This window comes from Medicago sativa, chromosome 1 (assembly GCF_051527215.1).
Source record: "Medicago sativa cultivar Bolivia chromosome 1, Bolivia_mono, whole genome shotgun sequence".
In the NCBI taxonomy this organism is placed as follows: domain Eukaryota; kingdom Viridiplantae; phylum Streptophyta; class Magnoliopsida; order Fabales; family Fabaceae; genus Medicago; species Medicago sativa.
Window position 1 is genome coordinate 79,704,680 of NC_140749.1, and position 72,089 is coordinate 79,776,768.

At 30.5% G+C, this 72,089-nt stretch overlaps 7 protein-coding genes and 1 long non-coding RNA gene across 10 annotated transcripts in view; 2 read left to right on the plus strand and 6 right to left on the minus strand.

The window, feature by feature from the left end:
* Window positions 1–14,541: 14,541 nt before the first annotated feature.
* ATX1 (homolog of anti-oxidant 1) lies at window positions 14,542–16,828 on the minus strand. Its single transcript, XM_085739572.1, has 3 exons — window positions 16,762–16,828; window positions 16,379–16,454; window positions 14,542–14,914 (listed from the first exon to the last, which is right to left on the minus strand). The coding sequence occupies exons 1-3, from the start codon at window positions 16,771–16,773 to the stop codon at window positions 14,763–14,765; spliced, it is 240 nt and encodes a 79-aa protein (XP_085595698.1). The 5' UTR covers window positions 16,774–16,828; the 3' UTR covers window positions 14,542–14,762.
* A 7,302-nt stretch (window positions 16,829–24,130) lies between these two features.
* On the minus strand, window positions 24,131–27,119 carry LOC146957900 (GDSL esterase/lipase At5g03610-like). Of its 2 annotated transcripts, none has more exons than XM_085739579.1 (5): window positions 27,023–27,119; window positions 26,724–26,918; window positions 26,331–26,596; window positions 25,497–25,806; window positions 24,131–24,605 (listed from the first exon to the last, which is right to left on the minus strand). In XM_085739579.1, the coding sequence occupies exons 1-5, from the start codon at window positions 27,093–27,095 to the stop codon at window positions 24,391–24,393; spliced, it is 1,059 nt and encodes a 352-aa protein (XP_085595705.1). In that variant the 5' UTR covers window positions 27,096–27,119; the 3' UTR covers window positions 24,131–24,390. The 2 variants fall into 2 exon arrangements, with proteins under 2 accessions (XP_085595705.1, XP_085595704.1); XM_085739578.1 differs by having other exon boundaries at window positions 24,131–24,617.
* A 6,381-nt stretch (window positions 27,120–33,500) lies between these two features.
* On the minus strand, window positions 33,501–36,932 carry LOC146957901 (GDSL esterase/lipase At5g03610-like). The gene is made up of 5 exons (XM_085739580.1): window positions 36,815–36,932; window positions 36,130–36,315; window positions 34,354–34,622; window positions 33,866–34,181; window positions 33,501–33,788 (listed from the first exon to the last, which is right to left on the minus strand). Exons 1-5 carry the CDS (start codon window positions 36,930–36,932, stop codon window positions 33,613–33,615), a joined length of 1,065 nt encoding a protein of 354 aa, XP_085595706.1. The 3' UTR covers window positions 33,501–33,612.
* On the plus strand, window positions 35,663–36,960 carry LOC146957902 (uncharacterized). Its single transcript, XR_015024486.1, has 3 exons — window positions 35,663–35,851; window positions 36,087–36,226; window positions 36,821–36,960. It is a non-coding gene; the product is annotated as an uncharacterized LOC146957902 (long non-coding RNA).
* A 7,347-nt stretch (window positions 36,961–44,307) lies between these two features.
* Window positions 44,308–48,535, minus strand: LOC146957903 (GDSL esterase/lipase At5g03610-like). The gene is made up of 5 exons (XM_085739582.1): window positions 48,289–48,535; window positions 46,824–47,003; window positions 45,349–45,617; window positions 44,942–45,251; window positions 44,308–44,804 (listed from the first exon to the last, which is right to left on the minus strand). Exons 1-5 carry the CDS (start codon window positions 48,437–48,439, stop codon window positions 44,581–44,583), a joined length of 1,134 nt encoding a protein of 377 aa, XP_085595708.1. The 5' UTR covers window positions 48,440–48,535; the 3' UTR covers window positions 44,308–44,580.
* Window positions 48,536–52,523: 3,988 nt separating this feature from the next.
* On the plus strand, window positions 52,524–54,767 carry LOC146957904 (flotillin-like protein 3). The gene is made up of 2 exons (XM_085739583.1): window positions 52,524–53,488; window positions 54,095–54,767. Exons 1-2 carry the CDS (start codon window positions 52,562–52,564, stop codon window positions 54,602–54,604), a joined length of 1,437 nt encoding a protein of 478 aa, XP_085595709.1. The 5' UTR covers window positions 52,524–52,561; the 3' UTR covers window positions 54,605–54,767.
* Window positions 54,768–55,488: 721 nt separating this feature from the next.
* Window positions 55,489–58,315, minus strand: LOC146957905 (GDSL esterase/lipase At5g03610-like). 2 transcript variants are annotated; one of them, XM_085728735.1, is made up of 5 exons: window positions 58,242–58,315; window positions 57,907–58,104; window positions 56,424–56,596; window positions 55,992–56,301; window positions 55,489–55,791 (listed from the first exon to the last, which is right to left on the minus strand). In XM_085728735.1, the coding sequence occupies exons 1-5, from the start codon at window positions 58,300–58,302 to the stop codon at window positions 55,571–55,573; spliced, it is 963 nt and encodes a 320-aa protein (XP_085584861.1). In that variant the 5' UTR covers window positions 58,303–58,315; the 3' UTR covers window positions 55,489–55,570. The 2 variants fall into 2 exon arrangements, with proteins under 2 accessions (XP_085584861.1, XP_085584830.1); XM_085728704.1 differs by having other exon boundaries at window positions 56,424–56,689.
* A 9,811-nt stretch (window positions 58,316–68,126) lies between these two features.
* Window positions 68,127–72,089, minus strand: part of LOC146957906 (GDSL esterase/lipase At5g03610-like) — a 7,491-nt gene continuing 3,528 nt past the window's right edge. The window contains exons 3-5 of the mRNA XM_085739584.1: window positions 69,748–70,013; window positions 69,093–69,402; window positions 68,127–68,589 (exon numbers count right to left, since the gene is read on the minus strand). Of these exons, the coding sequence (XP_085595710.1) occupies window positions 68,372–68,589; window positions 69,093–69,402; window positions 69,748–70,013 (794 nt within the window). The 3' untranslated portion in view covers window positions 68,127–68,371. The remainder of the gene's footprint in view (window positions 68,590–69,092; window positions 69,403–69,747; window positions 70,014–72,089) is intronic.

The window sequence follows — 72,089 nt, forward strand, 5'->3', positions numbered from 1 at the left end:
TTACGTGCTTCATGCCCCATCCATCTCATGCATAAACTCTCCACCTCCAACTTAACTCATCCAAAATAATTTTGATTCCATCAATCCGTTTTTAACAACTCACATTATCAGATATTCATCTTTATTTCTTGTAATTACCTCGTGGGTTCTAGATTGAGTTTCGGCTAGAAAGTAAAGGCGCCCAAGATAAGGGTTTTTTTCCCATACGTTCTTACTAAGTGCTAGGACCTTGTTACGAAATAGTAGTAGAAATTCTTGTCGTTTGAAAGAAGATAAAAATAATAATAATAATTAAAAGATAAATATATTTATTAAAGTTTGGATTTATTTATGAAATTTATATATGAGAAGGTGGTATCGATTTTATTATTTTTATATGCTTTTGTGATGTTTGAGAATAAAAAAGATGTAATTTGTTTATGATTTAGTTGTGTGGTTGCCTTAGTGGCTGAGTTCTATTTTGCTTTTGCCTAAGTGGCTAGATTATATATTTTTTGAAAATTAATCATCAAGGCATGACATATGCATAGTCTTTGTGGCTTGTTTCATTATCATGACATTTGCATAGCCTTTGTGGTTTGTTTAGCCTTTGTGGCTCGTTAGCCTTTGTGGCTCCTTTTAGCCTTTGTGGCTCGTTAGCCTTTGTGGCTTGTTTATATTCAGATCATATAGTAATTAAGAGCATGCATTTTATGCATAGTTGCATCTGAGTTCTTTTCTTACAATGTATGACTTGGGTTTAATTTTATTTCCTTTTAATCGAGAAGTTTAGATGTTATCCACTTTGTGGCATTGTTCTTGTGCTTTGAGTATGAACCAATTTGGATAAGGAAATTGACCCTTACATTAATATAATGTTGTAGGTACCAAAGATTATGATGCTTGATGTGTGATGAAACGCTTACGTGGGCAAATTGGGTTTTTCAATAAAAAAAGAAGACTAGTTTTCATTAATTTGTAATTGTAACTTTTAAAATATTTTTGAACTCTATTATTTCTTCCATTAGGAAATAATGAATATTATAAAAAAATTTCTATCAATTTATTTTAATAGTTTATGTTTCTATTAGTTTTTTCAAATAGTTGAAAAAACAAAATATAGTCTCATATTTTCTAAAGAAATGAATAATTTTAACTAATGTCTTGGATGAAAATCCAGGGCGTTACAGTTGGACTCAGACTTCTACATCATTATCTCTTTTTTGTGTTTTCTCCTACCAACACAACATAGGAAACAAAACAATTGATATAAAAACTTCAATTTATAAAACAACACAAAGAAAAGTAACAGTTACCAACACTGATCCAACTAATTTTATTACGAGTATTTACTATATGCAAAATGAACGAGGAAAAGATACCAACTATGACATCAAGTATGTTGTTCAAGAAGACCTTGTGGCAAGTTTCATTTGCTTATTAATATAATATATAATTTACATATTTATAAATATTATTCCATTTTTCGTTAACTTTTCTTCTACATGTGGTTGAAAAAGTTTATATGATAAGTTTCATTTAAGCTTTTATCTAACTTTATTCTTGCCTCTTATTATTATGTTTTAAAGTTGGGTGTCACTCTAACCTTAAAACTTTTGCAAGTTTAATTATGATAAAAATGCAGGGACATTATGTCTAAATAAAAACACTTTCAAAATCAATATTACCACGGTTCAAATTGAAAAGAAAAAAAATTAACCTAGAATCTAAACCCCAAATATCACTATAATCGGAGTCGATTCTACATAAACTAAAATAATTATCCGACAAGCATGTCAATAAATTGCACTCTTATAAAAATAAGTTGAGATGTCATGATAGGTTTGGTAAATGTTGAAGCTCGAGTAATTTTCCATGATGTTAGAGGCATATGGCGAACATTCATAGAGGTTATGTGAAATGTGAATATCCATATCCAATTTCGAGTTGATGTATTATTAAGTAGTTCTTTATCTATCTCAATCCAGTGCCCTTCCCCCTCATAAAAACACATTATTTGTGTTGTGCAAGGATTTTGTATATCGCATTTTCGTACATGATAATTTGTAACTCTTTCCAAGTTTGCTCAGTCTTTTGAGTTGACCCTCTAAGTCTAACGTTGGTACCATTAACCATGTTCGCGTACAACTTTTGTAATTTATTAGGGAGCTTTGTTAAGCTGTATTGGGTCTTTTTACTCTTGCTAAAGACCACTATTTTATTTTCAAATCATCACTAATCAATAATACCAGTTGTAATTTTGTAACAGCTTAAAATGCCACAAAGAAAAAAAATAGAGTCCCACCAGCTTAAAATGTCACAACATACATCAGCACCATACACAGTTAGAAGAAAAATAGAGTCAACATTATTTATACAAATAAGCAGTTTTAGTTACAATATTGAAATAGTACTCAAACAGTAAAAATTAGGCAAACAAGAAAGTCTAGGAACCTAGATGCTGTGATACGCCAAACTTTATCTGCAGATGTTAACAAGAAAAAAAATGACTAGAACAAAGACCATTTATTGTAATAACTAGCGGTCTCACCTATTGTAGGTACTTCATCATCTGCAACGTTTGACTAAAGGATCCTGCTAAAACGTTATAACAATGAAAGCTTAAAATTACCAAAATAATAACACAGATACATACATACAAAAATAGCTTCTATTAACCAATGCTTACTCTTTTCTATTAACAAAACAACCCTATTATCTACGGCCCGTTATATTTTTTTACCAATTGCCTAATACTTACTTTGTTAAAAACCAAACTCTTTGTTTTTTTTTTTTTGAAAATGCCAAAATTAAATTGAAATAAAACAAGAGGCAAATGCCATAAACAATACAAAGAAAACATTAATAACACATAAGAAGCTTCTCACCAAGCAACTAGCCCATTATATCTCGCAGGAGATAAATTAAGCCATTAAATATATTAACATGTCTGACATTGAATTTTTGCATGACCGAACTGACATGCCCAGTAATCCAACTCATAAAGCGAGCAGCAACACTATCAAATTTCTAATAAATGAGAAATGATCCACAATCATAAAGATGAAATGGACATAACAATATATAAAGTAAATATATAAAGGTTTTACCTCAAACTTACTTCTTCTTCCACACCAGGAGCAACAATTCCAAACCCAAGATCATTAATAGCAGCAGGCTGTTTGATCAGTGCATTTTTAATGTACTTTCTTCTATCTTATCCTATGCCAATTCTATGATTTCTCCCTTTATTTTTAGTGTTTTTAATGTGTTTTCTAAGTTTAGTTTAGTTTTGCATTTATTTTATTTTCGCTACTTATTTTCTGAATAAACAGTAATTTCACACCTTTCATTGCACTAGGAATAACTGGAGCTACGTTTATCGGTTTGAAGCCCGCAACCATGCGTTGGAAAGATAAGAGAAAATTCTACAACTTTCATGTTGAGGCCAGAACCAGTTCGGAGCGCACATGAGTCAAATAATCGTGTTTTGTTCCAGAATTTATTTTAAATAATTAATTTCGAGACAATTTATGTTTTTCGGCCCAATACTTTTAAGGCCCATTTTTCCCATGTAATATAAAAACTAAAAAACGCAGCTAGGGCTGCTCATTGACTGTTCACAAAATAGAAACCCTAAGGTAGCCGCTTGCTATGGATAACTAATCTCTCTTTCGATCCATTGGTGAAGGAACTTTGTTGCTGACTCTTGAGGTTCGATTTTAATAGCAATTTGTTATGTTTATGCTGATCATATATCAATTTTCGTGTCTCTTTTATGTGTATGAATTTGTTACAATTGATGCTTAATTATTTTGTTTCATATTCATACCGTTGAGATTGTTCAAATTAATTCATCGCTTGTTTAAATTAATTTGAATAGAAAACTATCTATGCTTTCTTTTTCGCTTGCAAAAAGGGTTGATCGAATCTTGTTATGATATTAACTTTGTTCTTGGTGACGCTTGATCATCACCATAGTTAGTTGAACACGTATGATGCTTAATCAAACGAATTCTTTATAAAACTGATTTTCGCTTTTTTAATGAGTTTTATAATCAACCAAAGCATAAACTCTTAAACAAATATTTTCTGAGAACCTGTGATAGATGATAAACAAAGTTTTCTAAAACCAGTTGATTGTTTTTTCTATTAATTGAATTCGTCATCCTAATTTACAAGTTGTTCTGTGAAGCAAACAAAAACCCCCCAATTTATATTTTAGAATTCATAGTTGTTGTTCTTGTCATTGGCAATTGTTAAATCAGAAAGCTTCGAGAGACGATCAAGGTTAACTACCTTGTACTACTTGTTTTAAAACACTTATTTTTGATCGTGCACGACAACGATCATTGTTCAACAATGCTCCACATTGTGAGCAAGAATTATCAAACTAGGATTATTAATTTTTATATGTAAAACCAACAAAAAAACTGCACAATACCACACAATACCTGTTGGTTCTGATCGACCTCTCCATTTGTAACAACAAGCTGGCCATCTTCTAAGATTTCCAAGGAACAATTTCAAACCCAGGACCATTAACAACAGCAAGTTGTTCAACAATGCTCCACATTGTAAGCAAGAATTATCAAACTAAAATTATTAATTCTCATATGTAAAACCAACAAAAAAACTGCACAATATCACACAAAATCAATAAGTATGTTAGATTATGATCAATAAATATGTTAGATTATGATCCTTTTGGATGTCACTGTATATGGTGGACATCTTAATTCAGAAAATTATTGTAAGTATTTATGAAATTATGTCACTTGGTTGTATATACTAAAAGGTATTGAAATGCCACTCATGTTATAAAGTGACATAAGTTAATTAGTGGTACGGTGCTTCAACAACAAATTTTATAAAGTTCGTTGCCTTTCATGTCAAAAATAATAATTATTCCCTTATAGATTATTGTTGTTGAAGGGTAGCACATGTAGATATGAACTTTATGCCAGCTGACTCACAAATCAAAGACTTGGCACATAATGCATTTCATATAGTTGTTGTTACTAAGGATGTGTTGAATTAGTGAGAGTTTCTTATCCTTTTTATTCTATATTTTGTTTTGTATTGATACATACTTTATGTTATGGTTATCTGCATAAATAAATATCACGAGGTTATTATTGTTATAACCAATTATGCATCATTTTGTACAAAAATTGAATTTGCAAACTTCAGTTTGATCTCACTAAAGATTTTAGTTGGACCAGTTGGAAATACACATGATTTAGAGATCACATTGTATAAAAATTTCATGACACTCAACCGTATTGTTCTATGTCATCAAACACATTGATATGGTGATTGTTAGAGTTTAATCATGTTATGCGTCAGTGGCGACAACCCTGATGATCTTGTTATTATTATATGAGATAATCCATATTGCAAAGGAGAAATCTAAATATAAATTACATTCAGATGAGCACATAAAGGATTCTAATATAGTTATTAAGATATGTAGCCTAAATGGAGATTGTTGAACTATTTTATTATTTAACTAGTAATAGACCCGCGCTTCCGCACAGGTCACGTAACATTACGGTAATCATATAAAAATAATAACATTGTTAATATCGTCAAATGTTTAAAAATACTAAATGAAAATTATCAACATTAATATAGTGTTTTCATTGAATATTTTTTTCTTATATATGGAAAAATATGTTAAATATTTGAATCGAGTATGTTGTGGATTTTATTTTCTTATGTACGCAAAAACAAATCTTTATATACATATTTTAGAAAGTCAATAAACTAAATTTTTTAAAAGTCATGACTATTTTCCAAATATTCAAATTAATGTAACGTTTCTATTAAATAACTTTTTATTTTATATGCAAAACATGATTTAATGTTTGCATCACACCCGTTGCAGATTATATGCGTTTTATTTGCATAAATAAAATTTTATGTAAATATATGAGAAAGTTTTTTTTTTTTGAGGGAATATGAGAAAGTTGATATGATAAAATTGTGGAAACTCATTAATATTGTCAAAATATAAACATTAATATAATGTTTCTATTGAATAAATTTTTATTTTATATGCAAAACACCGTTCGATATTTGCACCGCACCCGTTGAAAATTTTATGTGCTTATATATGTATAAATAAAATTTTATGTACATATATGAGAAAATCGATATGATAAAATTTTGTAAATTCGTGATTATTTTCAAAATATCAAAATCAATGTAGTGTTTCAATTAAATAACCTTTTATTTTATATAAAAAACACCGTTCAATGTTTGCACTGCACACATCGTAGATTTTATGTGTTTTATTTGGTGAAACATATTTTTATGTAAATATATGAGAAATTTGATATGATAACATCGTGAAAACTCATTAATATTATCAAAATATAAACATTAATATCGTGTTTCTATTGAATAACTTTTTATTTTATATGCAAAACACCATTCAATGTTTGCACCGTACCCGTTGCAAATTTTATGTGCTTATATATGCATAAATAATTTTTATGTAAATTCAATGTTTGCACCGTACCCGTTGCAAATTTTATGTGCTTATATATGCATAAATAATTTTTTATGTAAATATATGAGAAATTCGACGTGATCAAATTTTAGAAACTCATGACTATTTTCAAAATATCAACATCAATGTAGTGTTTTTATTAAATAACTTTTTATTTTATATGGAAAACACCGTTTAATTTTTGCACTGCACCCGTTGCAGATTTTATGCGTTTTATTTGAAAAAACAGATTTTTTATGTGTATATATATATATATATATATATATATATATATATATATATATATATATATATATATAAGAAATTTGATATGATAACATTGTGGAAACTCATTAATATTGTCAAATTATAAACATTAATATAGTGTTTCTTTTGAATTACTTCTTATTTTATATATGCAAAACTTAGTTTAAAGTTTGCACCACACCATTGCATATTTTATGTGTTTATATATGCATAAATAAATTTTTATGTTCATATATGAGAAAATCGATACGGTAAAATTTTGAAAACGCGACTATTTTCATAATATCAACATCAATGTAATGTTTATATTAAATAACTTTTTATTTGGAAAAACATATTTTTATGTAAATATTTGAGATTTTTTTTTTTATAACAACCAATTCTCATTCATTCATTCATTCATGTTGAATCTCATTCATTCATTCATTCATGTTGAACATAATACAAATAAAAGTGGAAACAATTTCTTATAAACTATGGTAATATTAAAGTGGAAACATCTTTCCTATAAACTATGGTAATATTGGTTTAAACTATGGTAAGATTAGGTTTCCATGCATAGTTACATAAAATCAACATCAAAATGGACATGGTTTCCAATCAATCATAATCATCATCAAAATCAGAATCGTCGTCATCAGGGTAATCTATACTTCCAAAGTTGTCACCGGACCCGTAACCCTCATCGTCGTAACCGACGTTGTCGAAATCGATGTTGTCGTAAGCATTGGGTGGTGGTAGAAAAAAGGAGGAGGAGGAGGAGGAGGAGGAGGAGGAGGAGGAGGTGGTGGTGGTGATGGTGGACGAGGAGGTGGTGCTCATGGAACGAATCGAAGAGGTCGGCGAACCGGAGGAACTAGCGGAGCAAGGGGATCAAAGTCCCAGAAATTGTCCCAAATATTGGGGGGACGTACTGACGACGAAAACTAAGTGCGGCGGCCGGAGCCGAAGGAGGTGGTGGTGGTGGAGGGAGTTGACCTGCGACGGCTGGCGGAGCTGGATCTTTGACGACTGATGGAGGTGGTGGGAGTTGAGCTGCGACACGGCGGCGTTGGCGAGTAGCACCGCTGCTTTCACTTTTCTGAAAATTGAAGTTGCGCTTCATTTTGAATTTGAATTTCGAAGAGGTGGGAAGCCTGAAATATATGAGAAATTTGATATGATACATTGTGGAAACTCATTAATATTGTCAAAATATAAACATTAATATAGTGTTTCTATTGAATAACTTTTTATTTTATATGCAACTCAACATTCAATGTTTGCACCGTACTCGTTCAGATTTTATGTGTTTAATGCTTATATATGCATAAACAAATTTTTATGTAAATATATGAGAAAATCGACGTGATGAAATTCTAGAAACTCATGACTATTTTCAAAATATCAACATCAATGTAGTGTTTCTATTAAATAACCTTTTATTTTATATGAAAAACACCGTTCAAGTTTGCACCGCACCCGTTGCAGATTTTATGTGTTTTATTTGAAAATACAGATTTTTATGTAAATATACGAGAAAATACGAGAAATTTACAGATTTTTATGTAAATATACGAGAAATTTGATATGATAATATTGTGGAAACTCATTAATATTGTCAAAATATAAAGATTAACACAGTGTTTCTGTTGAATTACTTCTTATTTTATATATGCAAAACTTAGTTCAAAGTTTGCACCACACCAGTTGTATATTTTATGTGTTTATATATGCATAAATAAATTTTTATGTTCATATATGAGAAAATCGATACGATAAAATTTTGGAAACACGACTATTTTCAGAATATCAACATCAATGTAGTGTTTCTATTAAATAACTTTTTAATTTATATTTAAAACACCATTAAATATTTGCACCGCACTCGTTGAGGATTTTATATGCTATATGCAGATTTTTTTTTACGTAACGATATGTAATAGTCAATATGATAAAATTTGAAAAACTCGTGACTATTTTTAAAATATCAACATCACTGTATATTTTTTTTTTATCAAATCAACATTAATGTATTGTTTACCGTTATATATTTACACTGCACTCTGTAACACCCTATTTCTAATAAGCGGTAAAACGTGCGAATACATCAGACATATTCTAGAAATAGATGCTACGTCTCCGAATCAAACCACAATTATACATGCATAAAGATCATGTTACACAACATAGCAGCGGAACAGTCATATAATTCATAAAACATCTCCAAATATCAACATGATACAATTGTATCCTCCAAATCTCGAATAACAAAATATCTCAACAACTCCGAAATACATAGTCAAAATAAAACAACATGCAAGAACTATCCTAGATCAGAGCCCTAATCTAGACACTTGCATGAAAAAGAGGAACTTCACTCCTCGACATCATCAAGCAAACAACTAAGCATCCTGCACTCCATCTACCCGTCCATATAGAAAGGTAGGTGGTAAACCACTGAGGGTTAGCATTACATCATCATAATCCACAAAAAACATTTATCATGAACATTGGAAATGAAAGAATATATTCAAGAATAACAATCCATACATATATTCACAAGTATCCACAACACATGCATATTATTCTTTACCATCATTCCAAGTTCATCTCAACAAGTGTATCATACACATATCACAAATTCACCTTGTCAATCAACAATTAACCCTCAATAATTCAATCCACAAATTACAGTTAGCAATCAATCATAAAACACATTGCAATGCAATTCAATCCACCAATAGTTTATGCAATGATTCTAGACTCATCTAGATGCATGTGGTACCAATCACCTCCAGGTCGTCACCTTCGATGCAACAAAAACATCGTACTCACCTCAATTGGATATAAAATCCGCCACCATCAGTCTTGGATATAAAATCCACCACCATCAGTCTTGGATATAAAATCCACCACCATCAGTCATGAATGCATGAACATATGACTCAACTACAAATGCATATGTTCACACAAACAATAATCACCTCACCATCACCAATACTTGTATATATGCAATCATCAACAAGTCACCACCAATGTAACATATATACAATCACCAACAACATCAAAAATCACACAACATGAAGTTGTCACATAATTACACCACCAATCATCTTCACATAACATATAACAATTCTCCGTAAAGGATTCACAATCAATTGGTTCTCAAAAGTCCTCTTGAGTCAAGTTCGTCTCTCAAAATCACAACATTAAATTAATTGAACATTTAAGTCAAAACCAAGTAAACAAGCTCAATTGCCTATGCCTTGTATTCTCAGAACCCACACGTGTGTGCAGTAGAGGTTACGTAAGCATTTCATCGGCCAAATGCGAATTCATAAAAATCACAAAGTTCGTCTCAATTATCATTTTTCAAAGAATTTCCCAATTCCTAAGTAAAAACAAGTAGGTTCACTACATCACAGTTTAGCCACCTTAGTTGCACTCTTAAAAATCAAGTTTCAAAGATTAAAAACATTCCACAAGGATTGGGTCGACTTAGAACTAGTTATGCGGGATTTTCGACAAAACGTTTCAAGAGTATTCTCCCCATAACTTGCAAACCAAAAATCGTATTCAAGTCAAACCAACGCCCTTAGAAAGATAAAAATATTATTTACAATTTTCATGTTTGTACGAAAAACCAGTTCACGACTGAAACGAGCGAAAAAGATGCGAGAGTGCAAAACAGGAACCCTGTCCTGTGACAACTCGCCACTGCGAGTAGGGCTACTCGCCACTGTGAGTTAGCAGTTACTCACTGTTGCGAGTAAGCTTGCTCGCAGCTGCGAGTTATGACAGTTTAGTCTCGGGAAAAAGAGCCATTTTCACCCCAAAACCCCAATTTGGACTCCCCAATGCCCAAATTTAATCCCAAGGTTCATCCAAACATTTCTAAACATGAAAAGACACACAAATGCATATCAAATTTGTCCCAAAACATTCTCTAAACAAAAATCATCATTTGACCCATTTTCCATCAAACTTCAAAAACAACACAAGTTCATAGCAAACTTCATCAATTATGATTACCCAATGTTTAATCATCAACAACAACACCTCTCAATAACAACAACAACTAAACATCATGAATTCATCAACAATTCATCACAACAACACTTCATATCATCATTTTTGGACAAAAATGCAAAGCACACATATAACCACAACTTAAGCATGTAATTTTATCATCAACAACTCAATTAACATTTAATTCACATACCCAAACATTGCATCAAAACATGTACACGAATTTACAAGCAATTAGGCTCAATTCAACAATTTCACAAAATGGGTAAAAAGAAAAAGATGTGAATTATGGTTGAAATCTAACCCTCTTACCTCTAACACCAAGATTTTCTAACCCAAGCTTCAATTTAGCTCCTAGATGATGAATCCCCTCTTTGCCTTCTAACCCTTGTTGTTGTTCTTCTCTCTAGCCTCTATCTCTTCTCTTCTCAAATGAAATGAAATGAATAATGTTGTAAAACCTAATTTCACCAACAACTAGAGTTTATATATATGCTCTACTCAATTGGGCTTATCTCTCAAACCTTAATGGGCCTAACCCATTTCTATTCTAACACCCAAAATGTCACTACTCACTTAATGGTAAATTATAACACTAACAGTCACTTAATGGTAATTAAAATAATTACTACACCCTCTCTAGTAACTTGGTAAAATAATAACTCTCACTAAACACTAAAAATAACTTTCTGCAAAAATTACAAAATTACCCCTACTCTCAAAATGACCAAAATGCCCCTAAGTCCAAAATGACTAAAATACCCTTCTACACCGAATTCTACAATTCCCAACCAAAAATACACACAGAGGCAAATAATCACATAAGAGCACATATAACACACATAAATAAATAATAAAATAAAACTAGCGAAAATCGGGCTGTTACACACTCATTGTAAAATTTACGTGCTTATATCTCCAAAATCAAATAGAAAGATAGTTGTCCGTAATTATCATGATAATACATTGACTTTTAAAAAGACACTCATGAAGTTTTATTGATTTTTGATTTTTATATATTATTTTTTAAAATAATTTCTTTATATATTGTTAGTATATTAAAAAAAAATTAAAATTAAAAGTATTCCAAAGACTTATTAATTTTGCATCCAAAAGACAAATAAATTTGTTATACCCATCTATCCGTGGAATTGCAGATTAATTACATTTTTTTTGTAGAAAAAAAATTGGTCACCTCCTTTTGTTTTTAATTAAAAAACAAATAAATATTTTAAAAGTATTCAAAGACAAGTTAATTTTGCATCCAAAAAACAAATATGCGTGGAAATTTGTTATATCCGTGGATAATTCCATAGTATTTGTGTTTAAGTAATTTTTTAAAAAACAAATAAATCGATTCTATATTTATCCCGTGGAAATTTGTTACAATTGGGATAACCATTATCCATAATTAATTTTAAATAATAAAAAACAATTAAATTAAATTTTGCAAAATGACCAATATGCACATAAAATTAAGTAGATTATGAGTTTTAAAGAGGACGATTAAGATATTTTGCTGTAGTTCAACTTTCATATATTGTTAGTAGATTATATTACAATATCATTAGGTGAGAAAATATATTTATAATAAGTATATTAGATATTTATCAATTACGAGCCTAAATTGATTAGTGACCATATTAAGTAATAAGACTATTTAAATTTCTAACTGAATAATTAATTAAATATTTAATTAATTGATATGAGTTCAATACGAATGAATGTGTGGATGACCTATTTCTGAATAATGAAGACCCTAATTGGTCATCAATGTCATATATTGACCACGGTCCTTAATATACCAACCAAACCACATACTTGTCTTCTCTCCCTATTTGAAGATGCCTAAGGTGCATATGGAGTTTAGGTTGAGGAAGAACCACAAGTAAACATGTGCTTGTAATCGGCCTCTCTTTATATTTTAGATTGTTGTTGTTAAGATGCTCACTATCAAAAGTTCATCCATCCAAATATTACTATAATCCTTGATAAAACATGTCAAAGATCTTTATTTTAAATGCATGCTCATAAGTTTATTTGGCTTCCGCACTAAATTATAATTATAGTTATAATATTTGCTATTGAACATATCTTGTATTGATGAATTATTAAATCAATTCCATCAATGTATTCACAAGATAAACATCGCTCAAAGCATAAGATATGCCAAGAGCAAAACTTAACCAACAGAAAGTTCATTACTTAAATCACAAGAGACACCGAGACACTTATGGTCTGTGCAAAGAGAGAAATAAGAGAGAGAGAGAAAGAGAGGAGAAATAGCCATCTTACCCTGTTTGGTGTAGCGTAGAAATAGGGGAGAGAGATAAAAACAGACGGGGCCCACTTACTTTTTGTTTCTCCTCTTGCTTGCCAAAAAAGTGGAAGCACAACACACTTTTCCTCAAAATTCCAGTTTTACCCTCTCTTTTCTCCTATTTTTTTAACGTGTTTTTCATATTAACATACAATGTATTTTGCTTAAGAAAACAAATGGGTTGGCTATTTTTTTTTACATGCTAGTTGCAGATAAAAATAAGATTTTGTTGACGAGGACACATGATGTTTGCTATTATTTATGTAATTGATTAATTAACTGAATTAAGATAAAAATAAAATTGATGGTAATTTTTTAATTTAAGGGTATTCTTGTACTTTCAAAACATTAATATGCTTCTCTCTCCCCTATTTCTCTTCTCATTCTCTTATACCAAACAATACATCAAATCTACTTTATTTCCCACTTCTTTCTCTCTTTCCATACTCTCTCTCACCTATTTCTCTCTTTACAACTTCTCTTTCTAACCAAACACACCCTTAGGCTTTGTTTGGGAGTTTGGAGGGGAAGAGAAGGAAGAGCTTTGAATGGAGAGAAAGATAGGAAAAATTGAGAAATCTTTCACATTTTTTGAAATAGTATTTTTTACAAAGTGATAAATTAATGCTTATGATTAATATATTTTTAATTTTAAGAATATTATAACAAACATATATTAAATTTGAAGAATTCATATAAACCCTCATCGAATACACTTTTTTAGTTCCTCAAATGAGAAGAAGTTTATTGGTTATTGATGTATTGTATACAATCTTACCTTGTTATTTAAAAGACGTTTTAAGGAGTTGAACAAAAGTGCACTAATTAGTTATTTTTTATTAGTGCACTGATATTCCACGCAGCCTTACTAATTGGTGTAGTGACATGGCAACTCGGTGTCATATGCCAAGGCTAAGTCACCAAGATTCCTTCCACATCAGCGGATCTAGTGTGACTTGGAAACTCCAGAGACCAAAAGTGATGGAGGGTAGAATCCCCTACTTTTTTTCTTTTCTTTTTTAAACTATAATCAAAACTCACTAATATGTAATCAAATGCATTAAAAAAAGGAGGACAGTCCGATGCACTAATTGGTATATATTGTATGCAGCCTTACTTTTTTTTTAGAGGGTCTTACTGTGCTTTTTAGAGGTTGTTTCCATGACTAGAACATTGGACCTTTTCAATCACACGACAACAACTTTACCGTTACGCTAAAGCTCCCCCTTAATCAAATGAATAAATTAACTCTAAAAATATTGATTATCCTAATTGAATACTACAAAACATATTTATATTACATACGCCCCAATATCTCTCTTGATCTTTTTGTATATTCACTTCTATTCTTTTATATTGTTCATTTCTTATCTATGACATCTTATCTTGTGAGATTTCAAGTTTTAGCATGTGTTCATGCTTCATAGATGACGGTAACCATAAAGTTGGATATGAAGAACATTAGAAGTAACAAGGACAACCGAATAAAGGAAGTCAAATTTTCAATAGAAGCACATTAATACAGTAGCATAGCTTTGAAAAGTAGCAACATTTCTGCCGGTCTTATTGTAGCACACCAAGATTACATCAGAAGACTTGTTCCATAGCTGTTACAAATCCATCAAATAGTATTTGATTTACAGAGAACTACTTATCTCACAGAAATTGAGGCAAATGTTTTGGCAACAGTTACTGTGCTTTAGTCTCAGATGGAGCTTCAGTCTCCCAGAAGGCGGTTGGCTTCCCAGTTTTGGAAACTGTCTTCAGAACTGTGTCGGGCTCAACATTTCCTTTCACTACCACTTTCTGTTCCTTCAAATCAATGTCATAAGATTCCACGCCTGTAAATAAAACAACTAGTTATAATTCTGCAATTTGAAAGGGAATCCTTGGTTGATATTATTGTTATTGAGTTTACTTTAATCAATATATCAAGATTCAGGTCTCTGCAAGTTTACTTCTATCATATTCTTGCATCAAGGAACTAAAACAATTTGGCCTTGATCTTTACATTATTTCCTTACATACATAATTAATTGCAGCAATTTTTTCATCTGGTTAAACAAAAATTATATGTTAGGTACCGAGTTTGGGCCTTAAGCGAACAAATGGGTCAAGTAGAGAATTGGTTACAATTTTCTTCTCTGAGGAGCCCATGCTCAGGAGTTATAGGGGGATTTCCCTTCCGTAATACCACTATTTTCTATTAATAATAAAATTTCCTTTTCTATCTAAATTTGGGTTCCTATCAGTATAAGTATATGGTGTAATTGAAGAAATAAAAAGAACCAAGCCAACAACAGAACCAACATATTTAGTGAAGACAAGGGAAGTGGAGCTTTGCTGTTGACTGGAAAAAACACGGTAGATGCTATAATTTGTCACTCTAACAAAGGACAAAAGAAGAAAATTGCTTACATCCAATTGTAGCAGATTAATATATTCATGATTGGAAACTTAAAAGGAAGGATATAAGCACTATACTAACTAGTAAAGGTAAGATGCTATGCTAGAGAAGGTGTGAATTAACATGTTCAGTTGTCCTTCTCTCTGCTTCGTGAGATAGTCAAACAAGTTTCAAAATGACCGAAAGAATTATTAGATATGTAGACACTTCAATACAAAGTTAAGACTTGCGAAGCATAAGACGTACACAAATGCAGATACTATAAAAGGAAGTTCATGAAAATCACTTGAAAGCCAAGCATAACTAAATCATAACATCCAATACAGAAAAGAAATAAACACATGGATACACGATGGAGAAAAATGGGGTGCATACATCAACCCTGCAACTTATGAATTGAAAAAGAAAAAGTAGAATAAACTTGGATAATTGATCACCTAAAGAAGTCTGCCAATGGCTATATGCAGAAACGGAAACCACACCAAATTCAGAATTACATTCAAGTCGTTAACAAACAGATCACCTAAACTAATCACCTACAAAAAGTAGAATAAATTTCGATAAGTGATAACCTAAAGAAGTCTGCCAATGGCTATAGGGTTACGATCAAAGTCGTTAACAAACTGCAGAGGATACTGCTATCAATTGATTTTTTTTAGTATTATTCAAAATACGAAATCGAAGACAAAATAACCCGTCTTAAGGGAGAACATAACCAAAAACTATGAGTAATTATGTCAATCTAACAACACATATTATGTAACAGAGAAAAGTTTTCAGTAGCAAGATAATTAAAATGACGGTGAATACAATACAATACAATACAATACAATACAATACAATACAATACAATACAATACAATAGAATGGAGAGTATAAAGTAATGGATTAAATATACCATCCAATTTTCCGAGAACTCTTTTCACAGCTCCAACACATCCTTCACAAGACATACCAACTTTGAGGGTAACAGTCTGTAATCACAATGCAAAAATTTCATCAAACGGATCGAAAACAATATGTAACCATTGTAATTCTTAAATAATCCTAATAATACAGATGTGAACATAAGCAAAAGAAACAAAACTCGTGGATTCAGATTTCGTAAGAATGATTAAATCTGATAAACAACACCGATAATTCCAGATGGCTAAACAAAGAAATTGATGGATGGAACAACAAGAACAATTAATCGGGGGGAGGGGGGGGGGGGGGGGGGTGTAAAATAGTAAAATTGGAGGCAGATAAGAAAAGAAGAGAAGAATGTAAAGAAGGGTTTACCTGAGAAGACATGATTAAAGACTTAATTGGGGAAGATGAGAAAAGTCAAAGGAGAAGGAAAACAATACAATAGATGCGTGCGGATTTGATGATAGATAGATAGATAGATTGAGTTTGGTTTTTATAGGAAGAGACAACGATGGATGTTACTGGGTGGCGTGGGTGGCGTTTTGTTTGTTCAACACAGCACACGTAGCGTCAAAATTACTTCCTCGTATGCGATTACGTCTTTCCTTCTTTTTTTACAAATTTACACTAGTAACAAACCCGTGCTGACGCACGGGTACAGTAAACGTTTGTTATTTGTTAAAAATTATGAAATGTTTATAAGAGTTTTGATGCAATTTAATTATTAGTTTATGTATTAATTTGGATGTGATGGCCAAATATTTGTGTATTATATTTTTGATTCAACAATAATATCCACTTATATATTTTTTTTCTCCAAATAAAAAATATAATAACATATCTTGGAGTTTTTTCCTCAAAAAATATATAATTTTGGAGTAGGTTTGCTAAATTAAAATATTAACTCGGAAAAAAAATTAGTAATGAAGTCTTGTCTTTTGTATAATAATATTTTTGTAACTTTTCAGAAACGACAACTCGTCTTGTGCATTTCTTTTAAAATTCAAACTTGTCTTATGCGTAATAATTAATTCAAAATATCATTAGCAACAACTTGTCCAGTGTATAATCAATGACGATTTGTCCCGTGTATAACAATAATTTTACATTTTTAGTAGTGACAATTTGTCATATGTAAAATGTTTATTTTAAAACTTGGATCACCAACGACTTGGCTCATGTATAACAATTACTTTAAAATTTATATCATTGATGACTTGTCTCGTGTATAATAATTATTTTAATTTTTTTATCAATGACAACATGTCATGTGTATAATAATAATTTTTAAATTATGAGCAGTGACAAATTGTCTCCTTTATAACAACTATTTTAAAATATGTATCAACGACGATTTAGCCAATGTGTAATAATAACTTTTAAATTTTTTTTTTTTTGAAGAAATAACTTTTAAATTTTAACAATGACAACTTGTCATGTGTATAATTATTATTTTATAATCCATATCGCTGATGACGTGTCATGTGTATAAAATACTAATTACGGATAATTGTTGTGTGTAACTAATTTCCACCGATAACTATACACTAATTTATTTATTTTGATGGACTTAGATTTTTAGATATTGTTAGTAAAAGTAGATGCTGGTGGATTTGTATCAGTGAAGATTTCGCCAGTGTATAATAATAATTTTTAAAGTTAACAGTAACAACTTGTTTCGTGTATACCAAATATTTTATAATTATATATCAGTGATGACATGTCACATGGTTAATATCTGTGACAACTCGTCTCTTATGTTATAATTATTTTAATCTACACTTAATGATAACATGTATCGCGTATAATACTGGTTTTGGTTAATAATTATTTTAAAATTTTCCCTCAAAAAATAAATTTATTTTGAAATTTATATCTGTGACAACATGTCTCTTATGTTATAACTATTTTTAATTTCTACTTAATGATAACATGTATCACGTCTAATACTGGTTTTTTAAATTTTTAAGTTAGTTTTCCACTTATATTATGATTTAAAAAAATGGTGAATGCATGTTATAACATTTTTTTCCTCACGACTCGTTTTTATATATATATATTATAGCAAAACTGATTAATTTATTTTTTAAAAAATTAATTGCGGATAACGATCATGTGTAACTAATTTCCACCGATAACTATACACTAATTTATTTATTTTGATGTACTTAGATTTTTAGATATTGTTAGTAGAAGTAGATGTTAGTAAATTTGTATCAGTGAAGATTTCACCAGTGTATAATAATAATTTTTAAAGTTAACAGTAACAACTTGTTTCATGTATAATAAATATTTTATAATATATATCAGTGATGACATGTCACATGGTTAATAATTATTTGGAAATTTATATCAGCTATAACTTGTCTCCGGTGTTATAATTATTTTTAATTTGTACTCAATGATAACATGTATCGCGTATAATCCTGGTTTTTTAAAATTTTAAGTTTGTTTTCCACTTATATTATGATTTAAAAAATGTAGAATGCATGTTATAACATTTTTTTCCTCACGAACTCATCACGACGCGTTTATATATATTATAGCAAAACTAATTACGGATAATGGTCATGTGTAACTAATTTCCACCGATAACTATACACTAATTTATTTATTTTGCAGGACTTTGATTTTTAGATATTGTTAGTAGAAGTAGATGTTAGTAGATTTGTATCAGTGAAGATTTCTCCCGTGTATAATAATAATTTTTAAAGTTAACAGTAACAACTTGTTTCGTGTATAACAAATATTTTATATTATATATCAGTGATGACATGTTACATGGTTAATAATTATCTGAAAATTTATATCAGCTACAACTTGTCTCTTATGTTATAATTATTTTTAATTTGTACTAAATGATAACATGTTCAGTGTATAATTATAATTTTAAAAATTTTCAAGTTAACTTTTCACTTATATTATGGTTAAAAAAAGGAAAATGTCTGTTATAGCGATTTTTTTCCTTGCGAACTCATCACAACAAATAAAAAATATCAATCGACACGGATAGTTCATGAATGCTTCGCGATAATATACTGTGCGACAAATAACAATATTCTAAAAAAGATTCATTTAATAAAAAATTCACAAAAAGTAATATTCATTTGTTACATAATAATGAATAAATATGATTCTTCAAAACCAAAACAAAATTATAGATGAAAAAAAAATAAGAGGATAACTTGTTAAAAATATATATTTAAAAAAAAAAAAGGATATTGTCATGGTTAGGCCCAAGGCATGTAAAAAATTGATCCAGTATATTTCTAAAATATAAAAAAACCAATACATAACTTTTAATAACAAAACCCTAAATAATATATTCTCTATTTGCCAAAAGTCACCGAACTCTTTCTTTATTTCTCTCTCTGCCTGTTCCGCCGTTCTTCTCCTCTCCCTCACAAACCACCACAAAACCCTCTTCTCTCTTCATTTGCAACAAACTCTGACCACCATACACATAAAATAAAACCGTCATCTTTATCCTCTCATCATCCTCTACAAAACCCACTTATTTATATTTAGATCAAGGGAAGTAACAATTTTGAGTTCAGCTTCTCTCTCATCGTACGGCCACCGTGATTCATCTCCACAACCGAAATTCCCTCTATCTCGCCGTCATACATGCAACAGCAACAATCAAAAGATGAAATTAGATGTTCAGCATGCTTATTTTCAAGAGATGTAAGAAATTTTGTTGTAGATCAACAAATGTGTTTCTGATTTTTTAGATCTGACACTAATATTATTCTTTTTTGTTGTTAGAAATAGAAATAAAAACAAAGAATGTTGTTTTTGGTAAATCAGAACTTTTTATTTTCTTTTACCACGATATGGAGTGTCTGTTATTTTCTTTTTATGTTAATCTTTTTATTAAATTAAAAAAAAAACTAATCAGGATGCCATCTTTCTCACCTTTCCTTTCAAAACTGATTTTTCAATTTAGTTATTATTTCTTTATTATATAGATAAAAAGAAACAACAGAAAATTAATTTTAGATATGACTTTTCTATCTGTTTTATCATTTTAGATATGCCTTTTTGTAGATCTGAAAAATTGGTATAATAATAATAATAATACTAATAATAATATTCATAATTTTTATTTTGTTCCAAAAAAAATTCTATGTAACTTTTTTTTTTTTGTCAAGAGTAACATTTTAAATTTGCTTGTTTAATGATCTGGTCTTTTTTGTACACATTAATTATCTTTATGAAACAAAAAAAATTGTCAACTTCTATTTTTAAATATGATTTGGTGTTTTCTCTGTTTTATTTGTACATCCTTTTTTTCCAGCATCAATGGTACTTGTATACAAATTGGGATCATAGCTATACATATATTATAGTATTTTTTTAAAAAGAAATCCAAAATTGATGAATCTATATAAATTAAAATCATCTGAGTTTATAAAAAATAAAGTAAATCTAATCTAAGAGTGGAGTTCAGTCTAGTGGTGAGTTTATCCATGTTATTTCTTCTTAGATGTACTTTTTTTCTAATAAGACTGGCCTTTTTCGTTTTTGTTTTCTAGTGGTGAGTTCAGTCTAATAAGATGTACTTTTTCTTTTTATTCCTCATTTCATTTATATCATGTTCATTGTAATAATGATGAAGAAAACAAAAACAATGTTGATATTGATTAGCTAGTTGTAGAATATACGATAGAACATAACATATATGTATATTGTTTCTTATGCATTCATGTAGAATCTTACAAAAAAAGAAGCTTCATTTAACATGTTATAGTTTGTTAGAGATTTGATATGTAGAGGAAAAAAATTTAAGACAATGCACAACCAAAGAATGAGTTCATTATCATCTTCATACCTTTATGAAGATAAAAGAAGTTTCATTTATCTTTCATGTGTTCACTCTTTTTCTGCAAAATAGAGATGATGAAAAATGGTTGTTAGAAAAAACTGAGAAGAACAAAAAAGTATACATAAAACCAGTGAAAGAAGAAAAAGGGAGAATGATATAATAGTGAAGGAAAGTTAGTTATTTGCAATATTTGGTATACTTAGTGTAGATTTTCTTTTTGGTTGATGATGATAAAGTTGAACAGACTAAGTTGTTTGCCTCTTTCAGTTTGTTCTTTATTTCATTTCTTTCTCTGCATCTGTCCTTCACATGTTAATAGGTGCTGTATTTTAAGGAGCAATGTAAGAGAGGGATTTGAAACATTTTATTATTAGTCAAAAAATGGTCATGAGGCATTTTACTTGAGTTAACACTTTATAAGAGAAAAATGCAATGCAAAATATTGCAACAAATATGTTGCTTACCTATTTTTCTTCTGTTTTCGGTGTTTATTGCAGATGTTGCTCATTTTGTATTTGAAGCTTGAAGATGATAGAATAGAAAAAATCTTCATGATTTCTTCTTTTTCTGTTACCACTTTTCTACTCATGTGTAGAACATTTTTTGAAATGTGTTGAATGAGAGAAGATGAAAATAAGAGAATGGTGAGAGAGATAGTATATGAGGATTCATTTGTATATATATTCAAACTAAATTTAATTGAATTTGAAATTTGAATTTGAAAACTTGCCCCCAAATTTGGTTGGTAAATGTGTAGAGTACACAAAATATATTTATTGATTTGAGACATGACTCAGTTTGCTTTTTCAAGTAAAAGCAAACTATCTTCAAAGTTGTTTTAGTCAGCTTGAAACCAGGAAAAGAAATTTGAAGAGCAATGAAACCAAACAACATAACTTGGTACTTAGATGACATCATGTTAGTTAATTGTGGTGATGTGGTTGAATAAAGTAATGTTTTGACAGCAATTACCCTTGCTTTTGTGATTTTTTCAATAAACCAGCCAGGGGCAATAAGAGGTTTTCCACAATAAAGTAATGTTTTGACAGCAATTACCCTTGCTTTTGTGATTTTTTCAATAAACCAGCCAGGGGCAATAAGAGGTTTTCCACAATAAAGTAATGTTTTGACAGCAATTACCCTTGCTTTTGTGATTTTTTCAATAAACCAGCCAGGGGCAATAAGAGGTTTTCCACAACATCTTCTCTTCTTATATTAAGAGAGATGAGTAGTAAAAATATATACTTCCTCCCTCCCATAACATATCACTTATTTGAAATGTACAATATTTTTTTTTGTTTGACAAAAACAAAACCACATTTATTCATTCAAATCGATAAAATACATCATTCAATACCGCTAAAAACGTAAAGGATGAATCTGCGAACAATTTCACAACATTAGACATTTGGTTTGCAAGACCCATATTTTTAAAATATTAAATTTTCATAATTTTTTTAATATAGAATTAAAGATATTAAAGATAAAAAATATACATTGATATATGTGTTAGAGTCAACTCTGTCAAGTAATATGGGACGGAGGAAGTATTTTAGAGATGAAAAGAAATTTTTTTTTATATATTTACATAGACTAAAAATACTGTTTCCTTAAACAATTTAAACAAACCTTTGATTTATGGGTTGAATCTCCCCTACTTAATCGACCAAATACATCTAAAGTGTTTTTTTACAATTTTAAATTGTATTTGTCCCTCTCATTTTATTTGTTAGATAATATTTGTTCCCTATCATTTTAACACTAGATTTTTATAACAAAAATAGTCATTTCTAAAAAGAAAGAAAAAAGTTATTCGATGCTGATCTAATCAATAAGTTTATTCATATATTACAAGTGTATGTATTCAACTTTTGTAGTCGATACTAGGATCCTATTGATGAATAATTTATAAATACTTTTATCAATGATATTTGAATCTTGATGTACGATCCGATCATGTTGAACCTGAGAACTCAATTCAAATAAACTAATTTCTATATAAAAAAAAATGTCGTTTTAACACCAGGGGTAAGGGCAAAAGTGATGACATATAAATTAGGTGTATGTTGATGAACTACTCAATTAGTCATTAATCTTATAAACATTTGGTTTATGCATACATTTTTTTTTTATAAAAAAATGATATTTGTATAACTATTTTTTGTGACAACTCTCTTTAATATTAACATTATTTTTTTTATTGTTTTTTGTTTTTATGTCAATGTATCTTTTTCTTTGTAAATTTACGGTTGTCCTTAAGATTATTGTACAAATGATTGTTCAAATAACACAACTCAAAAAATGGCCTTGTATTGTTACATTCATTTAGTTGACGGTAAGTCAATAACCCAATTTTAACGGTAGTATGTAGACCTTAGAAAAAATTGATAATCGTGTGTTTGATTTTAATTCTTCTTCATCCATAAAATAATGGTTAAAGTTAGTTCTTCATCCACGAACCCTGCTATGAAACGCCCCAGAGGCATGTCAAGTGAGTCTGAAGATGCAATCAAGATATGTGACGATGATTACATCATGAGCTATCAATAGTCGACTCTAAGGACAATTGTTCAATAAGAAAGAATGTAAACAAACAACCTTTGATTTTTGGTCAAAGAAAAATACTCTTTGTTTTGTAAATTTGTGCTCCTTTTGTTTTTTGGCAATTCCAACCGAAAACTCAAAAACTCTTTGTTGGTTGGGGTTTTTTGACACCAAAATTGGTTGGATGAGTTGTTTTTATAACCTAGCTTTGAATTTTTAATTATAGACAAATTTTTTATTTCATTTGTGAAAACAAAATATAAACAAAATAAAAGACTCGTCCAAATAAAACGTAATTCTCCCCTAAGAAAAAATAAAACGTAATTCAACAACTAAATTCATTTTGTATTTCTTACTCAACAGCCCAAATTCATAAGAAAGTAAAAGCAGAGAAGTAGAAAACACTTGTTCAAGACCACTTTGTAATCCAGTACAACATACCACCACGAAGATATACTTGACAACGTAGTCCCTCCACTCCACCAATTCATAGTCAACTAAATCACCAATCCATATATAATATTAGCTAATTAACGAGTAGTTGTTCAAGAAAAAAAATGATTTTCCATGAAATATTCCACTCAATAACTCAACCATATTATAATGTAAGTTTTAATTATCTATAATGATCAAAAGTTTTTCTCTTGAATTAGTTGACCGAGAGAAGACTGCAGCATCATATAAACTTCATACCAACCATTTTGAGAAGGGTGAACTGTGTCCCAAAAGAGTGAAAACTCTGGCTTCTCACATATACTATATTTCCTTGCTCCTTTATCATCAACACTTCCACAAAAATACTTCAAATCCTCTCCCTTACAACACGGTTGCAATGGATTCATCACTGTTGAGTTTTCTAAACAAAGGATAAAAAAGGAAGTCAGCATCAAGGATTTTTTCTTCCTTTAACAATTTAATAATTATAAGTTTTAACTTCCTTTATTGTCGTTTTTTGTTGTCAAGCTTTATTGTTGTTTTCTACATATGTTTATAGAAAAAGACATGTTTAATATTTTATTTAAAATATAATAAACTTCAATGTTATATTTTGACTTAACAATCTCTTAAGAAATATAAACTTCAATGTTGGGATAAATTCATCTAAATTATGATGAAAATAAAGTGAATTATGAAACAAGTGGAAAAGCGATTATTGAAGAATGTCTGTGTCTATTCAACTTGAATTACTACTAATTTTGCATTACAATGTACCTCTTATATACACAATGCATAACTAAAACAATTTTTCTAAGAAATCTCAACAAACTAACTAACGAATAGAGATAAATTGCAATACAAGTTATCAACAAACTATTATGAATTATTTCATTTATTCCAATCTTATATGAGATTGATCAAAAAAATAGCATGAAAATTGATAAAAAAATAATATGAGACAGTTATAAAATGGTCACTAGTGTCATTGTTTATTACGAACTTCCTATTTCCCTTTTCCTATTTGATGATAGAATCTCTAACATACCTCTCATTTAATTTATCTTTTTAAAGTTTTAATGCACAAAATTATAAGCAAAACAATTTAGATAGTAGACTTTTGGTCAATTTTTTTTATTAGATAATAGACTTGATTTTTATTGGAATTTTATAGATTAAATTTGATAATTTACATTTTTTTTAGGAAAAGATCATTTACATTTCTTAATATGCATAATTTGATCAATTTTAACTAATAATATTTCATTAACTATGGAATAATTAATAAACTATTATTTACCAGCTCGCCTTTTCTGCATCTTTGCAATTACGGAGAGGAAAGAGCTGTAGAGATCCAGTGTCATGAAAACTGATTTTCCCATTTGCTTGTTTAGTTGTTGCACAGTTTGGAGCAACATTTGACTATGGTTTTGGGAAACCAAGTTGGAAGACTCATCACACTTTTCATAAGAAGATCTCATAGTTATCATAGGCACACATCCAATAGGCTCTAATAAACCAATTGCTATTTTGTTTATTCCCAGCTCGTGAATACGTTTAAGATTCAAGTACATTTGCTCTACAAGGGATTTTGTGAAGACAGATATATCCTGCCACAAAGAAAAACAAAAGGCGATAATTGATCGACAAGTAAAGTCGATAAAAAATTGTATTACCTAGAAATCAAACTCAAATTTTTCGGAACGAATAAGTTCATTAACCACTTGAATGCATAGTTGATTTATATAAAACTAGTTTGTAGTTTTATGATAGAGGTGGAACCAAATTAATATACCATAAAGAACTAATTAAAATGTAAACTGTTTTACACGAGCTAAAAACAAAAGAACGATAACCAATTATAAATATGTCATATAAAATAAAGTAAAAAATAATCAGAAATGAAATCAAACAAATAATTATATTACAGAAATATCAAAATATATTTAATCTACAATTAATTATCTTGTTTAAAAAGTAATTGAAATTTATGAAGACTCTTATCCTTCCTTAATTTTATCTCATATTTAAAATTTATTCTCATCTTTTCTTAAATCATTTTGTCTCAAAATCTTTTTTATTTTTCAAATGGAGCTAATATGTGCAAACATAATTAATTAGTTCAACCACTCACCTGCAAGCTCCCATTCTTGAGTACAAATGTAGCATAGTCATTACCGCCAGCGTTCACAAGTGCAATTGAAGATTCAAGGTCATGTTTGGTATAGACATTTTGTTGTATTAACTTCTCAAATGAGTCTATTTGTACACTCATGTTTGGTCCATCAACCAAAGTATTGAAAATACCAGTCCCTCCATGTGCAAAGTTCATACCATATTGTAGTTCTGTGGAATTTCTCAATGCATATGGTGTTGGGGATTTTATTTTCAAAAAGGAAGCTGCATACATAATATCAAAATCAAAATTATAAGCAATGATTAAAATTTATATGATATGTTGCGAGTTCGAGAATATAATATAGCCTTTCGAACGAGCTAATTTTCTTTGTACATAAATAAATACTACCAATGTAATCGGTGAGGACAAGACCGTCGCAGAACCTTCCGGCTGGTTTACCAGGAAAACTGATTCCGTAAGGAGGATTATATGATCCTGAGTTCAAGAAATTCCCTGTGTCAACATAGGAGTCCCCAAAAACAAACAGTTTTAAAGAGTTTGTATTGTTGTATGCTCCATGTGACTTTTTTACCCCTTCCACTCCTGCAACATTTGCATTAATCAGTTCTACAATTACCAACCTATAAAATGAAAAAAATTGAAAACCAGGTATTTAATTTGATGAGATTCTAGCAAAGAATGCGTACCTGTTATAATGAAGAAAAGAATAAACCAAGGGAGAAGAGTGATTACTTTCACTAATAGAGTTTGTTTCATCATATTATGATCGGTGGCAGATTGAATATGTGATGTACTGATGTCAGGATGAATGGCAAAAGTGTATAAATACTCTACCAAGGTTGGCATATGGTAGATTACCAATCTGATTAGGCCAACTATATATTGAATTGGTGTGACCATCGCCCATCACTAGTGCAAAATGGGAATTACAAGATAAAAAAGATGATACAGTGACATTTTTGCAATTAAATTGATGTCGAGAACTATTGTAAATCGGTCATTTAAATATTTGACTTGTAACACATTGAACACGGTGACATTTATATATTGAACTATTTTTGTTACATTGTTTCTCGGCATTGTATAGATTGTCACATTGGTATTCAAGGAGTCGGCTAAGGCAAGGTTCTACTCTTAATTGATTGAAAACACTATGTAGAACACAACCAAAGTGAGGTCGATCACTAATTTGATTGAAAACGCATTGCAGAAACTCACCTTGTAGCCATTATCAGCCGACTTTTTTGGTGGAAGCTCAACCGAAAAGAGAATTTACCAATAGAATAACTTTCTAGTTATGCTATTGACAATGACTTCTATTTTGATTTCGACTAGAAACGAAAATTAGTGACCATGAAAAAACTAATTTATCCTTGTATCCCACATGAAGAAAATAATTTATCTCTGATGCTTGTTTATCTATTAAGCCATCAAGAACGAAATAAAGAAGAAACAAGAGAAGGGAAGAAATGAAAGCTATGATGAATGGTTTGATTATGAAAATTGGATTGAATTAGTGGTATTTATATCGTTTGAATTAGTGGTATTTATATCGTTAAACATGAGAGAATGGGGAAAAATTGATTGGGTTACCTAAGTAAAAAAAAAACTCACACAGAATTATTGTAGGTCAATTTTATTTATCAATAGGAGTTACCATCCAAATCAAACTAATGTTATGCATTAAATAACTATGAATTGTTTAAGCCAATTAGAACTTTAAAATCATCTTAAAATAGTTTGTTTAAGCCGGTTAAGACATTATTGTTGAGTATGAGAGAAGGGAAAAAACTTGAATGAGTTGCATAAGTAAAAACTCACCAACTGAATAAATGTTGGTCAATTTTATTTACTTTGGAGTTATCAATCAAAATTATTGACAAAGAACATATGAATTCTCGTTTTAAACTATCCCACGCAAATTGACACTGAGGTGATCACTGCATAGTTTAATATGGTTTTTAGAAATTTGTCATAAAAGAGACAACTATTTATTTAAAACACGCAAAGTTACTACATATTTTTATTTCTTTTATAAAAAATTTAACTATCCTTTCACATGTATATGAGTAGATCTCGTTGTCCTATCTCTTCACTTGATTTTTTTAAATTTGTTGTCGCATATCTTTGTTGATATTTGTAGATTTATACATTGTTCATTTTTTTTTTATTGTTCATGAGATATATGTTCAAATGAACGCCAAAAATGGAAGATCACTCATGACCCAATATTTTCAGAAGCACCAAGTTGTTGGGATCCTTGACATCCAAAAAAAAAAAAAAAAAGTTGTTGGGATCCTTATATGTGTGTCTGCGCGCGTGCGTGCGTGCCATGACTTGCTAAAAAAGAGGGTAGCATATTCATACTTAATACAAGACACTCAAACTCTTAGGAATGACCATGTACGCGTTCTTACATGACTTACGAAAAAAAAATAAGTATACAAATTTATGTATGTGGTTTAAGATCGGTTTGGTTCGATTTTTTTAGAAAATTGAAATTTAATATGATATTTTAAAGCATCAAAATAACCCATTTAATTAACACCTGTTATTATACGAGAGAAAAATTATTTTAGTCATGAATCAATTTTTTATGTTAATGTATGAAATTTCGCTTTATATATTGTTGATGTTAGAGTCATTAAACCAACAATGACACTCAGCGCCACATTCTCGAGCTATTTTTTTTTCTTTCTGAAAGTAAGAATAGTGTTGCATAGAAACAACTAGTTAAAATTTATCATTGTTAAATAATTATGAGAGAAAGCCAAGCAAAGGTGTTCGAGACTTTGATATCTGTTTTGGGGGCTATCGTCATGCCATTTGTTAAATACACAATATTGCTTAGAGGCAATAGCTTCTCTGGTGGTCCTTAGGCGGGGGGAAAATAGAAATAACAAGGAGAGAAAGTCATGCAAAGGTGTTCGAGACTTTGAAAGCTATTCTAGAAAAAGAAAATGAATTATGTTAGTGAGAAGTACTGACATAACTCACTTTCTTTTTCTAAAACATTGCACTAGAGTGTTACTCAGCCCCCAATATCTATTACGTCATTGATATGCTTATTTGACACAATTGGAGGTGCAATAGTGGCTTGGTTTATGGAAGGGAGGTTTAATAACAACATCTGATCCATTTTTAAATTGGATTTATAATTGTTGTCTGCTATTTACGTGGTAAGGTTACATAACTAAACTACGAATCGAAAAATCAATCACTTTAATGCAAACTATTTCTAATTTAATTAATTTAAAAAATTTCACATGTAGGGGATATTCTGCTCTAGGATAGGTATCTACTTGTCAAAAGTAGTATCGAAATCTAGAGGCCCTGTATATTCTACAACGTTTAATCCATTGACCATGGTCATTGTTGCTCTCTTTGGATTTTTACTTTTTGGCGAGGAGATGTTGCTTGGAAGTAATAAAAAAATACTATACTTTTGAAGAACAAACAAAGGAAATGAAAAACAGAGCAAAAAGAAAACGAGACGGAAGGAAATAACAATGATATTCTCAAACCAGAGAGAGGGTGAAGGATCAAAAAAAATGGTAGTGAGTGAGGTCTCTGAAAATGAAAATGGTGAGGTGAATGTGAGGTGGAGTGTATAGTCTGAAAGAAACATGATACTATATATAACATATACAACCACATGCAATATATAAACGGATTGAACATGTAATATTACAGTGTGATAGGCGTGGTTGTGATATTTTTGGGATTGTATTGTTTTATACGGGGGAAGAGCAAAGATCTCAACCCTCTAAGTAATGAACAAGCTGGTGTTGCTAATGTATCACATTCAAGAATCAAAGAGGAAAATAAATTAGATGTGTAGAACTATGTTGTGTCTCTAGTGATGTCTTTTGAGATTGTTGTAACTTCATAATTGTGGAACTATGTTATTGGATGCATTGATACGTAATTGGGTATTAAAAACATTATTAAAGTGTTGTGTAAGTTACAATCAAATTGTGTCATTGAAATTGATATATCATCTAATAATTGAATTGATATTATTATATCTCTTAATTGTTGTAAATGTGTTATAACATATGTTCAATGGTGGCCATGAGCATGTTAAGGATGTGTGATCACTTTTATAAACATCAAGGTGTTGGGATCTTAAGGCTTACATGTGTGTGCGCGTGCGTGCTTGCGTTACTTATAAAAAAGAATAATATATTCCTACTTAACACAAATCATCCAAACTCTCAAGGATGACTATGTATGTGTTCCTAGGCAGCAAAGAACAAGGAGAGACAACTTTATTAAAGATTATTACTAAATTAACAAATGGGTTAAATATATTTTTGGTTCCTATAAATATACCAACTTTTCGTTTTAGTCCCTCTAAAATTTTCCTTCAACTTTTAGTCCCTATAAAATTTTCAATCACTACTTTTGGTCCCTATTTTTAAGTTAATTTTTGTATTTTTTAATGAAATTGTGCAGAAATGTGTAAAATATTGTAAAAAAAATTCCCGAAAAAATTAGAATTTTTTTACAAAACACAAATTAAATATGAATTTTTAACCATGAACAATATAAAAATTCATGTTTTGTTAAAAAATTCTAATTTTTTTTGGGAGAGATTCCTATAATATTATGAATTTTTCTGCAAAATTTTATTAAAAAATATGAATTCTACATATGAGTTTACTTTAAAGGAGGGACTAAAAGTGAAGATGAAAATTTTTGTAGGGACTAAAAGTTGAAGGAAAATTTTAGAGGGACCAAAACGAAAAGTTGACATATTTATAGGGATCAAAAATATATTTAACCCTTAACAAATACATCAAGATGGATAAATTGTGTGTGACGAACATCTCTATGTAGCTGTAGAAGATGATATATATGAAATGTCTAATTCTGAATCTAATGAATTGCCAAAGTTGTTTTCTCACTTATACAGTGATTATTTTCAGTGGTTAATTTTTAAGTTGCTTATTAAAATATATACCCATCCTAAAATAACCGAGTCATTTGTACAAAACATTTGTCATACAATAACTGATCAATTTCAATTTTCAATGCAGTATTAATTACATTTTTTCAATTATAACTCGAATTTATACTATTTTTATCACTCTCAATTCAATGTATTCTATTTTGCATTTATGATAATGGTGAATCCACCAATACTAGACAGACAAGAGCACACAAAACTTTTCTTTTTTTCACTTATACACTTTTTTTCTTAATATATGTAAAATAAACAAGAGTCATGCTAACTTGTGTCATTAGAGCACATCCAGAAGAAGGTATATTGCACTGTCCACCAACATGTAATTTAGAAAAGTGAGGTATTTGGCAAAGAGAAATGATATATGAACAACCATTTTGTGACAACTTTTAGACAACTTTCTCTCTCATACTCACATTACATTCTTACTCCTTTTTTTCTCTCCATTGTTTTTTATCAATAAGAAGAGATAAAAAAAAAAATTGTCATAAAAGTTGTCACCAAATGGTTATTCAAATTACCATTACTCTTTGACAAATTGTACCATTGGAGTCCGCCAAGTGGAATGTGTGTTACTTTTTGAAGCAACTTGGTGGCACAGTTCTCGATAAAAGTTACAATATTAAAATGTGAATTGTAATAAAATTAAATGTGAATAAAATTAAATATGAGTAAAATAGTAATATATGAGGTAAAGTTGTGGGACCAAATATAATTATTTAAAGTTACATGGAACAAAATATAAATGAGATTTTTTAAAATAAGGTGGCAATGTAGACCCCATTTAAGAGATATATTTGGGTTGCACCATTGAAGGTGCTCTTAGGGCACATGTTAAGGAACTCAAAAGTAGAAATATTTTCTAAAGTTTTGTGCATTCAATTTATTGCAAATTCAAAAATTAAATTTAATGTACACATTCAAACAAAAAGTTAGTACAATATTTGATTCGTTAACTTGTGTTCTAAGGGTACAAGTTAGTTTTTCCCAATAAATAAAAAGGCTAAACTATTTTGGGACTGTGAGAACACTATAAAATAATACTTCTTCCGAACCTTATTATAAGAAACAAAATAAAAAAACATCAAAACCAATGCATACATTAATTAATGTAACTTATTGAATATTTTTACAAATATACCTTCATAAAAAATTATGAAACATTAAATACTCCTACTAATATTAAAAAGAGAAACATTAAATGAGGGTAGAAAAGTCTTTTAAGCAATAACCACACCTTAAAAGTTGTGACATTTTCTTATAAATAAGACCAATTTTTTTTTTTTTGAAAATTTTCTTATAATAAGGATCGGAGAGAATATTTATTATAATATGTAATGTGAGATCTGGGTTTTTTCATATCTCATGTGGTTAGATGAAATTGAATATGGAGGAAAATCAAGCACAAATGAGAGACAATCAAGAACTTTAACGATGAATATTGCAATTGGTGTTGATGGATCATGGATGGAAGGCACTCGAAAATGCATAGTCAAGGAGAAAATCAAGTATTTTATTAGATAATGGTGTAAGAGGAATTTATGCCCTCCTTTTATTTCTTAATTTTATTTGTTTTCCTAAAAAAAGAGTTTGTCATTTTATAAAACACATCTCATGCAATTTTGTGAGTTTAACTTAGTTGATAACGACATTACATTATATGTATATGAGTTGAGGTTTGAAGTCTGAATACCCTATTTATTCATCTTAAGAGGTGGATTTTTAACTACCAACTACTTAAAAAAAACGCCCCACGTGGACATAAATAGGAAATATCTTCTTCAATTGTTGGCTAAGTAATTTGGATTAAATTCATACAATAATAGGAGAGTAGTTTTTGTTGTTTCTTTTTATGTCGAAAAGATGTTTCAGATAATGCTTTGTCCCTCTTAAAAAAATAATAATTAATGTTTTGCTAGTTGTATATTCCTTCGTGGTTCTTAGTTTACATGAATATGACACACCACACATGCATAAAAGGATATGGCTTAGATTAACAAGTGATATCTTAGCTTATTAGACTAATAATTTTTTTTTTTTTTGTGGTTTTTATTAGGCTAATATCTAATATAATGTGATTGGATTAGCAATAATTAAGAGGAAGAATATCAAAACATCAAATCTAGGTATTGAAGATCAAGGCCGCTGATTAATTTACTATATAGTGGTATTTTATTAAGTGTATTGTTAGTATTACTTTTCATTTTTATGTGTTGCTAGCATTGTTCTTTATTCAATGATTGGATCGTAATTGAAGATTTTAGAAAGTTGAGAACACTATAAAATAATACAATTTTTCCGTAAGGATCAGCGATTTTTTCCTTCAAATTGTGGGAGAGAAGATTGCACCATCTGGTAAATTGCAAACCAACCATTTTGAGAAGGATGTACACTGTCCCAAAAGAATGAAAGTTCTGGTTTATCACATACAACACTTCCGCAAAACATACCTCCCACACAACATGGTTGCAACGGATTCGTCACTGCATAATGGAGAAAAATATTAGCCCTAAACGTTAGTTATACTAGTTAACAAAATCAAATAATGCCATATAAATACCATTAGGGTTTTTCTGCATTAATGCAATTATGGATAGGAAAGAGGTGTAGAGGTCTAGTGTCACGAAAACCGATTTTCCCATTTCCTTGTTGAGTTCTTCTACAGCTTGGAGCAACAATTGATTGTGAGTCATGGCAAACAGGTTCAAAGTGTCATTGCATTTCTCATATGAAGGTGTCTCAGTTTCGGTTACCATAGGCAAACACCCTATAGGCTCTAATAACCCAATTGCTATTTTATTTATTCCCAAGCTTTGAATGCGTCTAAGATTTGATGACAATTGATTCACAAGTGATGGAGTGAAACTTGGTACATCCTGCAACATGCATGTATAGAGAAATGAAAGTAATATTGACAACATTAAATTGGTTCAATACTTATACACCCACCATTCAAAATATAGAGGCAACATCAGTTAGTATAAGTTATATAAAAGAAAAATTAATTAGAATAAAGCAGGAAAAAAATTGATTAGTCTAAGCGCTCACCTTAGTGCTCCCTCCGTTTGCAGCAAAAAATTTAAGATAGTCGTTACCAGCAGCGCTGACGAGGGCTAATGAGGATTCAAGGTCGGATTTGGAATACCCATTTTGTTGTATTAACTTCTCAAATAAGTCGATTTGGATAGTCATGTTTGGTCCATCAATCAAAGTATCGAAAACACCAGCCCCTCCATAGGCAAAGTTTATACCATATTGTAGCTTCCAGGAACTTTTCAATGAATATGGTGCAGGAGATTTGATTTTTAAAAAGGAAGCTGCGTTCATATTGCACAATAAATCAACATTTTGACAAATTCAACAATTTATAGAATCATGTCATACACAATTTATAATTTTTAGAAACACAAAATTTCTAACAAAATAGGTCTTTACACATGTTTAGGGTATACGACCGCACATGGTCCTTTTTTTTAGGGCACTACATTCATTTTATAATAGTACTTACAAAATTTATGTAATAAAAAATATGTAAAAAAGTTTAAGGGATTCATTTAAAAAAAAAACGTATAGGGCCAAATTCTAGGTTAAAAAATCTAGAATTCTGCTCTTTACCCAAATGATTTTGCTCATTCCCAAAGTAAATGTCCAAAATACCTCTACGCATGTTAACTTACGCTAGTGTTAAATTTGCGTGAGTTAAGTCACACAAAAAAATAAAACACACAAAAACCCAGCGTGAGTTAACTCACGATGGTATAAAAAAATTCAGTTGTTCGTTTTCTTCCTTCTTCACTGGTTTTTTTATCCCTCCCTCTTTCTTCATCGTCCTCATCATATTAATTTGAGGTATTTTCATTCCTTTTCAATTCTAGTTTATAATTGAATCTATTATTTCTATTTGATTCGAATCTTCTCGAATTTGTCGGATCAGGATTTGTAACCTTTTTTTTGTGAAATATAATGTTTTGTGATGGAATTAAATACTCAGTCACACTGATTTTCTGTCTTTTTTTTTGTATGTTTCTTTATCAATTCAATTTGGAGATATTCCTATCTTCTCTTATTTGTGTAAGCAGCAATTCCAGGCAAACGAGCAATTAAATTCAAGCTATCCTCATAAATTGGCTCCCAGTACCTACCCACACAGCAAAAACGCTACAGTAGCTTATAAGGTGCAAATAACACAGACAATCTTAACAAAACCAGCGTGAGTTAACTCACGCTGGGTTTTAGTGTGTTTTGTTTTTGCGTGACTTAAGTCACGCAGCGTGAGTTAACTCACGCAAACTTAACACTAACGTGAGTTAATATGCGTACGAGTATTTTGTACATTTACTTTGGGAATGAGCATAACCGTTTAAGTAAAGAGCAGAATTCAAAAATCTATAGTTTCTTAAACTTCAAGGTATAAAAGAGTTGGGCCCCTTTTCTCTAACCGTACAACGTGATTCTAAAATGATCTATGAAGCTGGAATTCACGTCTTTAATCTCGAAGCCAATAGATAGAGACTATGTCCACCAATTCAAAAGGACTAATGATAAGGTAAATATATAAATTTATGAATTGTTTTAAAATTTCTTAAATTTTGGTGACTGAATCATCTAACACATATTCATAGACTAAATTTAAGATTCCCTCTTAATCCAATTAATCTTTTGATTTGATCATCTTATTTTTATTTCAAAATGTTTGTTATTTTACATAATTTATTCTTTCTCCCTTAACTTTGTGTTGAAATCAAAATTTATAAGGAATACATATATACTCTCTTGTCAAGTGTTTTTTAGCTTGAGATCTAGCTAGAGAGATGGGAAAGTTACCAACATAATCGGTGAGGATACGACCGTCGGAGAACCTTCCAAAAGGTTTGCCAGGAAAAGTCATTCCATAAGGAGGCTTATATGATGGCGAGTTCAAGTAATTTCCTGTATCAACATAGGAGTCTCCAAATACAAATAGTTTCACAGAGTTGTTGTATACCTCATACAATGACTGATTTGTTCCTTCTGCAAATTCATCTTTTAAACTTTCATTAATTTGATTGCATGTGAAAACCAAGTTAAGCCATTATATTTAAGGTCTTTCCATATAAGATTATAAAAAAAAATTGATTTTCTTTCCATATAAGATTATAAAAAAAGAATTTGATTTTCATTCCTAAAAAAAATTGATTTTTAATTACGTATGTGTGTGTAAATTACACCCACTTAAGAGAATTGATTTTTAATTACCATCATGGTTTTATGTTGAAAATAAATAGTAATTTTGATTAGCTTTAAAAAAAATCATTTTGAATAGAAGAAATAGAAATACAAAATAGCTTTTTATAAATTTAAACAAAAAAAAATTATACTTTTTGCAAAGATTTCTAAATTATCTTATAAAAAAACATACAGTAAAACATCAATAAAAAGAATTCATACTAAAATTACTTTTATTTTAATCTATAATAAACATAACTTTTGATTATTTTTATTTTATTTTTTGTAATAATTATAAGTGTACCTGCAGTTATATTAATTATCATGAAGAGGAGAAGAAACAAAGAGACAAACTTGGTGATTCGTGGAGTTTGCTTCGCCATTGATGAATGGTGATTAGTAAGTGTAGTAGTATAGTGCATGTAGCTGAGCGCACAGGTATGTATGATAAAGTATAAATACTACTCAATCTAAAATGATCATTCAATATCAAGTTTTCTCCTTCACCGGTTGAGGTCATTTTTTAACCTAAAACCACTCTCTTCATTTTTTCTTTTCTTTCTATTTAAATAACTGGTTTTCACGTGTATTAAGTTTTTTATTGTGTGTGTGTGTGTGTTTTTTTTTTTTTTTTTATGATTTCGTTGTCTGAATGCGGCGTTGTGTTGTATATCCTCTTGTACCGTGTTGTGTTTGGTTTCTATTGAAAGATAAATTCCGGTCAATTACAGATTGAATCAATGATTTATGGGTCAATGTTGCATATCCGAAAGCATAAATATTTTGGTGACTTATATTTTATCATATTATTTATAGGCATTCTACCGTTGTATGTTATTAACTTAGATGTTGTGAATTTTTTCGCAGATGATCCTTTAAATTTTTAGCGATGTTCAACATATTATCGCATATGTGTGCTCTATCAATTTAAATGAATATATATGAAGAAAAAAAATATCATTATGTTTTTTGTTAGAAAAAATTAAATATATGAGAAAATAATGCGTCTATTGGATTTTTTTTTTGGAAATAGAGACAAACCAAATTTGTCGTTATTTTTTTTGAAGGGGTCAAATTTGTCGTTATATGGTAAAATTTTCGTCTTTACATTAGAGACAAATTTAGAGATAGAATGGAATATGTCTCTGAATCGCTGATGATGGCGTCGCTAAACTAACAGCGGCAAATCTTGAAAAGCCATCTCCATAAATAAGAAGTAATCTCTAGCTAACACCAATATTTAGAAATTCGATAATTATAATTCATCTTTAACAAATATGGAAACTAGTTTTCGTCTCCAATTTCTATCTCTAAATTAAGTCGCAGTATGCTTCATTCACACACCCCCACCCCACCCCCAAAATATCTCTAATTGCTTTCAAATCAATAAAATTTTGAATAACATAGAAAACTCAAAATCTTCTAAAATTGCACAATACTCAATTTATATATAAAAAGTACCAAATACACAAAAATAAAAAAACTTGAACTACACTTGCAACCTGTTTGGATTGACCTTATTTTGAGCTTATGCAAAACACAATAATATTAGGTTACGAAAATGTGAAAATGACATCAAAACATAAATTTGTTCTTCACCGCAATAATAATTTTAGAGTTAACCAAAATGTGAAAATAACATCAATGCGAAGTGTAATTATCATCTTCCCCTATCTGCTCATTAGCAACATCACTCTCTTTAAAATTACTTTGTAGCATAATTTTTTTTAAACATTTGATCCCATTTCTCCATTTTCCTCTTCATTCTTTCTTGTTTGACATTCTTTTCTTGAAGTTCAATGTTAATGCCTCAATTTGAGCTTAAATTAAATAATCGTGCTTTCTAAAAAAATTCTTAGCACACATATGGATCCTCCACTATGCAAATTAAGCTCATCCCGAGACATCCTAATTTGCTTATTTTTTTGACAGATTTTGTTTGCCAACCATTTTTTTTGACATTAAACCCTCATTTGATATAACTTATCTTTGTCAATCCAATCACTATCATCCTTACCACTGCATACATTGAACAAAGCATTTTTTAGAGCTAAACATCCTCTAATGTTAAACTCTTTCGAATGCTTTTTTTATTCGGTTTGAGCCACTTGTAAATTGTCTACAAACAATATAGGATGAGTAAAGAGTACAAAATTACAAAAAACAAAGAAAGGAAAAAATGAGCTTACACAAAGCATCTCAAACCAAGGACCACACAAGCACAAAATACCTCAACAAAAGCAATGCAGAAAAAGACCTAAGCTATGTGTAAAACTTTTGCATACTATTTGTGTATATAAATTAAACTCAGATCCGAGAAAAGCAAAACTCAAATATGCAAATTCAAATTTAGGGGATTATCGGTTGACTATTTACGTGTTTCTAATTCTATTTAGTCTTTGATTTAATCTTTTCCATTGTTGTTTCAATCTTCATCCTCAAATGCGAATATGTTTTTTCAAGGGAAAAGCTTTAATTGAGGGAATTTTTCATTGATTTTTTTTGAGAGAATTTTCCATTAACATTTAACTGGGATTCTTGAATAAATAGCGGGATGACAAAAAGAAATGACAAAAGACAAGCCTCCGTTGTTGAATCCACCATTGAACATTGATAATCATATCAATCCACTGATATCATCAACCAAATCCATATGAGTAGTAAGGAATACGAGAGGGAGAAAATAATATAAAATGAGAAAATATTGTAAAAAGGAGTATCATAGAACTAAAAGTAATTTAAAGAAGGAAAATTTGTGAAGTTGCAGAACAAATTTTGGTATTTGAAGCATAACCGAGTTCAAACAAAAGTTATCAATCAAGCAAATATTGTTTTTTCAATAGATTTTTGAATGATAATAGGTTAAATTTGATTGCATTGGTAAAACAAGACTAAAATTAGTGGTTGATACTCTGGATTTGTCATATTCATATAGTAAAATAATTGCCAAACAAATAATATAGTGACAATAGAAGAATAGACCAAAATGTCTTAATATTTGTAACTTAAAGATCAAAATGTTCAATGTTCATAACTTATGGGAACCAAATGAAACAATTTTTTTTAAGGGGTCAAATGATATAATGTTTGTAACTTAAGAGACCCAAATGAAATGAATCATACTTAAGGGGCCAAAATTTTAATTTAGCTTATTAAATAAATATACACCAGCATAATTTTGTCTAAATTACATAATAACAAATGACACTATTTTTTTATTTGGAGTTTCTGGGAGAGAATGAACAATGATTATGGCACAACACTGCTAATATGCTTCCCAATCAGATCACTACTAGAGCAAATTTTTTCTTTTAATTCATACCAATACTCTGTATTTGAATTTTATTGATGACATCATTGAATTGACTATCAATGGTGAATTCAATAATGGAGAGTTGTCTTTTGCCATTACTTTTTGTCTTCCCCCTTGTAATTCAAGAATGTCTATTTAATGTTATGAAGAAATTCTCTAAAAAATTATAAGGAAATTTAATGATGTTAATATAAAAGGGATATGTTTATCTATTTGATGAGAACTTATGGATAAATTTTAAGATTAATGACATGCTAAGAAGTTTAGTAGAATGTTTGTGAGTGAGAATAAAACATTAAGAAAAGTCTCATGATATTTTGATAGGATACTCGCAAATACTTAAAGTTATTTAGGATGTTACATATTATTTATTTCATTATGATAAATTTTAATTGCATTAGATGTACAATCTACAAATTTTTTATTTATGTCTCTAAATTATTTTGATAACACCATTATTCAAAAAAATTGGCTAATTAGATTTTTGTTTTTTAACCGTGGATAGTCATCATTAAGTAACCTTTTAGGCTAATAATTGAGGTTGAATCTAATCAAGTATTTTAAAGAACATAAAAACACTATATATTGAATGATGTAAAGGGGTACACGCAAAAAAATTGTTTAGAGACATTTAAAACTAATTAATATTTTATAAATGGCTTCTTGCAACTCCTAATTAAGGGAGAAAAAACCTATTTAATTGAAGTTAACAAAGCATTACATATTTAAGTATAAAACAATAAAAGAAAATTATCTTTAGTACATGCGAAGGAGAGAAAAAACATGGCTCAGTTTCTCATGTTTGTTTATGTTTTGACCATATTTCTTTCCCTATTTTATGTTGAAGCTGCTTTGATGGAATTGACGACATGTATACCATTTTTTTCGCACCATTATCAATTTCTCTAGTTTTGTCTTGTACACAATATTTTATCATATCTTTGTAACAATTTTTTTTTTCTAATTTAAAAATGCAGCTACAATTCCTTGTGTTTCTGACGAGGATTGTCCAAATGTGGTAAAACCCTTGAAACCAAAGTGTGTTGATGGTTTTTGTCACTACACGTGAAAGAGCCATAATTGCGATATTGAAACCAGAGGAGGTCATAATGTTTGTAGTTTTCTTTAAATTTTTATTTAAGTTTATGTGGATTTTTAATTTAATTGTATTTGTATACACTGAACTATTCCTTTACCAAGTTTAATCCCACTGGATTTTTTGTTAAGGTTTTCAAACGAGAAAAATATATGTAATATTAGTTCCCTTTGGTTTTGGCTTGATCCCCCACTACTTTTTTCTCTCATTAATTTTTAATAATTTGTTCCTTTGAGATACTGCAGATGATTGTGATGAGATAACATCCCAACCTAGCTGTGATGTATTTTTGTTGGTGATGCCCATTAACCACTATAGAGACATATTCTTAAAAGAAATACTTCAATTCTAGCGACAATACAACTTTTGTCCTATAAGGTGGTGTAGAATTAGTATCTTTTAGTTTCTTTTGGATACCACCACATATACACATTCATCCAATTTGAAAATAAGTTTATGTAATAAGTCTTATAATCTCAAATTATCATAAAGTTAAACTAGGTGCTCTTACCTTCATAGAAAATATTGTGTCTTTATGATTATTTCAATTGGAACTTGTTATCGGTAAACAATATAATTGTAAATAAAGCAATTTTAGAGAAAGACATAGGGTTATAATCAGACTATTTCATATCAAACAATGTCAAACATGATACGATATAAAAAATTATTATACCATTATTAAAAAAAATTATTATACCATTATTATTATTATTATTATTATTATTATTATTATTATTATTATTATTATTATTATTATTATTATTATTCATCTTATTGTCGGCATAAACTACTTCTCTTTCTTTTCAACAAGCTCTAGTAAATACATGTCAAATTAATTCATTATGAATTCGCCTCTTCAAAAAAAAAATCATTATGAATTCATTCTTCTACTTGTGCCAATCGTTAGATAGAACAAATGACTAACTCTTTCGTCGATCGGGAAGTCCATACTTTTCACATTTCAAAACTATTCTAGAGTCCTTTGGATTCCCTTTTACCAATTTGTATTGAGAATATTTTGTGAGGTTTTGCAAATCTCAATGTAGTTTTATTAAAACAACAACGTTGAGGTTAGTGATCATACCATTCTTATTCGAATTCATGGTTACAATTATGAGACATCATATATTCTTGCACCAATATATAGAAGCTCTTTTCTCAACTTTTTGTCCTTCATAAGGACTTTCCATGGTAAACTATAAAATATATGTGCTAGAGATTCTAATTACATGCATATAAAATATTAGAATCATGATGAAGACATATTTAATTTGACCATCAACATTTGATTTAGAAAATCTGATTGGAAGATTTCCTAGTGAGCCAAGCCCCATATTTGACTTTGTTTTGATCATCCAAAACCCACTTATGTAGGTAGGAACTCTTTTCAATTCTCTCTCATACAACTCATAGATATTATCCAATTAGGCCAATAACTCCTTATTTAAATCCATCATATGAATTGTTCCTAACTCTTGCATCTAAACTTTTACAATCTTATTATATTTACTTCATTCAAGTTGGACCCAAAAGATAGTAGTATAGAAAATTAACTTAACTAAACACCTCTAATAAACTTTTATAATATTATTTACCTCATCATAATTTACTGGTATAGAAAATATACTTCACGTTGACAGAACCCATATTTTTGATATTAGTTTTTATGAGTTCTATATTTTAGAAAACTTTTTAACTTAATATTTCTATTGAGAGATTGTTTTTAAGAAGTTAAAATAGCCCATTTAAATTGACACTGAAGAAAATCGAACATAAGATCTAGAGGAGGAGGAGTAGCACACCCCTTGGTTCTATTGAGGGATTTTATTTAGGTGATCTCAACGAATTTTGTATCTCATAAAACTTCTCTTGACATGTATGTCAATATATACACTATCACAACCTAAAGCATATGAAAACAATTATATAAAGCATATGCTAGTAGATAACCTATACATCATACATCACATTTGAAATATACAAGACTAGGTAATATAGATAGATATGGCCGCCCAACACATAAGACAAAATTAACTAAATGTAAATTATAAATTTTCGATCTTTGAGTTGATTTCCAAGCCTCTCGACTAATGTTGTTGTATGGTGTCACTGTCATCGCAAGCAAATATCACGACACACACGTTGTGTTTTAAATTAAACCAATAATAACAACCTATTATTATTATTATTATTATTATTATTATTATTATTATTATTATTATTATTATTATTATTATTACTACTACTACTACTACCACTCTCACATACCACATAATTGCCTTTCATAGATTTCTAAAAGAATCAAACCAATCATAAAAGGTTGTATTTTCTGTAGAAGTTATTTCCAATTGATCTTCAAGACAAGAAGGACGTTGAATTTCTATATTTGAAGGAAGGAACCATAACTATTAGAGAATATGTTGCTAAATTCGAGGAACTCTCTTGTTTTTATCCTCCGTACTGTAATGCTACTGGTGATCAGGAGAGTGGCAAAAAAAATGACACAATTGACTACTTTTTGAGATAAGGAGAGTGGCAACCATATAATCTACTATTTAATATATCCCCCATCAACTCACAAGCTATGCACAACATTAGCACCTCCATGTCATATGTTGACCAATATCGGTTCTTTTTTTCACCAGGCTAAAAAACATTCGAGTGATATTCCTTCAACAAAAACTCCTTCCTCAGCTATGCATGAACATCTTAATTTGGCAATAGAGGTTCTGACAATAACAACCAAGTATCCTACGTTCACGATAATTTAACATAATAGACCAAGACCAATCCATTGGTTCATGGTCCCATTTATCTAACATAGAACTATAATATCCCTTAGGTAAAACTAATGTTATGAAACGATTGAACGCACTCTAAATTATGAGTCACAACCAGATAATCAAATATCGCAAAAGCAATTATCTAGTGAAAAATAATTTTAGTTCCACTGATGAAACCTAAGGTCAGTGGTGAATTATCTTTTTAGTTCAATTCAAATATTGGCCAGAAAAAGAAAATAATTACTCGCAAAAATTACCGAATAATCATAGGTTTAAACTGCATTAACTAGAACTCATAAATTACATTGCTAAAATAGGTTCAAAGAGGTTCATCTACGGTCTCAATCTAAGGGAATTAGCTAGTCATGAATAGAGACTTGACAAAAATGAAAATATAAAATTACACGAGAATAATAGATTGAATCTTCACTTCTTGCTTCTAAAAATGAAATCTTCAATTTATCAGTCTCCAAAATGTGCCTAGAGTTTCTCTAGATATCAAACGTGTTCACCAAACTGGTTACGATACTCACTCTTACATTCCCTCGTATGAATAGGTAATATAATGTGAATGAATTAGAAGTTAATCAAGAGGAAGGATGTGAAAATATCAAATCAACTGATTAATTTATTTACTTTATAATGATATTTTATTCGAAAGGAGTGTTAACAACACATTTCAACACATATTTTTTAACTCACTCTTTTATTAGTTAAAATTCATCTAAATCCCATATAAATTTAGTGGGACTCCTATGAATTGTAACTAATAAAGAGCGTGGTAAATAGTGTATTGCTAACGTTATTTTTTATTGGGTAATTTGCCCATACTGAAATTTCATGTTTTACTAATACAATACAATATTTTGTAAGGATTAGAGTTTTTTATCTTCAAATTGGCGGAGAGATGATTGCACCCTCTTGTAAATTGCATGCCAACCATTTTGAGAAGGATGGAAATTGTTCCAATAGAATGAACGCTCTGGTTTATCACATACACTATATTTCTTTGCTCCTTTCTCATCGACACTTCCACAATAATAACTTGAACTCACTCCCACACAACATGGTTGCAACGGATTCATCAATGATGGGTTTACTGCATAATGGAGAAAAAATTATTCGGTGCAAAAGTTAGTTATACTAGTTAGTTTATTGTTTTTTCGTTGACTATATAAGCCTTATATAAGAGCTAGGGTTTGCTTGAGAAAATACACCAATATGCTATATAATTACCTTCATGGTTTCTCTGCATTGATGCAATTGTGGAGAGGAAAGAGTTGAAGAGGTCTAGTGTCACGAAAACTGATTTTCCGATTTCCTTGTTGAGTTCTTCCACAGCTTGGAGCAACAAGTGATTGTGTTTCATGGCTACCGTGTTCAAAGTCCCATTGCATTTCTCATACGAAGTATTCTCGGTTGCTATAGGCAAACACCCTATAGGCTCTAATAATACAGTTGCTATTTTATTTATTCCCAAGCTTCGAATGCGTCTAAGATTTAATGACAATTGCTTCACAAGTGATGCAGTGAACTTCGATACACCCTACAATATGTATAGAGAAATGAAAGTATTGTATAAACTGAATTCAATCGTACTTCTCAAATTGAGTTCAATAGAAAAATTTAGCCTAACCACATACCTTGGTGCTCCTCCCGTTTTTAGCAAAAAAATTAAGATAGTCGTTACCAGCAGCGCTGACGAGGACTATTGAGGATTCAAGGTCGGATTTGGTATACACATTTTGTTGGATTAACTTCTCAAATGTGTCGATTTGAATAGTCATGTTTGGTCCATCAATCAAAGTATGGAAAACACCGGTCCCTCCATAGGCAAAGTTTATGCCATATTGTAGTTCTGAGGAATTCTTCAATGAATATGGTCTAGGGGATTTTATATTCAGAAAGGAAGCTGCATGTATATTAATTGCACAATAAATCAAACTAAGAACTGATAATTAAATTTATTTAATTAACTATTTGGCAAATTCTACAATTTATAGAATCATGTTATAACCAAAATTTCTAACAAAATGAGTATTTATAATTGTATAATAAATATTATTGATACTTTAAAAACATTGGTGAGCTTTCTGTTTCGAGTGTACGATTGCATATGTATGATCCTATTTTTTGAAGGACACAAAATTATTTTATTATAGTATTTATAAATTTAGTATATAATTTAAAGTTGTGTATAAAAGTTTAAGGGACTCAATTAATTGATTGTTAACTTGTTGTATTTATACTAACGACTAAATCGAAGAAAGAATGATAATTTATGGACTAAATTAATTGATTGTTTATTCTATTAAAATACCACATCTCTTTTCTTTTTTATTTACAAAATTCACTATTTACTAAAAATATAAGATGAAGGATTCACTTGGACCTTTTTTTTATGTAAGAAAATTTATGTGAGTTGAATCTCAAAGCTCTTGATAAATATAAAATGTTCCCCTAAAAAAATGTTATAAGGATTTTTCCTCTGAAAAAATCTTTAAAACATTTTATATTCATATATAAATTTAGAATCGTTAAAATATAATTTCTATTTCTTTTTTTTTTTGTCAAAAATAACTATAGTTGTGATTATAATATTTTTAGCTCTATACCACCTTACGTCAACCCCACAAGCCTCTTATCCATTTATATTGCCTCTCGCATCAAAATGGAAAAATTCACATTGCATTGGGTTTATACATGAAAAATAGTTTAAAATCAAGTTTCTCCATATATCATATATCTATTATATTATATTTCCCCAAATAGAAATACAAAAAAACCTTATCATCACTTATAAAGTGATCTTTGAATTGTTGAAAAATCACATTATTAATATCAGCCGACCTCAGAGACAAAGTTGAGCAATTCAAAAGGACTAATTATCGGTGCCATTTAATTTTTTTTAATTTTTTAATTTTAATGAATAAATTAGAATTGTCGTCTAATGTGGATCGTCTAATGTGAATCTTTAAAAATGGCTTACAGATGGACCTTTGTCAATGTTATAAACTTTTTCTACATGTTGAAATAAAAATTAAGGAGTGCATACTCTCGTCATTCAAGTGTTTTTTTTTTAGCTTGAGATCTAGAGAGAGTGAGAGTGGATAGTTACCAACGTAATCAGTGAGGACACGACCGTCGGAGAACCTTCCAGAAGGTTTACCAGGAAAAGTGATTCCGTAAGGAGGCTTATATGATGGTGAGGTAAAGTAATTTCCTGTATCAACGTATGAGTCTCCAAATACAAATAGTTTCACACGATTGTTGTAATATGTCCCATGTGATGTCCCTTCTGCAAAGACGTTATTTGAATTTGCATTAATTTGATTGCATGTAAATTAAAAACAAAGTAAACTCCATATATTTATGGTCCATTTATTTAAATTATTCAAAGAAATTATTTTTGATGTTTTGATTATGTTTGTGTGTAATTTATTCTAATTATTTTTCTTAAAATATGATTTTTTTTTTTGGTTGAAAATGAAAAACTATTTTGATTACCTTCTGAAGCATTAGACCTTGGGGCTAATGCTAACATGTGCCCCAAGGGCACATATTAAGGAATTTAAATAGAAATAATGGTCTTAAAAGTTGTGCATTCAACCTTAGTCAATTTTTTAAAGTCAAAATTTTGATGTTTTCTATGAAAAACTTCTAATTTTGGATTCCTTAACTTGTGCCCTTATTTTTAATAGAAGAAAGAGAAACACGCAATCTTTTTATTAAGTTTAAACAGACACAAAATAATTTGTAATTTTCTTAGAAATCTCAACAAAAAAAAAAATCTATAATTATCTATATAAAGAATGACTCAGTCAAAATATTATTCGATTACGAAAATATTAAAATCACTTTTGTTTTAATCTAAAACAAATGAACCCTTAATTTGATTATTTTATATAAGATTAATTTATATATTCTAAGGATGCAAACACTTTTCTACACATACATCCAATCAATATATATGTCAAATAAATATTTGTATAGATATTTTAAGAACTAGTTTTAAAATATGACATCATAGAGCATTGTTTTTAACAAGCATTGTAGAGTGATTGATTGGATGTATATGTGAAATAAAAGGTTTATGCCGATGTATACAAACTAAATCTATTTTTTATTACTAAGGTATACGTACATTCTGAGGTGATAAACGTCGATGTATACAAACTAAATCCATTTTTTATTACTGTAATAATATTATGGGTGCGTTTGTTTCAGCTTTAAAAAAAATAGATTTTGTGTCAAAAGAATCTAGAGATTTAAAAAAAAATCTGAAGTTATTTGTGTTTGCCTACTATCCATAAAAATCCATTTTGTTAAAAAAATGAGTTCTAACATGCACATGTGTTATCTCCTTGTTGTTGAAAAAAATAGATTTTGAAAAAAGCTAATCCTAATAGCTTTTCATTTTAGGGTCAAAATAGATTTTTTTGATAAAATGATTTTTCTAAAAATCCTAAACAAACACTTAAAAATAAAAAAATGATTTTTTAAGGGAAAAAATAGATTTTTTTGAAAAAAATCTGAAACAAACGGGCCCTATATCAGCTCAGGATGTATGTATATAAGCGTACCTGCAGTTATAATTATAGTGAAGAGAAGAAGAAGCAAAGAGAGAAGCTTGGTAATTATAGGAGTTTGCTTCGCCATTGATGAATGATGATTAACAAGTGTATATAGTATAGTATTAGATATTAGTGCATGTATTGGGTGATTTACATGCATGTAGAATAAGTATAAATACTACTCTAAAATGGTCATGTCCGTATCACCGTATGTATAGTCAATGATAACGTATACGTTACAGTTAATTAAGTGTGTAGGAAATGGGTAAAGATCCTCTCCATTTATAACTTTTTCCATTTGTTGCAATTCGGAGAGAGATAGACACAAAAAAATAAGTGGTGGGTCCTATCACTAAGTGGATCCCACCATCATTATTTTTTATGTGTCTATCTCTCTCCAAATTGCAACAATGAAAAAAATTATAAATGGAGAGCATTTTACCCGTAGGAAATATGCATCATAAGCGTTGACATGATGATGCACTCAAAATACACTTATAATTAGAAATATATATATAAATTGATCGTTCTATATTTGAAAAAACAATGCGTCTAATTGAGTATTAGTACTACTTTAAGGATACATACACATGAATGAATTTAAGGAACAAACGATTAGATGAATGGTTGGATAAACGGTTGATAGGCTAAATTGAAATAAAAGAAAGGATAAGATTTATTTACTCTCTCATTACACATGTATGAAGTTTATAGATGAAAGATTAGATAAACGGTCGATAGGCTAATGGAACCTTCATTTCATCTGTATGTATGTAATAATCATGTAAAAATGTATTTCCATACGTTATGAAATATTTAATTCTTTATAAATTTATAGAGAAAAACATCATCTATGTTTGTGTTTCCATTTAGTGGGCAAGCCATTATTTTAAGTAAGGATAAGGATGAAAATTAAAATGTCTAATAATCAACAAAATAAAAATTTGTGGGGAAATTTATGAAGATTATTTGTCTTGCGCAACCTTTCATATGAAACTAGTAATAGACCCGTGCGGAGAACAGTCGTATAACATTGCGGTAATCATATAAAAAAGGTCCGTGAGCTTAACTAAGTTGGTAAGGACAACGCGTAATATATACAACTTCGAACCCCGAACACCACAAAAAAAATAATCATATAAAAATAATTACATTGTTAATATTGTCAAATGTTTTTTAGGGACTATTGTCAAATGTTTAAAAATATTAGACGAAATTAAACATTAATATAATGTTTCTATTGAAATATTTTTCTTATATATAAAAAAATATGTTAAATATTTGAATCGCATATGTTGTGATTTTTTTTTTGTGGTGTTCGGGGTTCGAACCCTAGACCTTGCATATATTATGCATTGTCCTTACCAATTGAGCTAAGCTCATAGGGACGTGAATTTTATTTTCTTATACACAAAAATAAATTTTTGGGTTAATAGTGTTTTACCCCCTGTAAAATATTTTTTTTGGATTTTGTCCTTGTAATTTGAAGATTTTTGGTTTTGGACCTTCATGAATTTTGGCTGTACAAAATCGAAGATATGGCAGGGGGTAAACCGAAATTCGCTCAAATTAACAGGGGGTAAACCGAAATTTGCTCTGATTACAAGAGGGTAAACCTAAATTTGCTCAAATTACTCGGGGTGAAATTTTCAATGAAGGTCCAAAACCAAAAAATCCTCAAATTACAAGGATGAGATTCAAATTTTTTTTTTTTACAGAGCGTAAAACCGGAAATGTCCTATACTACGGGGGTAAAACATATATGAGAAATTTAATAAAATTAATTTTTTAAAACTCATGGTTATTTTTAAAATATCAATATATATTAACTAACTTATTATTTTACATTCAAAACGTTGTTCAATGTTTGCACCGCACAAATTTTATGTGTTTTATCTGCAAAAACAAATTTTTATTTAAATATATGAGAAAGTTGATATGGTAAAATTGTGGAAACTGATTAATATTGTCAAAATTTAAACATTAATCGTGTTTCTATTGAATAACTTTTTATTTTATATTTTAAACACGTACCGTTCAGGGTCCGTTTGGTTCGAGAGTTTTGGAGGGGAGGGGAGGGGAGGGGAGATTTTTAATTTGAAGTGTTTGGTTCAATTTTTAGAAGGGGAGGGGAGGGGAGGGGAGAGGAGAAAATTTTATTTCATTGTCAAAATTATCCTTATATTAATTTAAAATCTCAATATTATCCTTGTAACAAGTTTTTTTTATTATTATGTTATATTATCTTTGAAACAACTTTTAATATTATTAGGTTATAGGTTATATTATCTTGTAACAACTTTTATTCCATATTATTAACAATTTTTCCTTGTAACAACTTTTATTACTCCTTGTAACAACCCTATTATTAATTCATTATTCCATCGTCTACATCATGTTGTTATCGATTACATCGTTATTGTTTCGTTACTTTATTATCCTTATTTAATTAAGTTTAAGGGTAAAACAGTAAAATAATTGTAAAATCCCTCCCCTCCCATTGTGAACCAAACACACTTTTAATTAAAATATCTCCCCTCCCCTCCCCTCCGTTAAAATTCCTCCTCTCCCCTCCCCTCCCCTCCCCTCCCCTCCTAATTCTCGAACCAAACGGACCCTCAATGTTTGCACCGCACTCATTGGAGATTTTATGTGCTTATATATGCATAAATAAATTTTTATGTACATATATGAGAAAATCGATATGATAAAATTTTGAAAACTCATAACTATTTTCAAAATATCAACACCAATGTAGTGGATATTAGAAGTCTAAACGAGGGTTTTTTGTACAATTTATTCAAAAAAATAAAGAGAATCAGATATTAAGAAGAAAGAAGAAATAAATTGACTTTTTTATTTGCAAGATTAAGGGAACTAATGTTAGGCTTGCAAGTGGTAAAGCAAAATAATTAGTTATGCTTGGAAGTGATAAATCTACAAAATGGCGATATAGAGAATCAGAAGTGATAAATATACAAAATGACAATATAGAGAATTGGTTAGGTTTGGAAGATAAACAAAAATATATATAATAATTTTTAAAAAACGAATAAATTAGATTTTTATTAATCGAGGATAATTATGAAATTTTACTGGAGTAATTTTTTTATTAGTTATTATAGTAGAATGAGATGTAGTAGTAGTAGTATTAGATTAGTAGTAGAATGAGATATTAGTTCATCCGCCTGTTGCAGGTACTTAAAATATGATTTATTTTATTCTATTTTTTTGTACTCATTAAGATATTCATCCGTTTAGTATTAGTTCGTAGCGAGTTTTATACGTGGATACTATGCATACAAAATTTTGGTTATTCTTAATTATCTAACTCGGGCAACGCCGGGTAAATATACTAGTAATTAGAAGAGAAAAAAAAAGATTTTGGAAAAGCTACTTGAAATATCTTTTCACTTTGAGGCTAAAAATGATTTTTTTAACAATATGAATTTTTTGTAAAATCTAAAACAAACACTACAAAAATAAAAATAAAAAATAATTTTTTAATTAAAAAAATAGATTTTTGGCTTAATTGCATGTTTGGTCCCTTATGTTTATTTTAGTTTTCAAGTTGGTCCCTTACGTTTTGAAAGTTTCAAGTTGGTCCCTTACGTTTTAAAAGTTTTCAAGTTGGTCCCTTACGTTTTGAAAGTTTCAAGTTAGTCCCTTTATTTTAGTTTTCAAGTCGGTCCAAAACATACGGGACCAACTTGAAAACTAAAATAAACATAAGGGACCAACTTGAAAACTAAAATAAACATAAGGGACTAACTTATTCCAACATGAGCAACGTTTTGGACCAACTTGAAACTTTTAAAACGTAAGGGACCAACTTGAAACTTTCAAAACGTAAGGGACCAACTTGAAAACTAAAATAAACATAAGGGACCAAACATGCAATTAAGCCTAGATTTTTTTTCAAAAAAGCCCAAACAACAGGCCCTTAATGCCTTTTGCCACGTAGTCCTTCTGCATGTATGTTACTTCCTTGAATTTTCCTTTGGTTAAGAGATTGAGATAAATAATTCAGTTCCTTAATGGTAGGAGATTCTGTTTCTCCTGGTTTGCTTAATGATAGGAGAATTCAGTTTCTGGTGCGATTCCTGATCTCCAGTAACAAACTTTTGTTTTTGCTATTATTAGTAACAAACTCTCTCTATATATAAATATATATAAACCCTAAGAAAGAAGAACACACTCCCTTCATCAGCAATCGATTTTCACAGTTCTTTCCTTTCAATTTTCTTATTCTAGTTTTTTCTAAATTCAAACCAAAATCAACATGTACCGGGTAGCAAAAGCATCAGAATATCTTGCGATAACTGGTGTAGGAATCGACGACATAAAACTCGAAAAGAAAGCATGGATTTACCCTGGTCAAAAATGCACGGTCTTCGACCTTTCACCCGTGAACTATACCTTCTTAGTTCAAGCTATGAGTGCCGAAAAACTCCCTTTCGTTCTCCCTGCCGTCTTCACTATCGGTCCTCGTGTTGACGATCAGGAAAGCCTTCTCAAATACGCCAAACTTATTTCACCCCATGATAGACACTCCAATCATGTTAATGAACTTGTTCAAGGAATCATTGAAGGTGAGACACGTGTCCTAGCTGCTTCCATGACCATGGAGGAGGTTTTCAGAGGAACAAAACAGTTTAAACAAGAAGTATTCGATAAAGTTCAACTTGAGTTGAATCAATTCGGGTTATTGATTTACAATGCGAATGTTAAGCAATTGGTGGATGTGCCTGGTCACGAGTATTTCTCATATCTGGGACAAAAGACGCAGATGGAAGCAGCGAATCAAGCTAGGGTTGACGTGGCAGAAGCTAAGATGAAAGGTGAAATTGGTTCGAAATTGAGGGAAGGACAAACGCTGCAGAATGCAGCGAAAATTGATGCAGAGACGAAGGTTATTGCGATGCAGAGGGCTGGTGAAAGTGAGAAGCAGGGAATTAAAGTGAGGACTGAAGTGAAAGTTTTTGAGAATCAGAGAGAGGCTGAGGTTGCTGAGGCTAATTCTGAGTTGGCCAAGAAGAAGGCGGCTTGGACCAAGGCGGCTCAGGTGGCTGAAGTTGAGGCGAAGAAGGCTGTGGCTCTAAGGGAAGCTGAGTTACAAGGTGAGGTTGAGAAGATGAATGCTCTGACAACAACTGAGAAACTAAAAGCTGATTTACTCAGCAAAGCTAGTGTTCAGTATGAAACCAAGGTTAGTCCATGCAACTATAACTTCTTGTTTCATTTATTAATTATATTTAAATTGTTTTACTAGCACCAAGAGTAATACTTCAATTAAGTTGCTGTAATTACAGTTGTTAAATTGTATATATGTGCATATTGATATAAAAAGATGGTATAATGATCTGATCAAACTTTCATCATGGTAGAGCGCGCCGTTGAACATATATTATTTGCTATATTTTTGTATCATTATACAATTAAATCATTTGATAACGGTGACTGACATATGATTTGCTCATATGCTATTTCTTTCATGACAATTTATTCCAAATTAGTTTTGTTAAGGACATGCCAAGTCTAAATCATGGATCCCTTGCTATTAGTTTGTGTACTTTTACTCAGGTTTGTTGAGTTAGCAAGTCCTATGTTTTGTTTCGATTAAGAAAAAGATAGACATATGGTAGGTAAATGGCATATATATTGAAGAATGTTGGAATTATCACTACCAACCGTGTCAATTTTTTTAACATGAAGCAGTTAATTAAAAGTAAAACATAACAAGTAGGTTGTATACTGGATAAATGATTTTCAATGTTTATTTTCTAAGTGCTGGTTGAAATTCTGGATGCTGTAGGTACAAGAGGCTAACTGGGAATTATACAAGAAACAAAAAGAAGCAGAAGCAATTCTGTATGAGAAGAAGGCAGAAGCAGAAGCGCAAAAAGCATTGGCAGATTCCACATTTTATGCTCGCAAGCAAGAAGCTGAAGCAGAGCTATACGCAAAGAAAAAAGAGGCAGAGGGGATTGAGACACTTGGAAATGCTCAAGGAGCGTATGTAAGTACACTTCTCAATGCACTTGGAAACAACTACACAGCAGTAAGAGATTACTTGATGATAAATGGTGGCATGTTTCAAGAGATTGCTAAGATTAATGCCGAGGCGGTACGCGGACTTGAGCCTAAGATTAGTATTTGGACTAACGGTGGTGATAATGGTGGGGGAATAACTGAAGGTGCTTTGGGTATGAAAGAAGTTGCTGGTGTCTACAAGATGTTGCCACCTCTGTTTAAGACTGTCCATGAGCAAACGGGCATGTTGCCTCCTGCTTGGATGGGATCCTTATCTGACAAAAGCTCTTGATTAGGAGATGCAAGTATTAGGTTTACAGTAGTAGTACCTTTAAGTTTGGCAATTTAGCAGTAGTACCTTTTATCCTGGGATACATGTGTCTGAGATTCACTAGTCTTTTCTAGTTTTAAGTTCAAAGTTTTATTTATATGCTAATTTAATTTAAATTTCTCTACATGCTTGGTACTTTATGAATTGAATTTTCGCAATAAAAACAAAACTCTTGAGATGGACTAACATCACATTGTTGATTTTTTTTTTGTTAACTCTCCGATTCCTAGGGGAAGGAACCCCTAGTAATTTTGAAATTAAAAGTATTTCAAAGAGTTATTAATTTTGCATTCAAAAAACAAATATTAGTGGAAAAGTGCTATATCCACCTATCCGTGGAAGTGCAAATCAACTACAATTTTTCCACGGATAACTATGAAATTACCAATAAAACGTTCCCTCATCGAAACACACTCTAAAAGTCAGATGAATACACATAAAAACAAAGAAGAAACTTATCAAGAGAAAAAACATGTCATTCTATAAAAGTTCTCATTGAATTTCTATGACTATTGATCTAGGTGATATAGATTTAATTAGTGTTTTTCATATGTTACGGTTTGGTTCAGTTTAGTTTAGTTGGTAAAGTAAAAACCACAAACCGAATCAAACCGTACAGTTGAGTAAACACAAAAGACCCGATACATCCGAACCAAATATGATTTTTACGGTTTTTTATTTGGATTGATTCGATTTACGGTTTTCTATTGGGTTAGTTCGATTTTTAACACCCCTAACTAACACCAAAAGAATTAACCAAAACAGAGGACAAACATCCCAAACCCAAACCTTAAGTCTTAGTAGCATGAAGAATACAAATATGATAAGAGAGAGATGAGAGAATATGTGATTGGAAAATAATTATTATGTTTTTCAATAAGATGCATAATATTAGCATGAAGAATACAAATCTACTATCAAAAGTTTTTATTCATGATTAATTAGTTGACCGAGAGAAGATTGCAACAACGTGTAGATAGCTTGCCAACCATTTTGAGAAGGATGTACACCGTCCCAAAAGAATGAAAGCTCTGGTTTCTCACATACACTATATTTCTTTTCTCCCTTATCATCCACACTTCCACAATTATTTTTCAAACCCTCTCCCACACAACATGCTTTCAATGGATTCATCAGTGTTGAGTTTTCTGTACAATGGAGAGAAAAAATAAGCCATCATCAATTTACATTTACATTGTTATCAAATCAAAATCAATTATATGTTCAACTTTATAAATAACTATAAACGTTTATAATGATCTGTCGATTATCTCTAAATTTTTGTTGTTATTTCAACTTTTTTACTATATATACCGTGCTTATTAGAAAAAAGTTCAAAAGAACTTACCATCGCGCTTTTTCTGCATCGTTGCAATCGTAGAGAGGAAAGCGTTGTAAAGGTCTAATGTCACATAAACCGGTTTTCCAGCTTGTTTGTTAAGTTCTAGCAAAGTTTGGAGTAGTACATTGTTGTGATTTTCCGAGGCCAAATTCAAAAGACCGACACAACTAAGATGAAAAGTTACAGCGTTTATCCGAGGTAAACACCCAATTGGTTCCAATAACCCAATTGCTACTTTATTTATTCCTAAATTGTGGATGCGTTGAACATTTATGGATAGTTGATTGATAAGGGTTGTAGTGAAGGATTTTATCTCCTACCACAATAAAAAAACAAAAGGCATAAATATATTAGTAGAGAAAATTAATTAGCAATAAAAAAAGTCCATATCTTAGTATATAAGTATAAATGTGAAGCAAAATTACGTTAACCACTTACTATGATACTTTTATTGTTTACTATAAAAGCAGTGTAATCGTTGCCAGAAGAGGTCACAAGGGCAACAGAGGATTGAAGGTCTTGTTTGGTATAGACATTTTGTTGGATTAGCTTCTCAAGTGAGTCAATTTGGACAGTCATATTTGGTCCATCCTTCAATGTTTGGAAAACACCTGTTCCTCCATAAGCAAAGTTGATTCCATATTGTAGAGTTGAGGAATTTCTCAATGCATATGGTGTAGGGGTTTTAATTTTCAGAAAGGAAGCTGCGTGTAATAACACATACATACATACATGCATGCATACATACATACATACATACATACATACATACATACATACATACATACATACATACATACATACATACATACATACATACATACATGAGTAATAGCAAAATGAGGTTAAATGAATGAATCAAATCAAAACAAAAGGAAAAAACAGTGCAAACTAGTATGGCAATGCCCAGTTTTGAAGTCAAATTTTCACTTTCATGGCATTCCTCTTTTCACTTATAAAAAGTCCTGTTTCATGGTAACCATTTAAGTGACATATCCTCTTCCAATCATGTTTTTCCTATCCATCGATTAAAATTTGAGATATTTACGATATTTGAATCTAGTTCCACTCAATCCAACGTAATGTTGGTCCTATTTTATGGTGTTTGTAGATCTAGTATAAAATGGCTTTTAAAAAAAAATATTATTTAATCAAACTAATTTTATTTTCTTATTTTATTATCTACTTAATTAAACTTATTATATATACTATTTTTTTTACAATGGAAAAAAAGATTATATATACTGTTGGTAACATTGTAAACCTTAATTTTATAAAAGAAATATAGGAAATTATAGTTACTCTATTGTCACAAAGTAGACACCACTGGTTGTACCAAAAAAAAAAAAAAAGTAGACACCACTGGTTGAACTACGTAAACAAAGGTGGTGTCTCATTATCTTGCTTTTTTTCTTTATTCTATTATTGGTTGTTGTTCTAACATTTGATGAAGATAAATGTAAATATCTTTGAAGGTTTTTCTTTTAGTCAAATGATTTGCTCGGCCTCGGAACGGGGCATCACAAACTTGTTTCCTCAAACTCGAGTTAAGTTAATTAGAATGATCACTATTTGTATTCATTCACTAGTAAAATAAAAATAAAAATAAAAAAATAGAAGATACACTATCTTTGTAAAATAGTTTCATACCGACATCCTATGAATACATGTTATATTATGTCAAATCACATAGATATTTTGAAAGCGAGCTTAAAACTGTTTTATACGTGCCCATTGAACCCAAATAAAAATAAATGAAACCTAAAAATAAAAAAAATGACACCAAATGTAGTTTTTTGTTTTTTGATAAGTAGTTATTTGACAAACCCTAGAACTCATATAAGAACAAAATTAAGTTACGCATACTAACTACCATGGTACAAAATCGGACAAATCTAACAGTATGATAGAGGATAGTTACCAATGTAATCGGTAAGAACACGACCATCACTGAATCTTCCAGCAGGTTTTCCAGGAAATGTGATTCCATAAGGTGGTTTGTACGATGGTGAGCCCACAAAATTGCCTGTGTCATCATATGAGTCTCCAAATACAAACAATTTTACAGAGTTGCTGTTGTCGAATACACCATATGATTTTTTAGTCCCTTTGACTACTTCTGTAACATTTGCATTAATTTATGTCACACAATTTCGAAACAATAAAAAGGAATAAACCAAAGACCTTTTTTTTTGGTAGTGAAACCAAAGACGTTTAATTGAATTATTATGATGTTGGTTATGAATGTGTTAATACCTGATAAAATGAAAAGGAGAAGAAGCAAAGGGAGATGCGTGATTATGAGTTGCTTCGCCATTGATGATCATAAACAATTTGGTGAGGTGAAAGTGTATCATTCTCTCCTATCCTATTTATAAAAACAAATGGTTAATACAGGTTACTGTAGATAGGTCATTGAGTTGACCAGAAATTGGTGAATGATTAAGTAATTTATAAGTAATTACTATTGTGAAATTTTGGTGTTGACTATCTATAAATATTGACTGACCCATCTCCTTAAGTAAAATAAATCATTTTATATGTCCTATTTATTGGTTTATTCAAAAGTACAAATGTCCTATTTATTGGTCCATATGAAATCATGAATATGGAATGATGAAATGATTTAATACCATACGAAGAAAAAAGATCAATAAACACTTGTTAAGAACATCAATTATCCTTATACCTTATTTAATATTTTAAAATTTAACAAAAATATTTGTGGACTGAATTAGTTTGCCGATGTCGGATGAGTTTTCTCAATTGTGATGTCCTTGTTACAAGTAATTAACTTTGAGTGAGGAACTTTGTTCCGTTTGGATTGGACAGATAATGTTAACTTGAGACCTTAGAGTTTGTTTATCCTCAAGTTTGATTCTCCGTAGTGCTAATTTAGGTAGGCTCTGTCTCCCGTGCGAGCCCTTCATGGGTCACGTACGGTGCGAGACTAGTTTCTTTTTTTCTTTTTTTCCTGCAAATGATTTTTACCCATTGGATAGATAATGAATGGTTGTGATATAAAGTTGGAGTGGCCCACTGGATTGTTTTTATTTAAGCATGAATTTAAATCTGAAAAAATGCAATGAGCTTAAATATCGTTTTAGTAAAGGGTGGTTTGGGGTAGTCTTAAAAAAATTGTTTTTTTTTTCTTCCCATAAACGGTTTAGAGACAATTTGATGTAATTTTTTTATTTACAACCGGTGCATTTACCCGGCGTTATCCGGGTTAGACATATAATCTATACTATATATATACTATATATAAAGAAAATTACCCCTTTCAGCACACTTTTGGGTTGGACTTTTCTTTCCAAAAATACCCTTAATTTTTAATTTAAATTTTAAATATAAATAACACATGTAACAAATAGATAATACTTAATAAATTTAATTTAAGGAGAAAACTTACGCACAATTCCTTATGAACTGTTCTTACTGTTAGCCAATTATAAAATAACATGTGGATTACTAATCCATGTCACTAATCATCCTCGTTAACCCTCTTTTACCTCCGTTAACCACAGATCAAACTCACAAAAAACTAGCACAAAACAAAAACTCATGTTACTTTTTTATCAGCCGATTTTATGTTGTACATCAGTGTTGTTCCCCTCAATATAACCGACAAAGATTGCCAAGTATTTTCATATCCCTTCCACAAAAAACAATATTTCCATATTATTTTATTACTTCCACAAAAAACAGTATTTCCATATTATTTTATTATTTTATTAATATAAGTTACTCTTCCTCAGTCTTTGATCAATTGTAACAAATATGAGCAAAAAATCATGGTAAAGATTGGACTTTCAATCCTCTAAAAAAATATTAGTAACAAACATGAGCAAAAAAATAATGTTAAAGATTGGACTTTAAATCCTCTAAAAGAAGATTAGTAACAAACATGAGCAAAAAATAATGTTAAAGATTGGACTTTAAATCCTCTAAAAAAAGATTTGTAACAAACGTGAACAAAAAATATTGTTAAAGACTGGACTTTAAACCCTCTAAAAAAAATATTAGTAACAAACGTGACCAAAAAATAATGTTAAGGATTGGACTTTAAATCCTCTAAAAAAAGATTAGTAACAAACAATCCTCTAAAAAAAGATTAGTAACAAACGTGAGCAAAAAATAATAATGTTAAAGATTGGACTTTAAATACTCTAAAAAAAGATTAGTAACAAATGTGAGCAAAAAATAATGTCAAAGATTGCACTTTAAATCTTCTGATAAAAAGATTAGTAACAAACGTGACCAAAAAATAATGTTAAAGATTGGACTTTAAATCCTCTAAAAAAAGATTAGGACTCAAAATATTTTAGAAAAAGATTTGTTAGCACTATATTAAATATTAATAAGTAGGGTTCTCAGAGTTAATAGTTCGTTCCCGCATTGTTTAGTTTTTCTAAACCTCTCTTAACCCTTTGCATCATAATTCAGAATTAACCTGTTTAGTTTTCTTCTTTTTCTTTCATGTTACAACTAATCAAAGTCGATTAATTTTATGGATTATATATCTAACTTTGCTGGTTTATAAGCGATTATGATTCAAATTGTTTACGATTAATTTTAAGAATTATTTGACTTTGCTAATTTATAATTGCTTATACAAACCATGATTATCTTTTACTAGTTGAATAAAAAGGAAATTAAATTTTAGAAAGGTTTAAAGTTTAAAAACTTGTAAATAAAAAAAAGGTTTTGCTAACGATTGTTCTAAGAGCACTTTTTAAGGATTTCCAATTAAGAAATTTTTCATTAAAAAAGTTCTATAATTCAATTTATGATGCATATTAAATGCACGAGTTTTCATAAAAACTTACTATCTAAAGTCCTTAAAAAGTGTTAAGACACTCGTTACTAGTTTCTTAAAAAATAAGAATTTAGATTATAAAAATTGAGATTATATCTTTTAAAAAATAAGAATTTAGATTATATTTTTGTGATATATTGTTGATGTCATTGAAATAGATAATCATGGTTAGTTTTATTTGTTATTATTTGAAAGAAAAAAGCATTTACATTTTTAATTTTAATCAATATTAAAATTTCATAAAAAAAACATTGTTCATAATTTTTAAACGGCAGCGCAGTAAAAAGAGCAGAAAGACAGACACGTGAGTGTCCGTATTTTCGCTAGTAGTATATAATAGATTTAACTGCTGTTGTTGCTGTTACTATATTATTATCAGGGATGATAATGGATGTCCTCTGATATACATAGTAGTTAGCTTTCTCTATTTGATAAAAATGATATTTATGTCGTTCTCACATTCGTATGAATATCCGCTAGACAAGTATTAGTGGATATCAAGGTATTTACAAATATTTGCAAATATCAACTTGTAAAATATTTTTTTATATACAAAAAATGCAGTTATAAAACAATTTAAATTATGTAAAATTTATTCTTTAAATTTTATTAGTGATAATTGTGGCACTAATGATCATTTTACAACTTTTTTTTTTTATATATAAATGAAAGAAGTGCAGGAAGCACTCTTTCAAGATAATAATATAGATCAAAAGAAAAGAGTACAAAAAAGAAAAGGGGGACTAGGCCAAGGACCTCTTCAAAAAGAAACAAATCTAAAGTTGGGCATTCCTAACCTATTCCTAATGTACTCCCCTCTTAAAGAGACTGGGACAGAAGGAAACCACGTTAAATCAAAAGAGGACAAGGATAAACCTATGTCTGCTAAACCATTTGCACAACTATTCTATATGAAATTTGAACAATGTCTCTTGAAGTTACAAAGTCAATCCCTTATCACTGAGTTGACATCTCTTACACTTATTCCTTCTATTTTGATAAGACAAAAATATGATACCACAATCCATAAACATTCACTTTGACAACAAATTATTAATCAACCAAAAACTAATAATTAGGAATACCATTTATATTTTATTTTATGATGAGAAGATTTTTATTTAAGTAATATGACAATTTTATAACGGATACGGGTTTATGCGAGTACGAATACTTAAAAAATGTTTATTTTATTCTATATGTGTTAATAATTTTACTAAATCCAATTAATTTCATCCGCTTGTGCATCTATTAATTTATATGTATTTAAAATATGGTTTATTTTATTCTATTCGTGTGTACCTATTAAGATATTTGTCCCCTACCGGTCTGTGATGAATTTTATTTGCTAATATAATGTATACAAAAAATTTCATTCAAATAAATTGTAACACCCATATTTGAAATTATCTAGAATAATCAAATGAGCGTTATAGGATGATATTGGATACATTAATTATACAATACAGAAACGACTTTAAGTCGAAAGTTAAGATACAAAGATTCCGAGTCATATGTTACATTATTACACACCAAAGTTTTTGCTTTGTAATACTAGTTACGAAGTCTAACAACATAACTTAAATAATATAACATATGCATCCTTAATTCGACTCCTCTTGATTTCCGCAAACTCGATCAATCCAAAGCTTTTTCCTTACCTTTTCTTTGAGCAACTTGTGAACCTGAACAAATAAGGAGTTGGATGAGACATACTGCCTCAATGAGTTCTATCTAGTCTAGGCTAGTGATAACCTTGGGGGAAAACTTATGGTCATCACGTGTCTAAATTACAACCTGCCGGTTGATTATACGTGTGTGGATTCTCTTATCTAGACGGTAGTGCATGCTATTCGTCATAGATTCTTACGATCCTACTAAAGGTCTTGCTGCTATAAACATGTCATGGCGATCAAGGGAAAAGTCTAAAATCGCTATATCAAGATACGCACTAAGTATCAAGAACTATCTTCATGACACATTTCTAAGTCGGACGACTAAGTAAAACCTAACTCGTCATCAACATACTTTCTTTACTTGATTCTAAACTTGTACATATTAAATCATATCTTAATTCATTCACAAGCATAATACATGTCCATATATTAGGTTAGAAGTTAGCGTTGAACAATCAAGAATAACCGAATACATTTTACGGATTAGTTCCGAGTGGAGTAACCCCGGAAGTTCATCCCTTACTACCGGTAAAATGCCTAGCAAGGCGTACCGGACTCCCTTAGTGAACGTGCGGGTCCCTTACGGCTTACCCCATTCCCCTTGGAGAACCTTTTGTACCCAACCTTGGAAGGTATACAAAAGACACGACACCTTTACTTTCTTAATGGTCTTGACCATATATGATTCTTGTCTTAGCTTACTTGCTTATATCTCTTGTGATTAAAATATAAAACCGTCACTTCTTAGCATAAACAATTCTATGCAAAACTATCTAGCTTCTCGACAAACTATGTCGAGTCTCTATGTTCATTCCCATTCTTAAAAAATATACTTCGCTACCCGATTATGAATCTTTAACTTCTCTCGTATGCCTTGCTTTATTATACCAATTAAATACTTGCTTCACGCTTAAGAAATCATTTTAAAACCTATGCCTTGGAGTCTTGATTTGAGGGGTTATTGTTAAAAGATCGCTTAAAGAAAACCGCTCGCGAAACGCCCGAACCACCCATGACGAGCAAAACAATGAGGTTCCCCCACTGTCTGCTCGCCATGGCGAGTAAAGTTGTGTGGGAGGCGAGCTCCTACTCGCCACTGCTAGTTGGGGGCGAGCAAATCTCCAATTCTGAAGGTCTAGCTCGCCTTGCGAGCTCTCTGCTCGCCGTGGCGAGTTATGACAGTCCAGGACTGTCAAAAATGGTGTTTTTCACTCAAAAACCTCAAATCCAAGCACCCCAAAGCTTATGATGACTCTAGTGATCATTTGGAACCTGAAAAACAGTCATTAAGCAAGTATTCACTAGTATAATGGTACAAGACATAAAAAGGGGTAACTTTCTTTATGAATAAACCCTAGAAATATATGTAGTTTTCTTGCAAGCTTATCACACATGTTCCCATGGTTGGAACTAACTAAGAACTCACCTTTGATGTTTTGAAAATAGACTCACAAGCTCAAGCTCTTGAAGACAAAGTCCTAATGGCAAAACCCTAGTTGGGAGAGAAGTGTGTTGGAGAAGCTTGCTTCCAATTCTTTACCAACACCCTTAGCAAAACCTTGCTTAGTTCTAACTTATGGAAGATTGAGTGAAGATTGGATGATTTTGTGTGAAGATTTTGAGTAGAGGGAAGTAGAGGAAAGAAAATTCTTAGAGAGAAGGGAGAGCAAAAGTTGCAACCCTAGAGAGAGAGTGGAAAGAAAGTTATGAAGTTTTGTGGTCCTTAACCACATAAAATAGCTTCTCCACGTGAAAAGTCTAAAACGCCCCTTAACTCACTCGTTGGCTTTTTACCGCTCCAATTAATACATCAGTCTTTAAAAGCGGGATGTTACATAAATGCACACACAATTTTAATTATCCTTAATTATATGTCTAACCCGGATAACGTCGGGTAAATACACTAGTTATAAATATTTTTTTTTTTTTTACATAAAATTGTCTCTAAACCGTTTATGGGAAAAAACAATTTTTTTGAGACTATCCCCAAACCACCCTTTACTAAAACGATATTTAAGTTCATTGCATTTTTTCAGATTTATATCCATGCTTAAATAAAAACAATCCGGTGGGCCACTCCAAGTTTATATCACAACCATTCATTATCTATCCAATGGGTAAAAATCATTTGCAGGAAGAAAAAGAAAAAAAAAGAAATTAGTCTCGCACCGTACGTGACCCATGAAGGGCTTGCACGGGAGACAGAGGCATTTGGGTAGGTTAGTTTAACTTCTTAAAAAAATAACAATTGAGTGAGGGTTCCCAAACTTCTCCCATAGAACGATGAATGCAAGTTTTTTTATTTTTTTTAAGAAAGGTACAATTGTTTTTGAGTTGCTAGCTACACTGACAAATGCATAAATAAAGGAAGAAATCTATAAGGATAAAAATTGTGAAAATAAGTTGGTTTATAATTGGTCAGCTTAGTAAATTATAATGTATGAACAGAGTATTTATAATGTGTTTATTGCCTATCAGCCAAACGACGTAAACTACATTGCTTAACCTCCATTCAACTAATTTCTACGGATGTTGCATGATAACTCTCTTGATAGTTAGATCGTTGCGCCCCACGTTCGACATCAATCTCCTCTCCCAAGCACGATCCATTGACAAGGCTCGTTTGGTGTCGAGAGTAGGGATCGTGGCTTTGCCATGTCATTTTCCAGTCCCAATATGTTTTGACTCAGTTATAGGGTTCTCTTCAAAGTCGACTGATTCAAAATAACTTATAATTAGTAAATTTTAAATTTTAATGAAAAAATCAGGTATGTCTAATATGGACCTCTGAAAAATGGTTAAAAAGCGTAGACCTATACCATTTTTTTATAGACTAGATATAAGATTCACTCTTAATATAATTTATCATTTGATTTGATCGTCTTATTTTTATTTGAAAATAGTTGTTACTTAACATAACTTATTCTTTCTCCCTTAACTTTTTCTACGTGTTGAAATAAAAATTAAGGACTACATATTCTCAGTATTCAAGTTGTTTCTTGTCTTGAGATCTAGACTAGATAGAATGAGAAGGGACAATTACCAATGTAATCTCGTTGAGAACGCGGCTATTAGAGAACCTTCCATAAGATTTATCAAAAAGTGATTTTATAAAGAGCCTTATATGATGGTGAGGTAAAGTAATTTCATGTATCAACGTGTTAATCTCCAAATACAAAGAGTTTTACAAAATCGTCGTATGTCTCGTATGAATGATGATCTCTTAGTCGGGTCCCTTATGCATAGGCGGTTTCACCGTCCAGCAATCCCGGACAATTGCCCGAGTTCAATTGACATTTTCTTTATATATGGTACAACCTAATAGCCCATTAACACACATTAAAAAAGAAAAATTAGGCAAAATCTGAAAATTCTCACACGCAAAGAGGTATCAGAAAGAGCATTTATCTCCTAATTTTATTTAGCACACTATTAGCAGGTTCATCTCTTTTATTTTGAAAGGTTAATTGTTTAAATTGACCATGTAATATACACTATGTCTGAAAAATGACCATGTAAAATAAAAAACATATATTCTAGCATTGTAATTCGAGTTTCTTCTTATTTTTGACCCTATAATATACGCGTAGTATAAAAATGTGACCTAGAGGTTGAATTTTTTCTTGATTTTTCCATACATGTTTAGCACGTTAAAATATAGCTTTACACAAAAAATTAAAATTTTTCGACCAGGGACAAATTAATTATGAATTTTTATTCCCCATAATTATGAATTTCTCAAACAATTTATAATTAATTTGTATCTCGCTTAAAAACTACAAAATTTCATTGTGAAGGATCTTATCATGTTCTAGTCATACCTACAAAATTAGGGAACTAAATTTGACCTGTGAATACGCTTACTCCGAACAAAATTTCAATTTTGCACGTTTTGGTTGAAAAATCAAAATAAATTGAAACGACTTCGAAATGCTATGAAACTTTACAGATCCTTTTTATGTATTTTTATAGATGTCTCTGCAAATAATGAGCTCAAAATTATCGGTTGAGATTTCCGTTGTTTTGTTTTTTGAGTTTTTGACACTTTAAAAATTCATAATTAATTTGTCGTTTGTCGAAATTTTTTAATTTTTTGTGTAAAGCCGTATTTTAACGTTCTTAACACGCCATATTTTACGATAAATTTTTTGTCCAGGCGCTATCAAATTTCTGGCTTCGCCACTGCCCTTCAAAGATGATATTTGAATTTGCATTAATTTGATTGCATGTAAAAAACCCAGTAAAATCATGGCTAAATCATGATATTTATGGCCCATTTTCTTAAGAACATTTAAAGAAAATATTTTGGTATTTAGTTATGCACTACTAAGTGTATAGTATGGATCTTTCAAAAAAAAAAAGTGTATAGTATTTTTTTTTTTTTTTGTTGCTGAATAGAATAGAATATATAGTATAGTATTAGGCGTGTATTGGGGTGATTCACATGCATGTAGAATGAGTATAAATACTACTCTAAAATTATCTAGAAATGATATTTTGACAACCACTTTTTGACAACTTTTGGACAACTTTATCTCTCATACTCACATGATGTTGTTATCCTCTTTCTTCCTTTTTCTCTCTCCATTGTTTTTGACCAATAAGAAGTGAGAAAAACAAGGTTGTCAACAAAGTTGTCATCAAATGGATGTCAAAATATCATTACTCAAAATTATCATGTCCGTATCACCGTATGTATAGTCAATGATAACGTATACGTTACAGTTAATTTAGTGTGTAGGAAATATGCATCATAAGCGCTGACATGATGATGCACTGAAAATACACTTCTAACATTAATCAGCTGGGGTCGAGTTGTCCAGGTCTTAGAGAGACAAAGAAGGTAATTTCGTGCTTGCAAAAACTCTCTGGTACTGCTCTCTTTGTGATGTCAAAGTGGATGAAGCGATGAGTTTGTATACGATACTTGACTGGGTGTAAACCTTAAGTTAGATAATGTTGATTTTGTGTTAGACTCTAACAAGGTTGACGATTATTTCAGAAACAAGTATAGGAAGACAGTGAATTTGGTTGCATAATGTAGCGGTTGTTTCAAAATAATTTTCAAAACTCTCTTTTTTCGAAGAAATTTTCAAAACTCTCTTGCCAACTTCAATCGAACACAAGTTAATGGGATCGCTGATAAACTAGCAAATATAAGTCTCGTGTAATGCTAGCTAGCTCCCACCTCTATATTGATGTACCATCACATATATGATCCATGATTGATAATGCAATGAATTGTGTTTGTTTCCTTAAAAAAGATAGAAACATGTATAAATTGATCGTTCAATATTTGAGAAAGCAATGCGTCAAATAGAGTATTATTAATACTTTAAGGATACACATGAATGAATATGTGCAATCAAGGTACAAACGATTAGATGAACGGTTGGATAATTGGTTGATAGGCTAAATAACCATATGAAAAACATCTAAGTAAATGCATCTTAATTTTGTCCATTTTTTATCAATGAGAAAAAATTGAAAAAACAACATAAACTAAAATTTTACTTGCGACGACCAAGAAAATCAACCAAAAATAAACCAAAATAGAGTCGGTCATCCCAAGACGAACTTGATTCTGCACGGTAATTGCATTACGCTACCAACCGTCTGATAAAAAATGAATGGTTGAAATCGAAATTATGTGAAACCTGCATAAATCTGAAATGTTAGATTGTTTTTTTGGGACCGTTACAATAGACAATCCGGATCCAGCCTAAGAAGGCATACATCCCAAAACCCTTAAGTCATAGTTCGAGCTAGAGTTGACGAACAAGTAATTAAATTTGATAAGAGAATATGTGATTGGAAAATAATAATTATGTTTTTCAATAAGATGCATAATACTAGCATGAAGATTACAAATCCATAACTATCAAAAGTTCTTATCGATAATTAAGTTGACGGAGAGAAGATTGCAACAGTGTGTAGACAGCATGCCAACCATTTTGAGAAGGGTGAACATTGTCCCAAAAGAATGAAACTTCTGGTTTCTCACATACACTATATTTCTTTTCTCCATTATCATCCTCTTTTCCACAAGTATTTGTCAAACCATCTCCCTCACAACATGATTTCAATGGATTCATCAGGGTTGAGTTTTCTGTACAAAGGAGAACAAAAAATAGAAGTTTGCAATACAATCAGATGTTCAAACTGCAAACATATATATTTCTTAGTATTACAACAACTATACATCTTCAAAATTAAGGATGAAAATAATGTATTGCTCGAGAAAGCATATAAAGCTAATATGTTATCTATGAGGATTAGTATAATGCACTTTTAATTTTGATACACCACTAATGTAAAAGGTTTACAGAATATATCAACAAATAGCTATATTTCATATGTGTGACTTTGGAAATAGTTATCGTTAAAGTCAAATAATTTTGTACGAATCGACTGTTGAGATTAAACTTCACATTAACAGTTTATGTATTTTTACATTAGTGGCAATCAAATTGGATAATATATTATTTATAATAATATTTGATCATGCTTTATTTATCTCTCGATCCCAACGGTTATGTCACTTGGGAACATAACTGTTAAACCCAAAAGAGAATATAGTGGTTAATTGGTAAAAAGATCAAAAGGACATACCATCATGCTTTTTCTGCATAGTTTTAATCGTAGAGAGGAAAGCGTTGTAGAGGTCTAGTGTCACATAAACTGCTTTTCTAACTTGTTGGTTAAGTTGTAGCACAGTTTGGAGTAGTTCTTTGTTGTGATCTTCTGAGACCAAATTTAAAAGGTCAACGCAACTAAGATGGAAAGTTACCAAAGTTATCTGAGGTAAACACCCAATTGGTTCCAATAATCCAATTGCTACTTTATTTATTCCCAATTTGTGGATGCGTTGAACATTTATGGATAGTTGATTGATAAGGCTTGTAGTGAAGGATTTTATTTCCTACCAAATGAAATACAAAAAACAAATATATTAGTAGAAAAAGTTGAGATATCAATAAGAAAATTGAAACCAAAAAAATATAAAATTTTCTCTAATTTTGTCTCATACCAACATTTCGAGGGAAATTGGACTCGAATGTTTTAAACGAAGATTTTAGGTTTGTGCTTTGCTGAGAGAAAAAATATGGTTGCAAATGAGAGACCACATTGAAGATGGTTACGTGGGTTCTTTGACAAAGATTATTCATTAACAAAAACCAAAAAATATTTCGCACAAATGATATAGTCACAACAAAAAATCTTTCCTACTTATTATAAATGTGAAGAAAATAATATAAACACTTACCGTAATGCTTCTATTGTTTACTAAAAAGGCAGTGTAATCGTTGCCAGAATTGACGACAAGAGCAACAGAGGATTGGAGGTCTTGTTTGGTATAGACATTTTGTTGGATTAGCTTCTCAAATGAGTCAATTTGAACAGTCATGTTTGGCCCATTGGTCAATGTTTTGAAAACACCTGTTCCTCCATAAGCAAAGTTGATTCCATATTGTAGAGTTGAGGAATTTCTCAATGCATATGGTGTAGGGGTTTCAATTTTCAGAAAGGAAGCTGCATGTAATAACAACACACACATGCATGAGCAAGAACCAAACGAGGTTAAATGAATGAATGAATCAAACCAAAAGGTAAAAACAGTAATACAAACTAGTAAGCCTATTATGCCCTGTTTTGAAGTCCAATTTGTACATTTACTCTCTTGGCATTCTTTTTTCACTTATCAAAAGGTCTATTTCTTGCTTGTTAATTTAAACACCATGTTGGTGTGGGGTTCCACTTGTGTAACATTGGGTGTTTTATGTTATATAACGTTGCCCAATCAGGGTGTGCCGCGTGGTACACCTTTTTTTAAAAAAAAAAAGGCTAAAATATGCTTTTGATCCCTGCAAATATGGCTCATTTGGGTTTTGGTCCCTGTAAAAAAAAACTTTTGAAATCAGTCCCTGTAAAATTTTTTGTTTTTTAAAATAGTCCCTGGACCCACTTTCTTGCTTATTTGGCAGGTTTTTGCTTAGGTGTCACTTGATGACTGTACCAACTTGTACATGTGGAATTTAAAAGGAATTAAATAAATATTAAATAAATTAATAAATCTGAAAAATGTTTTTATATTAATTTCTTTTATTTGGCTTTCTTCTTCTCACGTGATGCACACACCTCTTCTTTCTTCTTTCTTCTTCCTCATCTTCATTTTATCAAGTTCATCTTCTCATTCAAAGCCATAAACAATGAAACCCAAAAATTCTTCTCTTATCCTCTTGTTGTTTTGATAAAATAAAAAATGAAGCTCATAAATTGTAGCAAACCCAATATTAACATCAACCTCTTCCCCTTTTATTCATAGCCCAACAACAGCAAATTACAACACTTGAAGAACAACATGGAAACAATAACTTGAAATCCTATCCAGCCACCGTCGCAACAACCTCTTCCCTCATACTACCCCATCCACCGTCGCAACAACCGCCGCAACTACCTTATCTCAGCCGTCGTCCTCCTCTTCCTCGCCGCCGCAATCTTCTTCCTCTACCCATCCGATCCAGAACTTCACCTAGCTCGAATTCAGCTCAACCATATCTCAATCAAAGCAAATCCTAAACCAATTCTCGACCCATCCTTCTCCCTAAAACTCAAAGTTTGTAACAGAGATTTTTTTTCAGTTTCGTACGATTCGCTTGATGTTAGCCTCGGGTACCGTGGTCGGGAGATCGGGACTGTTTCGTCGGTTGATGGTGGGAAGATTAGAGCTCGTGGGTCGGATCTGAGATGCATCTGTGTCCATTTGATTGGATTGGATTTGGATGAAGCTACATATGAGTTTAAGAGAAGCTGCGCTGCATATATGTTTGCTGGGTTTCAAAGTTTTCTTCCCCTTTTTTATTTTAATGATTTTAAAACAAACAAAATCTATTATAAAAATAAATAAAAACATTTTTTATTTATTAATTTATTTTTTATTTATTTAAATCAAATTAAATGCCACGTGTACAGTTTATATACAGTCAGCAAGTGACACCTAAGCAAAAACCTGCCAAATAAGCAAGAAAGTGGGCCCAGGGACTATTTTAAAAAACAAAAAATTTTGCAGGGACTGATTTCAAAAGTTTTTTTTTACAGGGACCAAAACCCAAATGAGCCATATTTGCAGGGACCAAAAGCATATTTTAGCCAAAAAAAAATTATTCAATTAAAGCTATGGAAAGAAAACCGTGAGAGTAGAAACAGAGAAAACCCATTCATCTTCTCCTTCTCCCCTTACGACATCATAACTCACCACCCACCATCAATTATCCTTCGCTAACATCTCTGCTGTCACCTCCCTCCGCCGCCGTCCTCCTCTCCGCCATCGACCACCTTTCCTCTTCTCTTTCTCCCCTGCAACCATCTCTTTTTCAAATTTGATGAATTTGATTTGGAATGGATTTTGAGATTCATTGAGGAAAATCAATTAAAGCTGATTCAGGGTTGTTATTGTTGAGATCAGTAGACTAATAGTAATAACAACACTTTCAGTTGTCTCTTAAGAGGTGGGTTGATTTGGGATTTTTTGAATTGTGACAAAAATAGTGTAAAAAGGGTTACAATGATGTTGCAGAGAATTGCTAATATTAGCATTTCTCAAAAGAA

Excerpts from the sequence above, each read along its gene's own strand:
- LOC146957901 (XM_085739580.1), bottom strand. The coding sequence starts at position 36,932 with ATGCACTATACTACTACACTTACTAATCACCATTCATCAATGGCGAAG. Across the intron at positions 36,316-36,814 it reads GATAATTAATATAACTGCAG|AAGGAACAAATCAGTCATTG; the intron begins GTACACTTATAA and ends ATGAATTTGCAG. Across the intron at positions 34,182-34,353 it reads CAAACGGAGGGAGCACTAAG|GATGTACCAAGTTTCACTCC; the intron begins GTGAGCGCTTAG and ends TGCATGTTGCAG.
- ATX1 (XM_085739572.1), bottom strand. Across the intron at positions 14,915-16,378 it reads AGTTCTCGGAAAATTGGATG|GCGTGGAATCTTATGACATT; the intron begins GTATATTTAATC and ends TTTTATTTACAG.
- LOC146957900 (XM_085739578.1), bottom strand. The coding sequence starts at position 27,095 with ATGATGAAACAAACTCTATTAGTGAAAGTAATCACTCTTCTCCCTTGG. Across the intron at positions 25,807-26,330 it reads TCAAGAATGGGAGCTTGCAG|GATATATCTGTCTTCACAAA; the intron begins GTGAGTGGTTGA and ends TCTTTGTGGCAG. Across the intron at positions 24,618-25,496 it reads GATGCAGAAAAGGCGAGCTG|AAAACTCAACAGTGATGAAT; the intron begins GTAAATAATAGT and ends TCCTTTGTTTAG.
- LOC146957904 (XM_085739583.1), top strand. The coding sequence starts at position 52,562 with ATGTACCGGGTAGCAAAAGCATCAGAATATCTTGCGATAACTGGTGTA. Across the intron at positions 53,489-54,094 it reads GTGTTCAGTATGAAACCAAG|GTACAAGAGGCTAACTGGGA; the intron begins GTTAGTCCATGC and ends TGGATGCTGTAG.
- LOC146957905 (XM_085728704.1), bottom strand. The coding sequence starts at position 58,302 with ATGGCGAAGCAACTCATAATCACGCATCTCCCTTTGCTTCTTCTCCTT. Across the intron at positions 58,105-58,241 it reads TCTCCTTTTCATTTTATCAG|AAGTAGTCAAAGGGACTAAA; the intron begins GTATTAACACAT and ends CAAATGTTACAG. Across the intron at positions 56,690-57,906 it reads TGTTCTTACCGATTACATTG|CTTCCTTTCTGAAAATTAAA; the intron begins GTAACTATCCTC and ends TATTACACGCAG.
- LOC146957903 (XM_085739582.1), bottom strand. The coding sequence starts at position 48,439 with ATGCATGTAAATCACCCAATACATGCACTAATATCTAATACTATACTA. Across the intron at positions 47,004-48,288 it reads CACTATAATTATAACTGCAG|AAGGGACATCACATGGGACA; the intron begins GTACGCTTATAT and ends ACGTCTTTGCAG. Across the intron at positions 45,618-46,823 it reads TGTCCTCACTGATTACGTTG|CTTCCTTTCTGAATATAAAA; the intron begins GTAACTATCCAC and ends ATATACATGCAG.